At 37.3% G+C, this 72,089-nt stretch overlaps 1 non-coding gene and 1 pseudogene across 1 annotated transcript; one reads left to right on the top strand and one right to left on the bottom strand.

The window, feature by feature from the left end:
* Positions 1–30,536: 30,536 nt before the first annotated feature.
* LOC128133725 (isocitrate dehydrogenase [NAD] regulatory subunit 1, mitochondrial-like) lies at positions 30,537–48,451 on the bottom strand (annotated as a pseudogene).
* Positions 48,452–52,584: 4,133 nt separating this feature from the next.
* On the top strand, positions 52,585–52,691 carry LOC111894083 (small nucleolar RNA R71). The gene has a single exon (XR_002851079.2). It is a non-coding gene; the product is annotated as a small nucleolar RNA R71 (small nucleolar RNA).
* Positions 52,692–72,089: the final 19,398 nt, after the last annotated feature.

Genomic DNA, 72,089 nt, shown 5'->3' with positions numbered 1-72,089 from the left:
TCCTAAGTCATTAATCTAAGCGCTAGTAGGATGTTTAAGACTTCCTTGACATGTTTGAACCTTCCCTTGATGGGTTTAAGCCATGAAAAACACCAAAGAATGCCATGATCATGTGTTTACGGTTTGGGGAGCTCCCAAAACCGTAAACACCCTTTAGTGTGTTTAAATGGGTCAGTTTCCTTCCTTAGGCCTAAAAACTAGCATAGACAACTACCTTGATGAGTTAAGGACTTGAAAACATGGCAATACCCTTTTCCATAAGGGTCCAAAGGGAAATGACCATGAGGCTGTAAACTCCTCTAAGGAGTGTTTTTGTTGCCCTAGTCCCTTCCAAAGGCCAAACCACCAAGTAGAAATGCTTCAAAGGACTTGCAAACCCTCAAAACAACTTATGGTCAAAAGGAGAGGAGTTTACGACTGTAAAATATTGAGTTTATGACCATAAACTCATTAGGTCAAGGTCATGAAAACCATAAACTCCAAGGGAGTTTACCCTTGAACCCCAAACACAATAGCAAGGTCCTTTAGCACTTAGATGCAATTCTTATGACTTGTAGCACTTAAATAAGGTGTTTTACATGCCTTAGGATGTCTTAACTTTGTCAATTAGTGATTTAAAGTCTAATTGGGTACATATATGTGTGATTATATGTTAACTAGGATCATTGGGTGTGAACAAGTCTTCACTTGTCACCTAGCTATCCTACATCATTTAGTTCATCCAAACCACCATCTACAAGTGAGTTCATACCCCTTAATCAATGTTTAAAATGATTTTAAATGCTTTAATGGGGGGGGGGGGGGGGGAATACAAGTGGAAAATAGTATGTTATTAAATCACTCATATGTATTTTATAACTGTGTTTTCACCCAACAGATTTCACATACTTCAAAATGTGATGCATGAAATCGTTTCCAATCTTAAAATACCTTGGTAACAAAAGTATTAGTTTTGAAATGTTTATTAAAATGACATCTAGTCATTGTTAATTATTGTTCAAAACTCTTAGATGTCTTACAAAACCATTTTTACCTTCTTGAACAAAACTATATCTATATTCTTATGTTCTTATATATGTATTGATGTTATAGTTTTCATCCTTCATTCAGTTCCCACACTCTTGTGTAGCAAGGATGCATAAACCTGCTTGGACAACCAATTACCTTCCAGTTAACTATTATAGGGATAGTTAGAAGATACACAACATTATTCCTATTACAAGGAATTACATCACAGTCAGTTCACTCATGAGTCTATACTATACCTTACATGTTACATGAATACACTTACATGAGTACGCTTACATGGATACACTTACATGAATACATTACATGAGTACCTTTACGTAGATACATTTACCTGTATACACTTACATGCATACTTGTATCTCGATTCACGAGGATGATTTATTAGTACCTTCTGTGTGAATTGTCCTGCCTATCCCAGTTCAACGGGATATCTAGACGGGACTAACCATTCCGAAGCCCAGCTGTTAGCACCAGTGGTCGATGAACATCTACGGATGCCTATGGTTATTACTTAGACCAGGAGAGCCATTACGAGACTAACCATTCCTCGGGCTTACTGTTCGCTACAGAGGTTGATGAACATCTACGGATGCCTACAGTTAATACTTATATTAGGAATACTTTTACGGGACTAACCCTTCCTCCCACCTGCTGTAGCTACAGAGGACAATTGAACAATCTACGGATGTTCAAAGGTTACACATTTCGCTTTCCGCGATGTCGTGTTAATCCTAATACAAAAGGATAACAATTACATGATTACATTATTCCTATTACTTTATTTTGTGATACATTCACATAAACGATGAGTTATACTAAGTACTGTTAGTAATAGTCAAAAAGGAAGGAAACACTATCATTTTTATAATAGAGCATTCGGGTCTTGGTAGAAGACTACATTTCATACTAAGAAGACTACATTACATACTAGTAGGAAATAAGGGATTTTCTAGGGTTTTCATACTTATATCAACTGTAGCATTCAAAGATTTACATAAGCATACATAACAACTTTCCAAAACAAGACAATGACTCTTAAATACTTATGAATTCACCAGCTTTAGGCTGATACTCGCTTTCAAAATAACTTGTATTCTCAGGTCACCAGTAGACAGGTACGATGGCCAGGTTTTGAGAAGACGGAGCACAGGCAAGACTCGTCTTTTATTTTGATTGTATTTTTGGTGTCTTATTACATTGAAAGAACACACATGTATTAAAACTTTACTTTTAATGCAATGGATGATGTTGTTGCGTGTTTACTACTTTACACTGTTGTGATACTGTACATGACGTCCTCCACCCCGGAACGTTTCCGCCGTTCTTGGTTTTGGGGTGTGACAGATTGGTATCAGAGCATTATTTATAGTGAATATAGTATATCAACCCATAAAAGATATACTAACTATAAATACATTGGGATTAAAACACTCTGTCTAAGAGTTATACTTCTAAATAATAAAATATTTAGGTAAGTATACGTGCCTACATTCATACTAAAATTAGTGTCACAATGACAAGAACAAAAGTATTACGATTTTTGAATATCACAAGTAAGCCTGGGGATATATGGTCAGTATTGGGAATGGCATAGCCTAATCAACTATGCTGGTCCAAGGAGTGATTAGCATATGCCAAAGAATGGTTGTGATGTGGCAACAAGTCTAGAAACTTACCAACACAACCATAAAGAAATACCATAGGGGTATTTGGTCTTACTGTAATTATCTTAGTCAGTTTGTCTATTTAGCTATTTGTTATATCCCTTTTCTCGCGTAGATTTTAATGGCTGGATTTCATCACGGCGATCCATACTTCCCAAACCAAGGCAACGCTGGATGGCTAGAGGAGGAACCAGAAGATGATCACCCAATCCCTTTGGATGATCACCATGCTGAGGGTTTTTCCGATAGTTCTGACTCGGAGCCTGAAGTCAACAACCTACCCCCAGCTGCTCAAGACCCAAACCTGAACCCTTATCTTGCATTTCAAGAACCCACACCTCTGTGGGCCACAAACTTGAATACATGGAGTCAAGAACAGGTTCAACCCATTCCCTACAATGGAGACAGAAGTTTCTACAACCTCACTGAAGGAGGTTCTGCTGACAGGGTCCTAACCATCATGGTTCGTAGGATTTCTAGGAACACAATACTGGGGCAAGCAACTATCGATCGAGTCGTGGAGATTGATGCCAACTCTGGCGTTAACACTATCCACATACGTCAACTAGAGTCTGCTCATGAAAGGACCCTGGTCCAAAATGCAGCTCTGCAGAGGGAACTTGCTGAAACTCAAGCTGAAGTTAGGGAACTTCGAGCTCAGCAAGTGAGAGCTGACAAGCGTATAAGGGACATAGAACATCTACTGTCGGGATCAAGAACTCATGCTGGCAGTTCTTGTCGCCGATAGAATCTTGACGACTCATCTTTTGGATATAACCTAGTTTTTGTAAAAACTTTGGTCTAATTTCCTATCTTTGTAAATCTTAGACCTGTTAGGTCTTGATCTAGTCATAGTTCTGTCAAAATTTTCCTATCTTGGTTGATGTAAGGCCTACTTCTAGGCCATTTTTCCTAAACTAGTTACATCTGTAATCCCCGTATTATTGACAGATATCGAATCATATGGAAATTATATTCCAAATGCTATCATCTTCATTTAGTCATACTATTCGTTTTGTTGTTGGACTATGGAGAGTTAGTCCATGAGACACATTCATTGTTCATTTATTCTTATCCATGTCGTCATCTTTAAAACGTATAGTTAAAGATGCCGCCACGCAGAAATCCCAGGCGTAACCCAAACAACACAACATCGATACCACCACCTCAACCTCCTCAACCATCTTCTCCTTTCGATGCCACTATGTTCCAGGTAGCCTTCACAGCAGCAGTAGCAACTGCTGTGTCAGCCATCAATGCTCATGTCCCTAATAGATCGGGAATAGGTGCACCTCCCTCTAACCACGGTGAAAGCCATGGACATCCCTGGGAATGCACCTACAAGGACTACACGAACGCCAAACCCCTCAGCTTCAATGGAACTGGTGGGGTTATGGTGTTAAGGCAATGGATTGAAAAGATGGAATCTGTCTTTGAAATCTGTGCTTGACAGGAGGGCAACAAGGTCAAGTTTGCAGCTTGTACCTTCTCTGACAGAGGACTAACATGGTGGAACGGATATGTTAAGTATCTGACTTTAGTGGTGGCATATTCCATCAGCTGGGAACACTGGAAGGACATGCTGATGAGAGAGTACTGTCCTCGAGGTGAAGTACAAAAACTCGAACAGGAACGATGGGGTCTACAAATGGTTGGATCCGACATCTCAACCTACACAAATATGTTATGTGATCTGGCAATCCTATGCCCTGATATGATTGCTCTCGAAAGCAAGAAGATAGAGAGATATATCTAGGGACTATCGCCCCAGATCCAGTCAAGTGTGTTAGCTTCCAAGCCTGTAACTTTTAATAGTGCCAAGGAGCTGGCACAATCTCTCATAGATCACAGGAAACCTCAGAACCCAACAATCCCTGCACCTGTACCCCAAAAGGTCAACGAGAACAAGAAGGGGTGGAATAAGAGGAAGAGGGGGGCTTCACAAGAATCCTCCAAGAGACAACAACTTGTGGCAATCAATGTCGCCACGGTAACTCCCGTTGTCCCTGCGAACTCCTTACCAGCAAAAAATTATGCTGGAACTCTCCCGAAGTGCAACAAATGCAGCTTCCACCACCACGAACCATGCAAGGAGATGTAGTGCTCTAACTGCAATAGGAAGAGGCATATAGCCTGTTACTGCAAGACTCCAACAGCTCAGGCCGCCCAGGTTCCTAACGCCAGTATGGGCCAAGATTGCTTTGGTTGTGGCGAAGTGGGCCACTACAAGAGGAACTACCCTAAAGCGGGGATGGCTGGAGGAGTAGGAAGGGTTATGGACCTAGGCCATGAGGAAGCGGTAGCTGATCCTACGTTAGTTACTGGTACGTTTCTCCTCGATAACTCATATGCTTGCATACTTTTCGACAGTGGAGTAGAGAAAAGTTTCGTAAGTCACAAATTTGCACACCTGCTTAAGCAAAAACCATGTGCATTAGAAAATTCATTCACGGTAGAAATGGATAACGGGAAAATAGAGAGTACTAACTGCATATACGTAGGTTGTACTTTAACTTTAGATGGCCATACTTTCAAGATAGATCTCATGCCTGTCCCAATTAAATGTTTCGACGTTATCATCGGCATGGATTGGTTGAGTTTTCTTCGCGCCGACATCATGTGCTTTGAAAAAGCAGTTCGTCTTAACCTTCCTAACAATGAAACCTTAGTTATCTATGGAGACAAACCTAGTACGAGCCTTCGCATCATTTCGTGCATTCAAGCCCAGAAGTGCTTGTGAAAGGAATATCATGCATTTCTGGCGCACGTCGTCGATACGAGTCAGGAAATGAAAGACATTCAGAACATCCCAGAAGTACGCGACTTTCCTGACATCTTCCCAGAAGAACTTCCCGGATTACCACCACAACGCCAAGTCGAGTTCAGAATCGACTTAGTGCCAGGAGCTACTCCCGTAGCCAAATCCCCTTATCGTCTGGCACCGGCCGAGATGCAGGAACTTTCCAGTCAGCTTAGCAAACTTCTCAAGAAGGGATTCATTAGGCCAAGCTTCTCACCATGGGGAGCACCGGTCTTGTTCGTCAAGAAGAAAGATGGATCGTTTCGTATGTGCATCGACTATAGAGAACTCAACAAGCTTACCATTAAAAATCGTTATCATTTTCCCCGCATTAACGATTTATTTGATCAACTTCAAGGAGCCAACTACTTCTCAAAGATAGATCTACGATCCGGATATCACCAACTACGAGTGCTAGAGGAGGATGTTCCTAAGACAGCCTTCCGAACTCGTTATGGACACTACGAGTTTGTGGTGATGCCGTTCGGATTAACTAACGCGCCCGTAGTATTCATGGATCTGATGAATAGGGTGTGTCGTCCTTACTTGGATCAGTTCATCATTGTTTTCATTGATGAGATACTTATCTACTCTCGAAGTAAAGAGGAACATGGTCAACCTCTCCGTAGAGTCTTAGAAAGATTCTGATCGGAGAAGCTCTATCCGAAGTTCTCCAAGTGCGAATTTTGGATCTGACGAGTCGAATTTTTGGGTCATGTTGTTAGCGAAGAAGGAATACACGTGGACCCTTCCAAAATCAAGGCCATTGAGAACTGGTCAGCACCGAAGACACCTATAGAAATTCATCAATTTCTAGGTCTCGCTGGCTACTATCGCAGGTTCATTCAGAACTTCTCCCGCATAGCGAAACCTCTTACAACCCTGACCCAGAAAGGCGTGGCCTTTGACTGGGAAGAGAAACAGGAAAGAGCGTTCCAAACACTCAAACGAGCCTTGTGCACCGCGCCATATCCCTCCCCGAAGGGATAGAAGACTTCGTTGTCTATTGCGATGCATCAAATCAAGGACTCAGATGTGTTCTGATGCAGCGAGGTAAAGTCATAGCCTACGCCTCGAGACAACTCAAGACACATGAGGTTAACTACACCACCCATGATCTTGAGCTAGGAGCAGTTGTGTTTGCTCTGAAGATCTGGAGACACTACCTGTATGGTACAAAAAGCACGATCTTTACAGACCAAAAGAGTCTACAACACATTTTCAACCAGAAGGAGCTCAACATGAGACAACGACGGTGGGTTGAGCTACTCAGTGATTACGAGTGCGAAATTCGTTATCATTCGGGTAAAGCCAATGTAGTAGCCGACGCCCTAAGTCAGAAGGAATATGCTGGTCGTAGAGTCAAATCTTTGACTCTAACTATCCACTCACACTTGTCCATGCAAATTAAGGAGGCACAGCTTGACGCTTTGAAACCTAAAAATGTGGCAGGTGAATCCCTGAGAGGAATGGATAAGAACTTGGAAGTCAAGGGTGGCAGAGTCTTATACCTCATGGATTGGATCTGGACACCGAAACACGGTGGCTTCAGAGACTTGGTCGTGACCGAGGCTCACAACAGTCGTTATTCCGTCCACCCGGGTTCAAATAAGATGTATCTGGATCTTAAAAAGTTATACTGGTGGCCTAACATGAAAGCATATATTACTACCTTCGTAAGTGCCTTACTTGCGCGAAGGTAAAGGTCGAATACCAGAAACCCTCCGGTGTTCTACAACAACTGGAGATACAAGAATGGAAGTGGGAGCGGATCACTATGGACTTCATAACCAAGTTGCCCAAGACGACAGGTGGACTTGATTCCATATGGGTCATCGTCGATAGACTGACCAAGTCTGCACACTTCTTGCCAATCGATGAAACAGACAAAATAGAGAAAATTACAAGAAATTACATTAGGGAGATTGTAAGACTGCACGGTGTTCCCTTATCTGTTATCTCGGATAGAGATAGTAGATTCACTTAGAGGTTGTGGCAGTCGTTACAAAGTTCCCTAGGAACTAGGTTAGACATGAGTACAACCTACCATCCACAGACCAACGAGCAAAGTGAGAGAACTATCCAAACCTTGGAAGATATGTTGCGAGCTTGTGTGATAGACTTCGGGAAAGCATGGGATACCCATTTACCCCTTGTCGAATTTTCCTACAACAACAGTTATCACACGAGCATAAAGGAAGCTCCATTCGAGGCCCTCTATGGCCGAAAGTGCAGATCCCCTCTGTGTTGGGCTGAGGTGGGTGATACCCAGTTAGCTAAGGGACGAGTCCCCGAAAGCACTCTCACGGGTCCGGAGATCATTCGGGAAACGACAGCGAAGATCGTTTAAATTCATGAACGATTGAAAGCCTCTAGAGACCAACAGAAAAGCTACGTTGACAAGCAAAGGAAACCGTTCGAATTCCAGGAGGGCGACCAAGTTCTACTGAAGGTCTCACCCTGGAAGGTCTTGATATGCTTCGGGAAGCGTGGAAAGCTAAATCCAAGATACATTGGGCCTTTCGAGATTCTCGCAAGAATCGGCCCCGTAGCTTACAAACTCAATCTACCGCGTGAACTCAGTAACGTACATTCTACCTTCCACGTATCGAACTTGAAAAAGTGTCTGTCCGACGAGACCTTTGTTATTCCACTCGACGAGATCGAGATCAATGAGAGCCTCAACTTCGTGGAGGAGCCAATAGAGATCATGGACCGAGAAGTCAAGTAAACAAAACAAAGCCGTATCCCGATAGTGAAGGTTTGCTGGAAAGCAAAGCGGGGACCTGAATTCACTTGGGAGCGAGAGGATTAGATGAAGCTGAAATACCCTCATCTTTTTCCTTAGTTACCTGTAAATACTTTATTTGCTTAGACTTTAATTTCGGGACGAAATTCCCTTTAACGGGGGGACGATGTGACAATCCGGAATTTTCGTTTGGTCAAACCTTACAAGTCAATCACTTCTTATTATAAGTTAATGTCATTATTTCTTACTTTAACAAATTTAGAGCTCGTTTGATTATTTTAATAATATTCTTTAAATGAACGGGTGTAAGAAAGTGTCGTCTTGGGTTTTGAAATTTAAAAACCGCAAACACCTCGCGTCTTAGAAGTTCCCGGCCAAACTATTTTGTTTGGGTCGAAAAATCAATCCAAAAATCTGTAAACTCATGCTTATCCATGAGTTTACTCCCTAAGTCTAGTCATTATGTGTTTACTCCCCATTTATCCAAAAGAGGAAACTCCAAAAGAGTAAACTCAAGAAAACCTCTCAAGTAGCAAACTAGAAACAATTCAAGATCTTCAAAGTTGTAAGTGTTCTATCCATTCCAAGTTGATTAAACACTTAATCTAGTGTTTGTGCATCTATTCATCTATTCACTTTTGTGTTTTGATTAGATTTCCAAAAACACCAAGAACACACACTAAGTGTTATTGGACTTTTAGCATATTTCAAGCTTCGTTATAGTAAGTACTTCAATCCTTGAGTCTTATTGAGTTAGTATTACAAGTTAGCATCAAGAAAATATGCCAAGCACACATGGAACAAGGTGTTCACGGTCCAAGAATGTTCTTGGGCCGTAAACACCAAATAAGGCACCAAAGTGTGCCTAAGTCATTAATCTAAGCCCTAGCTGGATGTTTAAGCCTTCCTTGACATGTTTGAACCTTCCCTTGATGGGTTTAAGCCATGAAAAACACCAAAGAATTCCATGATCATGTTTTTACGGTTTGGGGAGCTCCCAAAACCGTAAACACCCTTTAGTGTGTTTAAATGGGTATTTTTCCTTCCTTAGACCTAAAAACTAGCATAGACAACTACCTTGATGAGTTAAGGACTTGAAAACATGGCAATACCCTTTTCCATAAGGGTTTATGGTAGTAAACCCAAAGGGAAACGACCATGAGGCCGTAAACTCCTCTAAGGAGTGTTTTTGTTGGCCTAGTTCCTTCCAAAGGCCAAACCACCAAGTAGAAATGCTTCAAAGGACTTGCAAACCCTCAAAACAACTTATGGTCAAAAGGAGAGGAGTTTACGACCATAAAATCTTGAGTTTATGACCATAAACTCATTAGGTCAAGGTCATGAAAACCGTAAACTCCAAGGGAGTTTACCCTTGAACCCCAAACACAATAACAAGGTCCTTTAGCACTTAGATGCAATCCTTATGACTTGTAGCACTTAAATAAGGTGTTTTACATGCCTTAGGATGTCTTAACTTTGTCAATTAGTGATTTAAAGTCTAATTGGGTACATATATATGTGATTATATGTTAACTAGGATCATTGGGTGTGAACGAGTCTTCACTTGTCACCTAGCTATCCTACATCATTCAGTTCATCCAAACCACCATCTACAGGTGAGTTCATACCCCTTAGTCAATGTTTAAAATGATTTTAAATGCTTTAATGGGGGGAATTCAAGTGGAAAACAGTATGTTATTAAATCACTCATATGTATTTTATAACTGTGTTTTCACCCAGCAGATTTCACATACTTCAAAATGTGATGCATGAAATGGTTTCCAATCTTAAAATACCTTGGTAACAAAAGTATTAGTTTTGAAATGTTTATTAAAATGACATCAAGTCATTCTTAATTATTATTGAAAACTCTTAGATGTCTTACAAAACCATTTTTACCTTCTTGAACAAAACTATATCTATACACTTATGTTCTTATGTATGTATTGATGTTATAGTTTTCATCCTTCATTCAGTTCCCACACTCTTGTGTAGCAAGGGTGTATAAACCTGCTTGGGCAACCAATTACCTTCCAGTTAACTATTATAGGGATAGTTAGAAGATACACAACATTATTCCTATTACAAGGAATTACATCAGAGTCAGTTCATTCATGAGTCTATACTATACATTACATGTTACATGAATACACTTACATGAGTACGCTTACATGGATACACTTACATGAATACCTTACATGAATACGTTACATGAGTACCTTTACGTAGATACATTTACCTGTATAAACTTACATGAATACTTGTATATCGATTGACGAGGATGATTTATTAGTACCTTCTGTGTAAATTGTCCTGCCTATCCCAGTTCAACGGGATATCTAGACGGGACTAACCATTCCGAAGCCCAGCTGTTAGCACCAGTGGTTGATGAACATCTATGAATGCCTACGGTTATTACTTATACTAGGAGAACCATTACGAGACTAACCATTCCTCGGGCTTACTGTTCGCTACAGAGGTTGATGAACATCTACGAATGCCTACAGTTAATACTTATATTAGGAATACTTTTACGGGACTAACCCTTCCTCCCACCTGCTGTAGCTATAGAGGACAATTGAACAATCTATGGATGTTCAAAGGTTATAGATTTCGCTTTCCGCGATGTCGTGTTAATCCTAATACAAAAGGATAACAATTACATGATTACATTATTCCTATTACTTTATTTTGTGATACATTCACATAAACGATGAGTTAGACTAAGTACTGTTAGTAATAGTCAAAAAGGAAGGAAACACTATCATTTTTATAATAGAGCATTCGGGTCTTGGTAGAAGATTACATTTCATACTAGGAAGACTACATTACATACTAGTAGGAAATAAGGGATTTTCTAGGGTTTTCATACTTATATCAACTGTAGCATTCAAAGATTTACATAAGCATACATAACAGCTTTCCAAAACAAGACAATGACACTTAAATACTTATGAATTCACCAGCTTTAGGCTAATACTCGCTTTCAAAATAACTTGTATTCTCAGGTCACCAGTAGACAGGTACGATGGCCAGGTTTTGAGAAGACAGAGCACAGACAAGAATCGTCTTTTATTTTGATTGTATTTTTGGTGTCTTATTACATTGAAAGAACACACATGTATTAAAACTTTACTTTTAATGCAACGGATGATGTTGTTGCTTGTTTACTACTTTACACTGTTGTGATAGTGTACATGACGTCCTCCACCCTGGAACGTTTCCGCCGTTCTTGGTTTTGGGGTGTGACATTTGATGATCAGAATTTTGAGCTGCTGCTTAAGAGTTATGATAGATTGCTTAGGAATAGATAACAACATATTTTTCATTTGTATTTGCATTGTAAGGAAAAGTTTTTCCACAACTCTATAAATACGAAAAAAATTGAGTTTATTTTATTTTAAGTTTCTGTTAGATGCCATTTTATGCATCTTATAGGGTAGTTTTTATCATCATTTTAGCATCATATTTTGTACATTTGCATGTCATTTATATAAATAATGTTTAGCTCATGTCTTTTGTTAAAATTTCCGTACTGCTCATGTTTTTATGTCAATTTCAGATAGTTCGAGTGGAGCAGTGCTTTGGGAGCAGTTGGATGCGTGTTTGGAGCTTAAAGTGAAGCTTTGAACTTTTAGAGTATGTTGATGAATTCTTGCAAGATGCTTTGGTCAAGAAACATTCGATTGAATTTATCACAGGAAGGAAGAATCTACAATCTAAAGTTAAAAGATGTTGCTGGCAGCTTTGACCCCCTATCAATATTTTGACCATATCTCGAGAACCGTAACTCCGATTGACGCAATTCAAAATGATCTGAAAAGTAGAAGAAATTTCCGACGTCATAGCCACAACCTTCGATCATAGATTGTATCCTTGCGATCGCAGTTGACCCTTTTTACGATCGCAGGTTGCCTTCGAGGTTCTTTTGTGCCCAAAATTCATCCGGGAGTGAAAACGCAATACCTGCGATCGCAGGTTGTGTACATGCGATCGCAGGTTGTCCAAAAAGTGTCAAAATAGCATCCTACTTCATTAAAAAGGCACCAAACGCGTTTATTTCAAAACCTGCGATCGCAGGTTGTGTACATGTGATCGCAGGTGCGCCATTTTTGCTGTTGGACGTATAAATAGACCTTGATAGCATTCCTATAACCGAAGTTGACGATTCCAGAGGTTCCAGACGACGAAAATACGATTTTGGAGGCATTTCTTCTCTGATTTCAATGATTTCTGAAGATCTGAAGACTGTGGATCATCTCCTTCAAGTAGATTAGTAAGATTAGTAGTTCAATGTTTCTTTTCATCTGTTTTCATCAGATTTTGGCCATGTCTGGCTAAACCCTAGTTTTCAGTTCTACAAAGACAAATACTTTTCATGCGATTGATCATTAGATCTAGTTTTTGATTTGTGTTTCTATCTAGATTCTTCAGTTTTGAGCTTAATGAATGTTTGATTTGAATTCTTGTTAGTCTGATCACCTAGCTAGGGTTTTATCATTCTAGTTAATCAGTTAATAGAATCCGTAATTGTTCTAATAAATTGGTAAAAGTAACAAGTATCAGATTGGTTCCGTTTTGGGATTTAACTCTGGTATAAACTGAAAAATCATATCTTTACGCTTCCGAGCTTGTGAGAAGTATTGGGTATTGCTGAGAATTTTACAAAGAACTTAAAGCAATTTTCTGATTTAATTAAGAGCTTGTTTAATTGAACAGTAAAAAGTTAGGGTTAATTGAAGAGCTTTTTTTGATTAACTAATTTAGTTAAAAGAGAAATTACTAGAGCTTGTTACTTTTTCTCAGTACCAGCTTAGATAGACCGCATCTCTAATAATCAGATCTAGATCAGTTACATGATTAGGAAAGTCACAGCAGAGCTGAAACCATTTTTATTATTGATTTTCGTTTACTTTATTATCACTGCATTTCTAGTTATTAATTTTAATCAAAAACCCTCTTTTATATTCTGTTTCTTGACTAGATGTGCCTAATGCAAAAAGGCATTGACCATTAGGCTGTGTCCCTGAGGATTCGACCCTGCTTCCCTGTGCTATATTTTTAGCGCAATCAGCAGTGATAATTTATTTGCTTAATATGTGTGCGACAACGTGTTAACAATTTCCTTACAATGGCATTTGTGAAATTTTTTTTATGTGTTTCCATTGACAGCAATATTGGAAAATGGATTTGATTCTTTCATTTGTGGTAGTGTCAAGATTTACCAAATAAGGAAAGATTCCCATCACCCAAGTTTCAGTTGCATAGAAACTTGGAATCATGCAACTTGTATTGTGATGAATGAGAACTTCATCTTTGGGAAATTAAGATTAATTCCTTGTTCATATGTATATGTGAGTCAAGTGAAGGACTAGAGGATCGGGTACACTTGGTTGTGCGCTGATCAGGTCCACCAAACAGAACGATAAGACTATTCGTTATGATTTACTAAAGTCTAGTAAATATAGTTATGCTTACAATATTAAGTGTAATTCTGAATCATTGAAAAAGTTTCAATGTATGGCAAAATGAATAAGAAGAATCAAATTAGGCAGAAAGATAAAAGTTTCTCCAATTTGAGAAGAAGGGAGAGTACTCGCATATCGTTTTTATGATTATCTTAGTCATTATCAAACCATATCACAATTGATCCTCTAAGGACATCTTAGTGCATTTGTTTGGTTAAGAAGATGAATCATGAATTGCTGAAATGGTTAAATCAAGAAGATAAATCATACTTCATTCCAAAATCAGGTCTTAGAGTCATACTCCAAGATTGTAACTTGAGTGACATGGTCTTAAGAAAGGTTTATAACACTCATCAAATGTAGAGTAAAATGTTTCTTACTCTTGTACATTTTAAATTGGTAAGTTGTGATGTTTTGGATAAGACAAAGACATACTAAGACCAATTATGTGAAGTGTTTGTCTTGATAAGAAACCGCACTAACTCTAGAATATTTGTCTGTCAAGTAATGTTCCTTGACAAAGTGAATCTTATATGTCAAGAGGTCTGTGGGAGTCTTAAGGATCTTGAATAGCTTCAAGAACGAATTAAGGGTAAACCTATTGTTAATCACTAGCACATGACTTGAGGTTTGTAACCTATTGTGTTGACATACTCTTGTTTCTATGCCCCTTCCAATTAAAGTTGACTATGCATGTGAGTTCTATGAGTGCTCAATTGTTTGCATAACAACATGGAAGCAATGGTAGGCACTTGTAGTGCCAGTGTAAGTCCCAAATCTGCTTGTGTATCAATCGGATCCGCTTGATGGTGTGAAATCCCAATTGAACGGATGAAGCCAGATCAAAATAGAAGAGAAGGAGAAGAAGAATAAGTGAATCTATGATGTATTCAATGAATAGAATGATGCTCCATACACATAATACACACACACACACTAGTTCTTTTCTCTCTGAAACACACCTTAAGTTTCACACACTTAAGCTCCTCTAACTATACACTCCTCACCCACCTAACATCTATATATATCACACATGGGCCGTGAATGGGTTCACGGCCGTGAGCCCTTTCGCGGCCGTAAACACAACCGCAAACACCTATTACATGACTGAAAAATGCATTTTCCTATAAAAGTAAAGTATAAACCAATATTTTGACCCAACAATCTCCCCCTTGGTTTATAGCTTTCTTTTCGAATTGACCCAACAAGCCCCCCCCCCCCCCCCCCCTTAAAAAGTAGCTGGCTTTACTTGTCAATCTTCATTTGGAGCTTGGCTTCAGCGTTTATCTTCGATTTCTTCACATCTTCAAGATGAACTTGATGAATCTTCAATAAATGACTTCATCTTGAGCAGTTGGGCTTTTCTTGAAAATTTGACTCTAAACACACATTGGGTGAGGAGGCTTTTTGTAGAGATTCTTGAAAATTGGTGCTTTCATCTTGAGAATCTTCAAAGAGAATTTCAGAGAGAACTAATCTTTTGGATCACTTCAGCAGGTTCATAGATAGCAACAGACTGATTGAGGAGGCTTCAATGCAATCCGTCACATAATCTTCAATTGCAGCTTCACCTTGCTTCTAGGATTTAAAGATTGAATGTTGAAAGAATAGTCTTCATTTCTTGCTCCTTCGAATGATAATTCTTCGATGATCACGGATGAAGCTTTGGCTTAGAAAAAATCGATACAGTCTCCATGAGTCTCATCTACATATGAATTCAATTTTAAAGATAAAACAAAACTAAAAGAAAACTTAGCACACAATATTTTTGTATTTTAATATTTTCTGAAAATTAAATAAGAAACAATTTTTTTTGGATTTTTGATTTTTTCTGAACAAGAAATAAAACAGAAATAACACTATTTTTTTATTTCTAATTTTTTGTAACGTCCCAAAATTCAAGTTCAAAAATTTCATTTTTACTTAAGTTGCTCATAAAACATTCACTAGAAAATATTGAATCAACACGTCATCTCATAAAATCAAGTATCATGCATAAGCAAATAACATATCAGAGTACAATCCTAGAAAACACCGTGCGGAAAATCAAATGTGTGTGTGATGCTTTGCTACGCCGCCGACTCCTTCCCCTTAGATGAAGAGGTACCTGAAACCAAAAACTGAAATCGTAAGCACAAAGCTTAGTGAGTTCCCCCATCATAGAACATATCATACAATACCATCGGTATCTTTCAACCGGTAATCATCATCAGTATCTTCCAACCGGTAATCGTCATCTGTATCTTTCAACCGGTAATCATCATCTGTATCTTTCAACCGGTAATCGTCATCGGTATCTTTCAACCGGTAACTGGGGACTATTCCACCCCCTACCAATAGCATACAATAGCAAGATATAAGCACACAATCTGACATATCCGGGTATTGACCTACCCCATGGTCCTAAGGACCGCTATAGGGGAAACTATCCCTATCATGTAACATATCATACAGATGTAACTCATAACAAAACGCATACCAGACCAAGATAAATTATGCCAAAGACAATTATCTTCCAAATAATCCTCAATGGTGGGACGAAATTGTGGCCTTAGACCCACCCCTACTGGAAGGTAACTCACCTCGTAGCAGCTGTTGAACCGTGCGGAAATCCTCTGACTGCTGCCGCTGCTGCTCTGGAAATCCTCCGGCTATCATTCCCACAAAACACTTAGTCTGAAACTGACATCTACTCTTAGGGTAAAACGACCATTTTACCCCTTGACCATGTCAAAGTCAAAGTCAACTTCTAGTTGACCTGACACGCCAAGTTGGCTCGCCAACTCGCCGAGTCCCTATCCTTCCATTAGGCCTCATACTCATCTTTACTCGTCGAGTTAGGCGATGACTCGACGAGTTTTCCTTCTAAATGAACACCGACTGAATCCTCATCCGACTCGCCGAGTTGTATGAACAACTCGTCGAGTTCATCATCAACTGATACTCATGTCCTGCCTTGACTCGCCGAGTTGTATGAACAACTCGTCGAGTTACTCTTCATCCTATGAACAGTTTCTGTCCTCGACTCACCGAGTTGATGAACAACTCGCCGAGTTCTATGAAGATTGTCTTGGACTCGTCGAGTTCGTTCATGCACTCGCCGAGTACCATGAATTTCCAGAACAATTTGCTTAGTCCAGAACGTTGGGTCACTCCCCGGGACTCCCTAAAACCCTTCCACACTCCTCTAGTCCTTATGACCCTCACTGATATGGGACCAAAACCCTGGGACTCGCCGAGTCCAGGAATGGACTCGCCGAGTCGGTCACATCCCTTCCTAAAAACTTCGATTATTGATGTACAACACTTAACCAAAGGATAGATCCAGACCCCTAAACTTGATCTAGCATGTAACGTTACAAACTTTACGTGCATGCATGGGACTTTTGAGCTTAAAAGTCTCTAAGATGGTTCTTTTGTTGCATGGGGCCTTCCTTGAGTGCAAAAGCATCCCAAATCTGACTTGTGACTCCAATAATGACATGACCCAGAAGCTCAAACACCCAACCGTGTTTGCAAACATGGTTGGCCATCAAAAATGGCTTATAAAAGCCCTAAATCACCCTAAAGAGGGATCTAACAAATGAATGATTTAGGTTCAGACTTTATACCTTCTGTAGACTGCAAATGGTAAACCAAACTCGAATCCTTCAGTCTCCTCTTGATCCTCCTATGCTCTTCCTTCTTCCTTGAGGTCAAAACTCTTAAGAATCACTCAAAAGCCTTGGATTTCCTCAAAAAATGGCTACGGTTTGCTATGAGAAGTGTTTGGGGCATAAAGGGGGAAAGGAGGCTGCATAAGGTCGTTTAAATAGGGTGCAAACCCCTAGAGAGAAACACAAATCAAAAACCAGATCTAATGATAAATCACATGAAAAGTACTTGTCTTTGCAGAACTGAAAACTAGGGTTTAGCCATACATGGCCAAAATCTGATGAAAACAGATGAAAAGAGACATCAAACAACTAATCTTACTAATCTACTTGAAGGAGATGATCCACAATCTTCAGATCTTCAGAAATCGTTTAAATCGGGGAAGAAACGCCTCCAAAATTGTATTTTCGTTGTCTAGAATCTCTGGAATCGCCAACTTAGGTTACAGGAATGCTATCAGGGTCTATTTATACATCCAACAGCAAAAACGGCGCACCTGCGATCGCATGTACACAACCTGCGATCGCAGGTTTTGAAATAAACGCGTCTGATGCCTTTTTAATGAAGTAGGATGTTATTTTGACACTTTTTGGCCAACCTGCGATCGCATGTACACAACCTGCGATCGCAGGTATTGAGTTTTCACTCCCGGATGGATTTTGGGCACAAAAGAACCTCGAAGGAAACTTGCGACCAAACCTGCGATCACAAAAAGGGTCACATGCTATCGCAAGGAGACAACCTGTGATTGCAGGTTGTGCCTACGACGTCCGAAATTTCGTCTACTTTTCATATCATTTTGAGTCATGTCATTCATAGTGACGGTTCTCCAAATATGGTCAAAATACTAGCAGGGGGTCAAAGCTGCCAGCAACATCCTTTAACTTTAGATTGCATATTCTATCTCCGTGTGATCAATTCAATCAAATGTTTCTTGACCAAAGCATCTTGCAAGCATTCGTCATCATACTCCATAAGTCCCAAGCTCCACTTTAAGCTACAAATATGCATCCAACTTCTCCCAAAGCACTGTTCCAATCGAACTATCTGAAATTGACATAAAAACATGAGTAGTATGGGAATTCTAACAAAATACATGAAATGAACATTATTTAAATAAATGACATTAAAATGTACAAAATATGATGCTAAAATGATGATAAAACTACCCTATCAGATGCATAAAATGGCATCTAACATGTATCAATCAGATCCGCTTGGTGATGCGGAATCCCAATCAAACGGATGAAGCCAGATCAAAATACAAGAGAAGGAGAAGAAGAATAATTGAATCTATGATGTATTTAATGAATAGAATGATGCTCCATACACATAGTACACACACACACTAGTTCTTCTCTCTCTGAAACACACCTTGAGTTTCACACACTTAAGCTCCTCTAGCCGTACACTCCTCACCCACCTAGCATCTATATATATGTATATATATATATATATATATATATATATATATATATATATATATATATATATATAGACACACACACACACACACACACATATATATATATATATATATATCCCACATGGGCCGTGAATGGGTTCACGGTCGTGAACCCGTTCACGGCCGTAAACACAACCGCAAACACCTATTACATGACTGAAAATACATTTTCCTAGAAAAGTAAAGTATAAACCAATATTTAGACCCAACAGCCAGGTGGCAAGAAATTAAGATTGAACAAGTTCAGTCCATATGAGTATTGGATTTGTCACTAACCTTGTCTTGTGATTCTGGTTATGACAAATTCACATGGATAGGAACACATACATCATAAAATCTAAGTGCCATAAGATTTCTCTGAAATTCATGAAAATGATTGTGAGGAAACGCTTTCACTAAGTAGATTTTAAAAAGTTAGCAATTGTGATATTTGCATTCTCAAATTCGATTATGATTACGGCATCCCTCTTCATAGTTCGAATTGTGAAAATGGAAAAAGGTCTAAACATTTGAGACTTATTGCTGTAAATTCTAAAATTGTTTAGATACACATGTCAGCTATCTAATGAAAGGTGTATAAGTTTGAGGAGCCTAGATAAAGTCTTATCGAAGCATTTTGTGTTAGAAATCTGAAATTTGGTAAGAAAGTCAACTAGTATTGATTTCTAGCAGTGTAGCTGATTTCTGGGTACATGTCAAAGCTAGTGGGAGCATAAGTGTTATGCTAGTAAGATAATAATTATTATGATAAGGGGAGCATAATTATTATGGTAAGTGTTGCGAGTTAGCAATGTTAATTATAGAAAACAAATGTTTCAACTCGCAAAGTTGCAGGGTTTGAAAAGTTGTTTGGCTATAATTAAGGGGGAGGAATTCATACTTCATTTTGAATCTAAAAGCTTAGATTAATACTTTAATTGAATTTAGTCATGGACATATGTGAATGTTATGTTGAAATTATTCAACATAAGGAAATTCTATATGTGGAAATATTATAGCGAAAGACTAGTAAAGTATCTTGTCTTTATGTAAGACATTATGAATCGTATTCCATATGCTTCGGATATAAGATCGATTACATACGTTATGATATTAATCTGTTATAATTTTCCAAATGCCTAGGGAATTAAGAGGGAAAAGGGACTAATACAAGATATGACTAAAATGGTTAAGCAATTGTCGAGGAAAATCTAAGGTTTACCAAAGAATGGTTGCTTATGGATAGTTTGAAGTATAGTATATGTTTTGGAAGGTCCATATTGACAAGTTCTGAGAAGAGGTAACTCTTGTTCAGAAGTGCTAGTCATATGGAATTATGGAAATGTTCCATAAGCGGAAGTTAATCATAAAATTTGTGTAAGATTAGAAAAATTAATGCAAGAAGGATGTTCAAAGGAATTTACTTTGAATATGAAATTTCGTTTCCATGGAATTGCTCTCTATTGGAATACTTTGTAATGTCTGTTGCCAAGTCTCTATGATTTTTTTTGCATAGTCATTACAAGAGGATCATTGCATATAAGTTTAGAATCTAATAGATTTTAGCAAATGGAAAGAAGTGGGTATTCTTACATTTACGATAAGGATTTGGAGTTGTGAAATGAGCATCATTGAAACGTTTTCCATTAATCTATTTCACAAAGAGAGACCATAGGCAAACGTAGTGTGCATGCTTGGAGCATGTCATAACTATTGTTTTAGTTCAAGTATTAAGTTGATTAATCGAAACATTATACAATGAATAATGTGTAATCAATATGGTGATTAAATAAAATGTGTTTTATTTACATTCATAAGTTCTGAGACCATATTGGAGTCGATTATTCTTGTGTTTTACTTTGTTGGTTTTTACTTCCAGAGTAATAAGATTATTCAAACTATCCACAGCCGATCATACTATGGAAGTAGGTATTTGTCACACCCCCAAACCGGAACGGAGGAAACGTTTGGGGGCGGAGGACATCATGTCTAGTATCACAACACATGTATCATAGTAATCATAGTAACAAACAACCATTGTATTAATATTAAAGTGTTTCCAAAGTAGTGATTCATAAAAGATTGGATCCAAAAGAAAATAACAAAACAAGACATGAAGTTACTATACTTCATCTTCTAACTCCCAAAGCGTGTACCTGTCTACTAGTTTCATAAGAATAGAAGTAATTTTGAAAGAGTAGATCAACATTTAAGCTGGTGAGTTCATAAGTATTTTAGTGATGTAAAGTATGTTGTAAGTTCTTTTTAGAAAAGTTTGCATGTTCCTTTTAAAGATCCTATATGTTCTAATGTAATGATTGAAAGTAAAAATGACTCTACAATTCATTCTATGAGTACTAAATGGATACAATTTATAGTAAACAGACAATCGATTGTGTGAATATGTGCTAAGCCCACAACCAAACAATGAACATGGAACGAGGCGGAAAGCACACATCCCATTGTTTGTTAGATCTTCATTGTATACAACCCTGGCATATTCATTTGGTACTTACGGAGTTAACTGTAATAGTTCCTTTATTTGATAAAAATATTCTTTAAGAAAAAACCCCTTATTTCCTTTAGTAAAAATGGTAACCACAATAGTTCCTTCTATAATCACTTAGTTCATACAAGCTATATATAATCTAATATCGAAAGGATAGTTAATTGTATGAATCTGCCCTAAGCCCACAACCAAACAAGGAACAGGAAGTAAGGGGGAAATCACACATCCAACTGCCTATAAGATATTAATTATATATAACCTTGATGTGCAAACTAAGGTATTATAGAATTAACCACTAAAGGTCCTTTAAGTTATACTGGTTTAATAAAATGGATTGAATCCTTTTACTGATAAGTTTCTAGTTTAGTCTACTACATGTTACTGACTTGAATAAAATACTCATTTATCTACTGAGTTATGATTGTACTTTTAAAAATGGTGTTTTATAAACAATAAAGTATCATAACTTAAAAAGAGTTTTTGAAATGGTTTTGATCACTTATAAAAGTATAAGAAAACCTTTAAGTGATGGTTATCACAAATAACATTTACAAAATTATCATTGTGTTCAACTTGTATTCCCCCCTTAAAAGTATTTAAAACATTTCAAAGATTGATTATAGGGTATGAACTCACCTTAGGTGGGTGAGTCAATTGCATATTCGTGTAACACTGAGAAGTTCCACGAATGAATTCCCGAGACACAAACGAGTCCTAAATGACATATAATGGCATATATAGGCATGTAATTCGTGTTTTACATAACTAACATGCAAGGAACCACCCTTAGGGACTTGGAAACACTAGAACTAAGGGTTACAATCACATGTGATTGACTAACGGAAGTTTACGGCCACACAAGGGAGTGTACGGCTAAAGGGTGTACGGTCAAGGAGTGTACGGCCGTACACTCAAGGAAAAACATGCAAAAGAGGTGTTTGATCCTTGGGGAAACTAGTGTGTCTAATGTACAACAAGAAGATGAACAAAGCTTTCATTTTGGAGGGTCTTGAGGTGTGTACGGCCAATGAGCCTATGAAGGGTTCACGGCCGTACTCCCTTAAAGATCATGAAGGGATATTGAAACATGATGAATCAAGGCTTGGATCTAATGGTCTTTCAATTATAAAAAGGTACATGAAGAAACACTTACGATTTTGGGATCCTTAGGAGTTCACGTCCACCAATAACAAGTGTGTGTTCTTGGTGAAAGATGATGATCTTGAAGATCTAGACAAAAGTGGTGAATTCATGGATGAAGTCATCGGGTTGTACTAGATTAAGAAGGATATCAAGGAATACAAGGAAGAATCACTTACGATTTGGACGAGAAAAGGAGTAATTCTTGTTGATACTTGAGAGATAATTTGGGTGTTTTTGAGTTGAAAGTGTAAGAAATGAAGAGTAATGAAGGAATACCCTACATAAGGGCATGAGTTCATGGCCACCTTGAGTGTACGGCTGTACACTCATGTGTGCGGCCGTACACTCATGTGTGCGGCTGTACACTCCTCTTGAAGGAGTTCTTGGCTCGAATGTAACATGATGTTCCTAATTTTACATAACCCTACACCCAATCCTTAAGCGTACTAGGCTTAGAACCCATAAAATGATCCTTAACGATGCTAAAAGATAGCAAAAACGAGTCTGACTCTCGATTGATTGGCTGGACTTTACAAGATAAAAAATTTTAGGTAGTCACATCATCCCCCCGTTAGATGGAATTTCATCCCGAAATTAGCTTTCTTAGCAGTACTCCTGGGGTTGTGCTCCTCTGATTGGCAGAATACCTACTCATAGACCTGACAACTTTGCCTTAATGTCCATGATAGGATTCATACCTGGTCCATCTATCATTACTTCATGTATACAAGTTGTATATAATTATGATTAGTAAGACGGTCGTATGTGCGACTCTGCCCCAGGTCCACAACCAAACAAGGAACATGAGATAGGGTGGAAACACATATACTAAGGCAGTGTTTGTTTTTTGTCTGTAGATCTGCGAGGCCTCTTCTGTCTGCGCCGCGCAGACCACGCGCAGACATTAGCCTTCGCAGACTGTTTGTTTTTTTGAAGACTGCAGACCTAAAAATGTCTGCGCGCCCTCTTCTTGGCGCAGATGTGGACCAAAGTCTTCTAACATCTTCAGACATCTTCTAGCCTAAAAAAACATATATATCTTTATTTTTTTCAAGTTTTTTTTTAATTTATATTTTTTCCAACTTTATTAATGATAACAATTTGAAAAATAAACTACAAAACTTAAAAAAAAAAAAAAAAAAAAAACTTTTGACGATACAAACATGATGTTTTTGATAAATTTATAAATAAAGATTTATTACAATAATAGTTGTGACAACCCGAAATTTTCTTTGTACGAACATCATCTATTCAATAGAAGCTAGTTCAGTTTCAGTGATTTTCATACTTTTCCGAACAAGTTTGTGTACATTAGGGTTTATGTTTAAGTAGATATCAGGAGAGTGGATGCTCCTGGTTTTGTGAAATTTGAGCATTCCAAGTTTCATAATGTTACAGTCCAATATCAGGAATAAAAATATTTTCTGCCAAAATATTCCAGGACTATAAATAGTTTTCTGAATTAAATTAATTCATTATTCACAATTCCAAATAGAGAAAAGCCATATTCTCTCTGACGGATCTTCGGGTTTTCATCCCATATTGTGAGTCTACTTTACTAAATGTGTTTCAATACTTGTTAGATGCTTATTAACATCAATAACATGTTTAGATTACAAGATCCGGGAGTTTACCGCCCAAGAACGTTCTTGGGGAGTAAACTCCAAAACGGAGCCTAAAGGCTTCCTAGTCCCGATTCCTTGTTAGACAACGTGTTTAGGGGTTAGTGTATAAACATTTGGGACTAAAAAGCAACCAAGAAACACAAGTTATTGGAGTTTACGGCCAAGGAACTTCCTTGGGCCGTAAACCCCTTTTCAAGGGCTAAATGTGCCCTAAACTTCCCCTAATGCTTAAAGACTTTAACCCTCAAATGCTTGTGCCTATTTTAGACATCAAAACCCTTCAAAATCATAAGTTTATAGGAGTTTACGGCCAAGAACCCCTCTTGGGCCGTAAACCCCTTTTTCTAGGGTAAAAAGCATTCCAAGCACACCTTAGGCCTTAAATCAATTACCTTGAACACCTAGGACTTTAATGGGGAGGAAAAACCATCAAGAATATCCCTTAAAGAGAGTTTACGGCCAAGGAACACCTCTTGGGCCGTAAACTCCAAGTGAAAGCACAAAAGTGTGCCTCTTGTCCCCATTAGCCTTAGATAAAATCATGGAAGCCATCCTTGATGTGTAAGTGCCTCAAAACAATTAAAATCCATCACCCCATAGGAGTTTACGGCCGTAAACTCTAGGGTGAATGGACTTTAGGTCGTAAACTCCCCTATGGAGTATTCTAGGGCCTTAAACTACTTCATGTGTTATTCCAACAAAGCTAGGAGTGTTCTAGGATCAAGATAACACTTTAAAACACCCAAAACCACCATGTGAGGGGTTCACGGCCATAAACCCATGATTTTACGGCCGTAAACTCCAAGGGGTGGGGTTTGTTGGGTGGTGAACTCTTATGCAAGGCCATTTGATGTTTCAAACCCTTTTGCCTTGTCCCGTAGCAACTTAGATGCAACCATTTGGACCTTAAACACTTATAAAAGTGTTTACATGCTTCCTAAGTGTCTTAACTTATTTATTAAGTTATTAATTGTCTAATTAGTTATATATATATGCTTATTATATGATAACTAGGCTCGTGCGTGTAAACAAGTCTCCGTTTGCCACCTAGCACAGTATCCGACACTGCAATTCAAACAGCTCACCACAAGTGAGTTCATACCCCTTAAATCAACCTTTGAAATGATTTTAAATGTTTTAAATACTTTATGGGGGGGAATACAAGTCAAATACCTATAGTTATTGCTTCAATCACATGTGATTGCTTTTAATCACATGTGATTAATAACTAGGAAAACAACGATTTTTACCACTGTTCAAACTGTTATCAAACTACTTTACATTGAAATGTTTTTCAAACTCTTTTACTATCCAAACTTATTTATAGACTGTGATTCAAACAAATGCTTCTTACGCTTAAACTGTTTTATCAACTTATGCCTTCAAATTGTTTTATAGATCGACATCAAGTCGATCTTCTCTTGAAATTATATTTATGCTTCAAATGTCTTATGAAAACTTATTTATGCTTTTATATATTCAATTGCATACCCATATATGTATAGATATATAAATAATGTTCAAAGGGCTTGGGAAGGCCATCCGCCTTATTTCCTTTTCCTCGTTTTGGATGTGGTCTGGTGGGATTTCGGGTGACCATCCGAAGGTCGTTTCCATATTACTTATATATCATATATACATGTATAGACATAAAAGTACTTCCATATTCATACTTATCAATACATCAATAGTTAGTTACCATCGGGGTAACACAGGAACATATACAGCTATACTAGAAACAAGTACATATACAGCTATACTAGAAACAAGTACATATACAACTATACTAGAAACAAGTACATATACAGCTATACTAGAAACAAGTACACCTACAGCTATACTAGAAACAAGTACATATACAGCTATACTAGAAACAAGTACATATACAGTTATACTAGAAACAAGTACATATACAGTTATACTAGAAACACAAACATATACAACTGTACTAGAACGAGAAACATTACATATACATGACTACGTTAATAATTGTGATCCACTGTGTCGGAGCATGCCTTCAATGTCATGGCCCGAGTTGTAGCCAGAATTCTCTTGGAGGGAGAGCGTGAGTTTGCGTATAGATCTATACTGGATTGACTATCCTACACCTTGCTGCTAGCTACAGCCGGACCTGCAGGTCTGCGGGTGCCAAACATCATTTCTTTTATTACGACCATTCATTATGTCGTTGTTACCAGTCGATAGCATGGTGCAATTTATCACATTATACCTTAATATAAATCCGGTTTAAGGTAGTAGTAATTAGTACAGCAGTAGCTCTCATTATACAAAGCTACAGTACTACAATGATTTACCCATTACATATTTTAGTGATAATCTCACTTAAGCATTAATGTACAAACTATATTTTATCAAATGATAGTTATACTTGGGTAATTACACACTCTTACATCAAACGAGTATACCAGACAGTTAAGCCTTGGTAGAAGGTTACTTTTATAGAAAATATAGGATTTTCTGAGAGATTCAAACTTTTACAAACACTTTCAAACATTTACTTACATTTTTACAAACTTATACATTGAGACAGGTCCAAACATTTTTGACAACAAACATTGACACTAAAATACTTATGAACTCACCAGCTTAATGCTGATAAACTCTTTCAAAATAACTTGTATTCTCAGGTCATCAGTAGACAGGTACCGAGGCCAGCTTTTGAGAAGATGGAGTGCATTCAAGACTCATCTCATATTATTTTGTGTTACATTATTTTTGGTGTCTATATCTGTACAGAACACACTTGTATTAAAATTATATATTTAATGCAATGGATGATGTTGTTTGCTTATTTACATTTACTGTGTTGTGATACTATACATGACGTCCTCCGCCCCAGAACGTTTCCGCCGTTCTTGGTTTTGGGGTGTGACAATAGTCGTTAAATTTGTTTATATAAATATGAAAAAAAATCATAATATATTCTTATATTTTTTTTGCCAAATTTTGTAAAACATTATTTAATACAATATCGTCAATTTCCCAAGAAAATATTTATGGTACGTTTTTAATGGATTTAATTGAAAAAATCGAAGTTTATTTCCATCAATTTATGTATCAAATTCTTTGATCACTAATTATAATGGTTAATTATAATTTTGCAACCAAAGTTGTTCGTTTTTATCAAATATATATGCTAATTCATACCATTTTTAATTTTATTTTTTATACAATAATACATAAAACTTGATCTAGATTCGTTAATTATTTATAACAAAATCATAAAAATATTAAAAAATCACTTTGAAGTTTAAAAAAATAAGTTTATTTAGATTTCAGTTTATTTTAGTAGCCCGCAGATGTTAAAAAAACAAACAGTCTACTTTTTTCAAACTGCAGACGTTTGGTCCACCTCTTCTACTGCAGAGGTCTACAGATGTGGTCCGAAGACTGCAGACATTTTGCCTCAGAAAAAACAAACAGCACCTAAATCTGCATAATCATAATTATATACCACCCTCGCGTATACACTTATTAGCATTAGGTGGGTTGTATTCGTACTTAGCCTCTGTTCTTGAACTTGATTTGCTGGACGAGTGGTTTTTCGGGAAGGTCTGCTGAATATACGGTGGTAAGTTTTCGAAGAGCAAGGTACTCCTCGCATGAGTACTTCGGGGTTTAGAATACGAGGTAGACGATTCTGAGGTCTGGGTCGGCCTGTCATTACAAATGACAAGGGTTTCATGAATTTTGATGGTCAAGGCGATGGAGACATATGAACTTAGTATGGTGAGGACCATGCCAATTCATGACGAATGATGTCAACGGACTCTTTACTAAAACAAAATTTAGGCCGATTTGAAATAAATGTTTTCTATACGACGGTGTATCCCGAGTGTGTTCGACAATGTACTATGTGTAAATGTTCTAGTGCTTTCTCTTTTCCCCCTGATAATACCACTGCCACAATTTGGACCGCGATGAGCGAGTACAAACAGTGCAAGTGTTTTGATAACTAGTGTCGATACTCTATGTTATGATCCTCCTCGGTACCTCTATGATTTTCTGGCATATACAAGTTATGTATAATTAAGATGAATAAGACGGTCAACCGAGTGGCTCTGCCCTAAATCCACAAACAAACAAGGAACAAGAATTATGGCGGAATCACTCACTCTAAGTCTGCAAAATCTTAGTTATGCACAACCTTGATGTACATACTAAGCCATCATAGCTTCCTTGTACAGATCCTTAGTTCTCCTATGAATCTTGAGACTTGTTTCAGATGAGTGAGTTATTATAATTACTTTTAAATATTTCCCCAAGTTTTAATCTTATATAAATATAAATTAATTTTTAAAGAAATTCTTATTTTGAAGACGTACCAAAAATCTCAAAAGCGGGGTTCCTCGCTGCTCCCTTATGTCTTGTCGTTAGTTTCCTCCTTCTCCTTCGTCACCTCTCTATGTTGGGCAGTCTCTCTTGGTATGTCCCATTTCACCACATGCTTGGCATACCTGAACTATACCAGAATTGGTGGTTGAAGTGATGTGTTGAGTCGGAGTTTCACAGAAACGAGCTTCTTCGTCTTTCCTCTCTGTTGGACAATCCCTCTTTAAGTGTCCAAATTTGCTGCACTTGAAACAAGCCATGTTTACTTGGGAGATTGGCCGTACCGGCGCTCTGCAGAAATGGGTAGTGTGCCTCTTCCTGTTACAATTGGTACACTACACCACTCGGCAAGCTCCGTTGTGGTGATAAGTTGATTTGTCTCACCTTGGAAGATTTCCAGCATATCGCTTGACGGGAGTTATAGTGGCAGGTGAAGTGCGAGATGTAGTGACTGCTGTTGTGACCACAGGGGTAGCCACAGGTTGTCGTCTCTTGGTAGAACCTTGAGCCAACTTTTTCTCCTTTTTGTCCCAGAACTCCCATTTCTTATTCTTACGTTTGTGTTCTGGGGTGTCCTTGTCACCAGACACTAGCGGGCTCCCTTGATTGTTATTGTGATTAGCATAACCGGCACTGCTTCCACTTCCGTTGGCGTTATTAGCATTAAGTTTTGCCATGATGGCTGTCACAGCCGCTGTGACCGCAGCCTGAAAAGTAGCAGAGTCTATCTGCAGAATTGGTGCCTCACCTGTTGGTTGGTTTCCTCCTTGTGAAGACATGATTCTGTTGCATGGCGAAGAATGATCTCGTGAGTAATGATGGTCATCGCTAGATGCATTCCAACATATTAAATATACTTAATAGTTTCACAGTTTGCTGGACTATTCATAACGTTTCTGTCAACATTCCTGAGATGCGCCCATGGTAGTGGGTAGAAGTAGGTATTGTACGAGTGATATTTAAACTACGTTATCCCTGGTCTGAGTGTATCTGGTTATGACTTTCATAGGGTTCTGGAAACAATTCATAAAGGGAGTCTATATAAAATGAACTTTATGAATCAGAAGTGGCTATCCTTTAATGAATCTCTGTGAATTGAATAATTGATACTAGCTGCATGAAAAGAAATAATTCTAACACATAGTGCGAGTAGTGTAACCACTAGCTCACGAAGTCAATTAAGGTAATTATTTATTAGTGTGACACATAAGATGTTTTAGTTTCTCCGGCTGGTCACTTCTTGGAAATCTCTTTTTGTCTCTCCTTAGCTCCTCTGTTGACTGCTATGATGGAGTGGTTACATCTATCAGGGTTTGTCGTACGAGAACGGAAGTGTCTAAAGAATCTATGAGGTTAAGTGTAACATTATTGGGTGATCCTTACTGGGTCCTCCTATAATTTCACAATGTATACATGTTGTATATAATTTAAGATTTAATAGACCTTCGAATAAGTGATCCTACTCCAAAACCACAACCAAACAAGGAACAGGTAGTGAACCATAGATCACAAATTCTAAGTCTATAAAATCTCAATTATATAAAACCTTGGTTGTATACACTCTGGAATCATAGACCTACCAGAAGGGTCTTTTAAGTTCTCACATAAGTTATTTATAGACAAAACTTCAAAAATGGTCCCTATGGTTTCTGAAAATATCAAGTTTAGTCCCTAAGTTCAAAAAACCTCACAGAAGGTCCCTATGGTTTCAAAACTTTTAACAAATGGTCCTTCCGCCTAACTCCGTTAGCTTTCTACTGTTAAGTGAGGGGCATTTTCGTCATTTCAATACACAGGGACCATTTATGAGGTTTTCTCTATTTAAAAAAAAGACAAATATATATATAATTATTTAATTAAAGGGCCTCTCTCTCTCTCTCTCTCTCCCTCTCTCTCTCAAAAGAGCTAATCTTAAACTGGATCTTCACTTCATCGATGAACTCATCTTCCGCCATATCAAACGAAGAAGACTTATCCCCTTTCATCATCAAAACCTTCGCCTCGGGTAACCCCGAAACCCGACTCCACCACCTCCATCATTTCTGCAGATCCAAAAAGGTTGAGATCGTAGAAGTCTGCAAGGTTCATTATCAGGACTTCATAATGGCTTTCGATGACTTGTGTTCTCTTCTTTCAGGCGTCGAATCGCTTAAACATTCCCAACATTCCCAGCTGATGCACCTTGCTCAAAGATTGCATACTTAGTTCCAACATTTCCTGCAACAATTCCAATCATAATGGTTGTTATTAATTAGGTCTCAATTGAAGAAAATCAAGAAATAGCAACAAGAGTACTTACCTCCTGGCATGACACCTGTCCCACCAGCAATTCCAGCTGCAGTGTTTGCAACTAGGTTGCCATAAAGGTTAGGAGTCACCTGAAAGATTCAGTGAGGAAGAATGTGTAAAAAATGGAAATGATGGTGTATGATTGATTAAGAAGATAAGATTAACATACCATGACATCGAATTGCTCAGGCTTTGAAACAAGTTGCATGCAGCAATTATCAATAATGTTTTCGTGCTATTTGATGTTGGGATATCTTTTAGCAATCTCCCTACAAGATTCCAAGAAAAGACCATCTGCAAGCTTCATGATGTTTGCTTTATGAACAACTGTTACAATCTTTCTATTGTTGAGATGAGCATATTCAAAAGCATATTGTTCTATGCGTTCAGAGCAGAACTTTGTGATCACCTAAAATGACACCATAATCAGACACAATATAAAGAAACTTATATACAACAGTTCAAGAGTAGCCAATTTCACATAGGCATTTCATCGAACAACAAGCATGCGATGATAATGAAATTAAGAAACCCAAATGTACTTTAAGACTTTCAACGACACCAGGAACAACCTCATGCTCCAAACCCGAATACTCCCCCTCCGTGTTCTCCCTGATAACCACGATATCGATGTTTTCATGCCTAGTAGGCAACCCAGGCTAATTAAAACAACTCACAAGCAAGACATACAAATCCAGTTCTTTCCTCAACAGAAGATTCAACGAATTAACCCCTCCGCCCACCGGCATAATAAATTCTCCCTTCAAACAAACTCTATTCTTCTTAATTGAAGCCATAACATCACCAGGTACCGTGTTCATGTCGCCATGAACTTTAAATTTCTCGAAGGTAATCGGCGCACGCATTGCCTCGAAGACCTGTTCAACGGCGCTGGTCACCAAAAGACCGATCCCATCGCCAGGGATTAGAGTAGCGAGTCTTGGAATACCCTCTCCGGTAATAGGGTTAACTGGTATTATGTTAATTAAGAGAGAGAGATAGAGAGAGAGAGAGAGGGTGGGTCCCTTTAATTAAATAATTATAATTTTTTTTCTTTTTTTTTTAAATAGAGAAAACCTCATAAATGGTCCCTATGTAATGAAATGACGAAAATGCCCCTCATTTAACGGTAGAAAGCTGACGGAGTTAGGCAGAAGGACCATTTGTTAAATTTTTTGAAACCACAAGGACCATCTGTAAGGTTTTTTGAACTTAGGGACTAAACTTGATATTTTCGAAAACCACAGGGACCATTTTTGAAGTTTTGTCTTATTTATAATACCTAATATACTCTTATAGTATTTTAATGTAATGAACTTTGTATGTTTTAAACTTGTTGTTGTCTTGGACTATTATAAAATACTCCCATAGTATTTTAACTTTATGTTTTGATCTAGAATTCCCTTGAATAGAGTTAGGTAAGTTTTAAGACTATTGCAACACCACATCACTCCCAAACACGTGTCGATCACATCTCAAATGAATATAGTTGATCAAGCTATATTGATCCGATATATGATTACATAACTGTCCAGGTTTGACTGCAGTGTTCAACCTTTAAATACTTATGTTCTGTTCTTCTTGTGATTGTTTTTCTAGTATGTATATATGTATAAGCATGTAGGTATACTTTTATAAAGTATTGTTATATTCTTAAAATATATTATTATTCAAAGCACTACGGTCCCATTGTATTTATAGTTGTATATCTTTTATAAGTTGATATACTTAGCTCACTATAAACAATTCTCTAATACCAATCTATATCACCCCCAAACCAGAACGGCGGAAACGTTCGGGGCGGAGGACGTCATGTTTAGTATCACAACACATGTATCATAGTAATCATAGTAACAAACAATCATTTTATTAATATTAAAGTGCTTACAAAGTGGTGATTCACAAAAGATTTAATCCAAAAGAAAATATCAAAACAAGACATGAAGCTACTATACTTCATCTTCTGACTCCCGGAGCGCATACCTGTCTACTAGTTTCCTGAGAATACAAGTTATTTTGAAAGAGTAGATTAGCATTTAAGCTGGTGAGTTCATAAGTATTTTAGTGATGTAAAGTATTTTGTAAGTTCTTTTTAGAAAAGTTCGCCTGTTCCTTCAGAGGATCCTATATCTTCTAATGTAATGATTGAAAGTAAAAAAGACTCTACAATTCCATCTATGAGTACTAAATGGATACAAGTTATATACACTTTAGAGTAAACAGACAATTGATTGTGTGAATCTGACCTAAGCCCACAACCAAACAAGGAACAGGGAATGAGGCGGAAAGCACACATCCAATTGTTTGTTAGATCTTCATTGTATACAACCCTGACATATTCATTTGGTACTTACAGAGTTAACTGTAATAGTTCCTTTATTTGATGAAAATATTCTTTAAGAAAACCCCTTATTTCCTTTAGTAAAAAAGGTAACCACAATAGTCCCTTCTATAATCACTTATTTTATACAAGCTATATAAAATCTAATATCGAACAGATAGTTAATTGTATGAATCTGCCCTAAGCCAACAACCAAACAAGGAACAGGAAGTAAAGCAGAAAGCACACATCCAATTGTCTATCAGATATTAATTTATATATAACCCTGATGTGCAAACTAAGGTATTATAGAATTAACAACTAAAGGTCCTTTAAGTTATACTGGTTTAAAAAAATGGATTAAACCCTTTTACTGATAAGTTTCTAGTTTAGTCTACTACATGTTCTATCTGAAAAGTATGTTTTTGTAATAGAAAAACGATGTATTGAATTTGTATACTATGACCTGACCCATACCTGGTAATCCTTATGATTACTTGGTGTATACGAAATATATATATATATATATATATATATATATATATATATATATATATATATATATATATATATATATATATATATATATCACTAAGATCAGATAGATAATAGATTGGGTGCATCTGCTCTATGCCCACAACCAAACAAGGAACAAGAAATGAAGCGGAAAACATACATTCTATTGTCTATCGGACCCGATTAATATATATCCCTGATGTATGCACTAAGGAATCCTAAAGTTAGCCTTATAGGCCCATTTCTAAGTGAATGTTCGTGTTACTAGGAAGTTATGTGCTTTATTTATTATTGTCCGGTACTTTGTAGAGGTACCCCTTTAGAAACAAATCCAGTACTTTATAGATGTACCCCATATATATATATATATATATATATATATATATATATATATATATATATATATATATATATATATATATATATATATGTATATATGTATCCTTATACCACTTTTATTATCATCTTTTGTTTAGAACAATGAGTTAATGATACTTTCCCTTCCTAGGTTACTGGGAATTATTAGTAAAATGTGTTAATCATGATTTGTTCTCCTGATTATAGTATATTGTATGTTCCTCCCTGTTTCTCTTTATAGTATGTTCCTCCCTGTTTCTCTTTAAAGTATGTTCCTTCCTGTCCTAGTTATAGTATGTATTGAACCCCTAAACTATACCTATTATAGTTTACTAGTACGTTTACTTGAACTGTCACTGACTTGAATAAAAGACACATTTACCTACTGATTTATGATTGTACTTTAAAAACGGTGTTTTATAAACAATAAAGTATCATAACATAAAAAGAGTTTTTGAAATGGTTTTGATCACTTATAAAACTATAATAAATCCTTTAAAGTGATGGTTATCACAAATAACATTTACACAATTATCATTGTGTTCAACTGGTATTCCCCCCTTAAAAGCATTTAAAACATTTAAAAGATTGATTATAGGGGTATGAACTCACCTTATGTGGGTGATTCAATTGCATATTCGTGTAAGGATGAGAAGTTCCACGAAAGAATTCCCGAGACACAAACGAGTCCTAAATGACATATAATGGCATATATAGGCATGTAATTCGTGTTTTACATAACTAACATGCAAGGACACACCCTTAGGACTTGGAAACAGTTGAACTAAGTTTTACAATTACATGTGATTGACTAAAGGAAGTTTACGGCCACACAAGGGAGTGTACGGCCAAGGGGTGTATAGTCAAGAAGTGTACGGCCGTACACTCATGGAAAAACATGCAAAAGAGGTGTTTGATCCATGGGGAAACTAGTGTGTCTAATGCATAACAAGAAGATGAACAAAGCTCTCATTTTGGAGGGTCTTGAGGTGTGTACGGCCAATGAGCCCATGAAGGGTTCACGGTCGTACTTCCTTCAAGATCATGAAGGGATATTGAAACATGATGAATCAAGGCTTGGGTCTAATGGTCTTTCAAGTATAACAAGGTACATGAAGAAACACTTAAAATTTTAGGATCCTTGGGAGTTCACGGCCACCAAGAACAAGTGTGTGTTCTTGGTGTTCTTGGTGAAATATGATCTTGAAGATCTAGACAAAAGTGGTGAATTCAGGGATGAAGTCATCGGGTTGTACTAGATTAAGAAGGATATCAAGGTATACAAGGAAGAATCACTTATGATTTGGACGAGAAAAGGACTAATTCTTGATGATACTTGAGAGTGAATTTGGGTGTTCTTGAGTTGAAAGTGTAAGAAATGAAGAGTAATGAAGGAATACCCTACATAAGGGCATGAGTTCACGACCACCATGAGTGTACGGCTGTACACTCATGTGTGCGGCCGTACACTCCTCTTAAAGGAGTTCTTGGTCGATTGTAACATGATGATCGTAAGTTAGCATAACTGTAAGTCCCCAAAATGCTTGAGTGTCAGTCAGATCCGTTTGATGATGTGGAATCCCAATCAAACGGATGATGCCAGGTCACAATAAGAAGAGAAGGAGAAGAAGAAGATAATTAATCTTGTATTATTTGATGATTAGAATGTAAATCCGAATACAAGATTCATACACACTAACACACTCACTTCTTCTCTCTAACTTTCTCTCTCTACAATATGCTCTCCTTTCTCTCTCTTCTAGCCGTACACTTGCATGCACTCCTCACCCTATATATATGAGACACCAGCCGTACACCCATGTACGGTCGTACACAGGTGTGCGGCCGTACACACGAGTACGGCCGTATACAACCACAAAATTACATATTATATTATAGAAAAATATATTTTCCTAGAAAAGAAAAGTATAAACCATAATTTTGACCCAACAATCTCCCCCTTGGTTTATAGATTTCTTTTCTAATTGACCCAACAAGCTCCCCCTAAAAAGTAGCTGGCTCTTCTTGTCAATCTTCATTGGGAGCTTGGCTTCAGCCTTAATCTTCAATTTCTTCACAGCTTCAATATGAAGATATGAATCTTCAATGAATGACTTCATCCTGAGTGGTTGGGCATTTCTTTAATATTTGACTCTGAACGCATATTGGGTGAGGAGGCTTGATGTATTGATTCTTGAAAGAGAGCGCTTTCAGCTTGAGAATCTTCAGAGAGAACTAATCTTCTGGATCACTTCAGCAGGTTCAAGATAGCAGCAGAATGATTGAGGAGGCTTCAATGCAATCCGTCAAATAATCTTCAATTTCAGCTTCACCTTGTTTCTGGGGGAAGGATTGAATGTTTAAAGAATAATCTTCATTTCTTGCTCCTTCGAATGAAAATTCTTCGATGCTCATGGATGAATCTTCGTCTCAGAAATCTCGATATAGACTCCATGAGTCTCATCTACATCTGAATTCATTTTTCTAGACAAAACAAAACTAAAAGAAAACTTTAGCACACAATATTTTTGGGTTTTTCATATTTTCTGAAAAAAATAAAACAAAAATAACACTATTTTTTATTTTTAATTTTCTGATTTTTTGTTTGATTTTTGATTTTTTTTTTGTTTGATTTTTTTTAATTCTCCCCCTAAATTTGTGCATAGAGGAAAACTATGAACAAATTTAACAAAAAGAAAAATATTTGGGATCAAAGTTGTGAGACAGCCTGAACTTGTTTATCAGTACCTTCACCTTCATGAATAGATCTGGTCAATTGTCAGTATTGTGATCCACTTAAACACGAAGGATATCGACAAACTTTTCTAAATAAACCATTTAGCTGACGACAACCATGGGTATTGTTGTCCACTTAAATTAAGCAGCGAGATCTACAGACAACCTCTAAATGGTTCAATTTTAGTTGCACTAAAATGTGTTCCCCACTTCCCGATATACCCTGGTTATCAAGAACTTCCTAAGGACTCCTTACTTTAGGTGAGTAAACAATTATTAAGGAGGAAGTCAGATTTAGAAATAGGTGCATATGTTGTGTCCCAGGTTGGATCTCTTTCAATCACGCAGAGGGGACAACATATCACTAACAGAGATAGAGGGACTATAAAGATAGAATGTTGCATATGTTGTGTCCTAGGTCAAATCTTTTGATCACGCAGAGGGAACATATGGCTAAAAGATAGGAATAGTTTCATAGACAAGGATGTGCGTAGAAATAAAGTTGCATATGTTGCATTCCAGGTCGTATCTCTTCCAATCACACAGAGGAAGCAACATATGACTGACAGATAGAAAGAAATAAAATAATTTCCTACAGACCTACTTTGTCAGAACCCCCAGTCGCCCTATCAGAACCAGAATTAAGGACATAAGTCCTTACATCAAGGAAAAGTTGAACCACTATTCTAGATGCGTATTAATTTAGTTTATCCCGTAGGTTCCCGTGTTTATCTGACTGCTCAATCTACCCGAGCGTCGTATGGTCAGCCCAAACAATCTTATCCAAATCCACAACGTCAAATCCTCCGTGCCTACCAGCACATTGAACACAGAGTCTAGATAATTCAGATTCAGTCCCTTACACTGGTTTTAGACTGCCCGTTATCACTTTATCTTTATATCACTTCCCAAAAAATACCCATTGACAAAAAACTATAAGAAAATTAAAGAAAAATGTCTTTGAAATGAATCAATGTAAGATAAACTCAAGAGTATAGAGAGCAAAATGCAAATCATAATTCACCGATTGAATTGTCATCCAGAAGGTCTGAGAACAGCACGCATAATCTCAAAACAGATCCGAAAATTTTCATGTCGTTAAGCACAAACCCCATGAGTGATCCCTTCCTTTCTTCCTTTCCCACAAAGGACATATGCTCTCAAACAAACATCTGAGTGTTGCACAGTAGAGAGATGCCTCCTATCATGTGCCTAGAACAGCCACTATCAACAAACTGAAGTTTGATGATATGCCTCCATAGCTGTTCCGACACAGAGCAGGATCAATTGGTCTTTGGAACCCAGTCCATTTTGAAACTGGTTCGACCTTTGTCTTGAACGCAAGGTACTTTCTCCCATGAGATATCTTGTTTATCCGAAACAGAAGATGAAGAAATATTAGATTCATTAGTTGATTTGGGATATTGAGCTCTGATACTACTTGTAAGTCCCCAAAATGCTTGAGTATCAATCAGATCCGTTTGATGGTGCGGAATCCCAATCAAACAGATGATGCCAGATGACAATAAGAAGAGAAGGAGAAGAAGAAGATGATGAATCTTGTATTATTTGAGGATTAGAAATATAGATCCAAATACAAGAGTCACACACACTAACACACTCGCTTCTTCTCTCTAACTTTCTCTCTCTACAATATGCTCTCCTTTCTCTCTCTTCTAGCCGTACACTTGCATGCACTCCTCACCCTATATATATATGAGACACCAGCCGTACACCCGTGTGCGGCCGTACACACGAGTACGGATGTATACAACCACAAAATTACATATTATATTATAGAAAAATATATTTTCATAGGAAAACAAAGTATAAACCATAATTTTGACCCAATAATAACCCTACACCCAATCCTTAAGTGTACTAGGCTTAGATCCCATAAAATGATCCTTAACAACGCTAAAAGATAGCAGAAACGAGTCTGACACTCGTTTGATTGATTGGACTTTACAAGATAAAAATTTTTGGGTTGTCACATTATTGAGGCAAGACTGTCATGAATCCGACTGTAGATTGTCTAGGTGTTTTAGACATAGCACAAGTTTGCTGCAGTGTTTATGAGTACTTCTGGAATAAGATTCGAGTATTGGATTAAACCCACGCTCATCTGAATCACTTCATGGATTTTATCACAAATAATTGTAAGACAATAATATCTTATATTCTTAAAATAAATATGTGTGAGTTGTAGCTTACAAATTGGTTACACATTGATGATGCGTGAACGTACCAGTAACTTGATGTTATAAAACACATTGTTGTGTGTGATTTGATGAGTAAATATAACAAGCATATGAGTCAAATTTTATCCATTCCTTTGACCCTTAGAGGGATAAAAGCAATATCTGTGGGCCCCTCGATGATTTAGTGATGACACCCTAAGCGCTTGGCCAAGCCTGAACTGATTTGATTTGTTCAATTAGTCAGTTGTCATAAATCGAAAATCGGGAAACAACATCTGGACAAAGAGAATGATTATAATCCATGTCTCAATCCATATGATATGTTGTACAATGGAGGAATATATGATCCCTTATCTAATGGATGCATCATTGACTAGGTCAGAGTTCGACAACGACTTTTAAGAGCTACGATTTCTAGTCTGGTTGTGGAGTCGTACTTGCAATAATAGTTATTAGACTTATCAAAGTGGGAGACTGTTGGATTAGGTGTCTAAGCCCAAAAATATAATTGGTATGTATTTGACCCGATAGTAGCATAGTCCATTTAGGTTCCCTTCACCAGAGTAATTTGATAGGATGGACTTTTGAGAAGAGTTATGTGTGATTTATTAATATATTATAAGTTCTAATATATTAATATGAAATCATATTATTTAATTTGTATTGATCAAGATTTAATTTGAAATTAATTTAGTGATCAAAAGGTACTAATTAAATATACGGGGACTGATTAAGTAAATCAATGATTCTTATAGTATGGGTCAATGATCCATGGTTATTCAGGATGGGTTAAACCAATATGATAGTCCATGGATAGTCCATGGATTTTTAACCCATAGAGCCTAAGTAATATGAAGGGTCTTGTGACTTAGGGTTTACATGGATGTAACCCTAGACTTTGCCACACTATAAAAGGAACCCATAGTCACCAAAATCGACTCTCATGCATTTCTAAGAAGAGTGATAAACGATTTTGTGTGCTAAGTAGCTTGTATCTCAAGTCCTCCTTTGTTCATGGTGTTTGTCAACCATTTGAGGCATCACATTTGAGGTGCTAAGTTCTTAAAGGCCAAAACTTCAAGCTACAACAAAGAGGTAATTCCATAACTCAATTCTATGTTGTTTATGTCAATTATATGCTAGTTGTAGGCTTAATGCTTTGTAAACAATATTTCATGTATGTACACCATAGGATGTTGTAGTATACTAACCCAACAAAATCCATACCTGTTAGCGACTTTATTAAAAACATTCATCGACTTAAACCGAAAGGAATTCCACGAAGAGTTATTACCCATTGAGTTGAATGGTTTCGACATCGTTTTGGGAATGGATTGGCTTAGCGCCAATGATGCCGAAATACTATGCCGAAAAAAGATAGTAAGAGTAAACCCACCGAGGAAAGTGTCATTTATGGTGTACGAGGACAAACGTAGAATGAATTCTAGAAATACTTCTCTAATGAAGCCAGAAATGCTTGTCCAAAGGATGCACGTCATACCTGGAATTTGTGATCGATGCTAAGAAGGAGAAGACGCAGATGCAAAATATACCAGTGGTGTGTGACTATCCGAAAGTCTTTACCGAAGATCTTCCTGGATTACCACCTGATAGACAAGTAGAATTTCGGATATACTTGTTACTAGGAACAACACCAATAGCAAAAGCACCATACTCACTAGCACCAACGGAGATAAAGGAGCTTATGACACTACTTTATGAGTTGTTAGACAATAGTTTCATTAGACCTAGTTCATCACCCTGGGGATCTCCGGTCTCATTCGTGAAAAAGAAGGACGGAAGCATGAGGATGTGCATAGATTAAAGAGAGCTGAACAAGGCAACGGTAATGAAAAAGCACCCATTTCCAAGGATTGATGACTTGTTTGATAAGCTGCAAGGTTCAAGCTATTTCTCAAAGATTGATTTTAGGTCAGGATAGCATCAGCTGAAGGTGAGAGAGCATGATATTGAGAAAACTGTGTTTAGAACAAGATATGGACACTATGAGTTTTTGGTTATGTCATTTGGACTGACCAATGCTCATGCAGCATTTATGGATTTAATGAACAGGGTTTGTAAACTATTACTCGATAAATCCGTAATAGTGTTCATAGATGGCATTCTGATTTACTCAAAAAGCCATTAGGAGCATGGCGAGCATCTACGAGAAGTGTTAGAAGTGTTGAAGAAGGAGAAACTATATGCAAAGTTCTCCAAATGTGATTTCTGGATTCGAGAAGTCCAATTCTTGGGTCATGTGGTTAACTAAGAAGAGATAATTGGTATGTACTTGACCCGACTCGGCATGGTCCATTTGGGTTGCATGGCATCGGAACATTTGGATTGATCGTTTGTATTTCTATATAGTTTATTACCCAAGTATCAAAAGATTGTATGCTAGTTAGGGTAATACCTTGGAATATTCATATTTGCATGTATAATAGAGAAAACATAGATCCAAGGTATTTAGGGTTGCATGTACACTTAGGAGTGTTAGAATGCTCAAAATCTCATCACTTCTTATCTCCCATCTTAAGACCTTATGACTCACGTCATGAGCACAGTCTGAAGCCAAAATACAAATATTTAAGTCCTTAATCTGATAAGCCTCATACAATAACTTTTCAGAAGGTCTTATAACTCCAAAATACACTTAAAAGTCAATGCTTTATAGACATGTATGTCCAATACTTGTCTAGATCTCATTTGGATCAAAAGTGTAGAAAATGTCATCAACCTCTCATGTAAGGATTCAAAACCCAACCATATACTAGATCTAACTTCATTACACTCTTACGACCTTTAAAACCCATAAAGTTGTCAACTTTTTGCTTTCCATTCATTCAAACTGGCTCAATAAGGAGAAAAGTGGGACAAAACTTAGATCTAGCCATATACAACAGTAAAGGTGGAAACTTTAATACTTGCAAGGTTCCGGAAACAATATGAGGTGATGATGATGTTGATTCCTTCCAAACATCACCAATAGACCACCTTCTTCTTATTCTTCTTATTCTTCTTCTTCTTCTTCTTCTTCTTCTTCTTCAACCCAAGTAATGCTCCAAAAAGGTCAAGAATCAAGCAAGGAATGAAGGTTAGGGTTTAAATAAGGTGAAAGGGCATTAGAGGTAGAAAATGAACCCCATAAATGGCTAAGAGAGGCTTAAATACAAAGGACACCCTAAAAGTGTTGGGTTTTAGTATACTACAACATCCTATGGTGCACATACAACCCTAAATGCTTTGGATCTATGTTTTCTCTAATTATACATGCAATATTGGTTCCAAAGCATTAAGCCTACAACTAGCATGCAATACACATAAACAACATAAAATACAACTTACTGCCCCAAGTGTGACAACTCAAATGGTTCAAAACACAACTTAGATAAAGGATGACATTTGAGAGAGTTTCTTGCATACAAATAGGTTCATATGAACTCATAGAACATTAGAGTGGTCGATTTTAGCTATGAGGTCATGTATATATATGTTAGGAATCCAAGAGTCATGGGAAAACCCTAATCTATACTCATAGGCTTATTATCCATGATCCATGATTCAAGTGGGCTAACTCTTTATGGATTCATCCATAAACTTAGTCCATCATGTATCATAAGACCAAAATATATATATATATATATATATATATATATATATATATATATATATATATATATATATATATATAACTAATTTACATAATTAGTCCCCATTAATTTAATTAGTCTCTTTTGATCACTAAATTAATTCCAAATTAATTCTTGATCAATACTAATTAAATCATATGATTTCATATTAATATATTAGAACTTATAATATATTAATAAATCATAAATAACCTCTTCTCCAAAGTTTGTCCTGTCAAATTGTTGTGGTGATATGCAACCCAAATGAACCATGCTGCTCTTCGGTCAAGTACATACCAATTATAGTTATGGGCTTTGACACCTAATCCAATAGTCTCCCACTTGGACAAGTCTAATAACTATTATTGCAAGTACGACTTCCTAACCCGACTGAAAATCGTAGCTCTTAAAAGCCGTTGTCGAACTCTGACCTAGTCAATGACGCGTCCATTAGATAAGGGATCATATATTCCTCCATTCTAGATATCATATGGAGATGGGACATGGATTATAATCATTCTCTTTGTCCATCTATTGTTCTTGATTTCCAATTTATGACGACTGACTAATTGAACAAATCAAATCAGTCCAGGCTTGGCCAAGCACTTAGGGGTGTCATCATTAAATCATCGAGGGGCCTACATATATTGCTTTTATCCCTCTAAGGGTAAAAGGAATGGATAAAGTTCGACTTATACGATTGCTTGTACTTACTCATCAAATCACACACAACAATATGTTTTATAACACCAAGTTACTGGTGCATTTACATATCTTAATGTGCAACCGACTTGTAAATTACAACTCACATGTCTTAGTTTCAAGAATATAAGACACTATCGTCTCACAATCACTCGCGATAAAATCCACGAAGTGATTCAGATGAGCGTGGGTTGAATCCAATACTCGAATCTTATTCCAGGAGTACTCATGAACACTGCAGCAAACTAGTGCTATGTCTAAAACACCTAGACAAACTACAGACCCATTCATGACAGTCTTGCCTCAATACCTACTTCCAAAGTATGATCGACTGTGGATGGTTTGAATAAACTACTTATTCAGGTAGTCAAAACATGCAAAGTGAAACACGAGAATAATACTAATCCTATATGGCCCTAAAACGTTTGAGTGTCATATTGATTACTAATTATTCATTGTATAATGTTTCCTATAATCAACTTAATACTTGGATTAAAACAATAGGTGTTCCATGCTCCAAGCATGCACACCATGTTTATATATGATCCTTACTTTGTGAAATAGATCAATTGACAACACTTCAATGATGCTCATTTCACAATTCCAAATCCTTGCTGTAAATGTAAGAATATCAAATTCTTGCCATTTACTGTAATTTGTTAGATTCTAAACTTATATGCAATGATCCTCTTGTAATGACTATGCCTAAAAGTCACAGAGACTTGGCAACAAACATTACAAAGTATTCCAATGGAGATAAATTCCATGGAAACGAAGTCTTAAATTCAAATTATATTCCTTTGAACATCCTTTTTGCAATAAGTTTCCTAATGTTACATAGATTTAAAGAATAACTTCCACTTTTGGAACCATTTCCATGTCCCATTTTGACTATCACTTCTGAACAAGAGTTACCTCTTCTCAGAGTGTGTCAATATGGTCCATCCATTTTTATACTTCCAACTACAAGCGACGAATCCTTGGCGAACCTTAGATTGTCCTTAACAGTTGTTAACCACTTTAGTCATATCCGGTTCTAATCCTTGTTCCCTCTTAATGCCCTAGGCATTTGGAAAATTTAAAATGGATGAATATTATAGCACATGTAATCGATCATATGCCCAAAGCATATTGGACACGATTCATAAAGATATGATACTTGACCAGTCTTTTGCTACAATATTTCTATTTGCCATGTTCTCATAATTTTGATTATGAAGAGGGATGTCGTAATCATAATCAAATTTGGAGAACGCAATTAACATTTCCATATATAGAATTTCCTTATGTTGAACCATTCCAACATAACATTCATATATATTTGACTAAATTTGATTAAAAACTCAATCTAATCTTTTAGATTTTGAAATGAAGTACAATTTCCTCTCTCTTAATTATAGCAAAACAACTTTTCAAATCCTGCAACTTTGCGATTTGAAACCTTTTGTTTTTCTATAATTAACATTGTTAACTTGCAACACTTTCCATAATAATTATGCTCCCACTAGCGTAATAATTATTATCTTACTAGCTAACACTTATGCTCCCACTATCTCTGACATGTATTCAGAAATCAACTGGATTTTTAGAAATCAATACTTATTGACTTCCTTTCTGAAGTTCTGATTTCTGATACGAGATGCTTCGATAATACTTTATCTAGGCTTCTCAAACTCATACACCTTTCCTTAGATAGCTCACATGTGTTTCTAAACAATTTTAGAACTTACAGCAATAAGTCTCAAATGTTTAGACCTTTGCCATTTCTCACAATTCGAACTATGAAGAGGGACGCCGTAATCATAATTGAATTTGAGAATGTAAATATCACAATTTCTATCTCTTTAAAATCTACTAAGTGAAAGTGCTTCCTCACAATCATTTTCATGAATTGGAGAAGAACCTTATGACATTTAGATTTTTATGGTGTATATGTTCCTATCCATTTGAATTTGTCATAACCATAATCATAAGACAAGGTTAGTGCCAAATCCAAACTCATATGGACTAAACTTGTTCAATCTTAATTTCTTTCCACCTGGTAGCACAAGGGCCTACCATGTCTTCCAAGTTGTTAAGTGATGTGCACAAAAGTACCCACTAATTTTAATATTTATAACCTAACAAACTTAAACTAACTATGCACTTATAGGTAGTGTACCTAGTCGGATTATAGTATATTGGGTAAGTCGGGTGTCGATCACAGGGAACGGTGTTACTAATTAATCTACTTACTATTAAATTAACCTAATTATTAACAAGTTTAAAAGGGGGTTTTATCTGATTTTACAAGACCAAGCGAACTTAACTCAGTTTCAATAAGTAAAAACACAATCTTGCTTAGTTTGAATCCACTTCTTCCTTATGGCTAGCTAATGATTATGGATTATCTAGTTGGTTTTAATTATATTAGTAGTTTAGTTCTAACTTTACCAATAATGAACTAATTCATGTCAAACTATGTATGTTCACACACAATTAAACACAGAATCAATTATGAATATAAATGTGCTATGTAAGATTTATTATGTAAACGCAATTATAGTCACAATACACGTTCTCTAACACAGCTAAGTTTATTTACTCTAATTACTAACTAAGATTGGTCAATCCTAGCTCTAACAATTCAATGCTCACTAAATCATTAGGTAAACAAGTTCATGCAGTTAATGGTCACTAAGCTACACAGAACATGCAATCAAGCAATTAGGGAAACAAACACAAGCATGCTAGGTAAACAAATCAAACACAAGCAATTTTACCAACTAAATAAATCCATAAAAATTAAGCTATTCATAAGTTAAAAGCTTCATCTAGCTAAACAAGAGTAGCTAGATTCAGCTGCTCATCATAGCAACTAACATACTAACACAAATCAAAGTGTAATAAAACATGTTCTTAATTAGCAAAAATAAACTAAATTATAGACCTTCACTCTTTTTGGTGTTGAAAGCCTCTTCCCAGAACTTTTCTCTGCTCAAAATCGTCTTCTGGAACTCCTCTCTCTTGCCAAAAGTCCCCTCTATTCGTAATGGTCAAGGATTTATATAGTTGCTGATTTTCACAAATTCACGTTGTGAATAATAAGATATTCACGTCGTTAGTTTCAGATAACCTTGCCCGTCAAGGATTCCTTCACCCGCGTACATATCTTCTAGAACCAACTCTCACGTCGTGAATCTTCAAGTTCCCACGACGTGAGAACGCTTTTTCCAGATTTTTCTTCTCTTTTAATCTTTTAATTCCCAAAGTTTCTTTCTTTAACGCTTTTAGTCCCTTTTCTTCAAAATGTCTTTTTTTGGCTGCAAATAACATTTAAGCTCATAAGTACCATTATTCTAAACAAATTACCAACTTATTAATAAAAATGTACTTAAATATTGCCTAAAATAGGTATAAATATGGCAATATCAAAATACCCCACACTTAGACTTTGCTTGCCCTCAAGCAAATTTAATCTTAACCCTTAATTACTAACATCACATAGAACAATCCAACTCCAGCTCAGCCATTATGCCAAGACCTCAACACATGCATTTGTGTCTAAAATTTTACTAAAGTACCCCCCCCCCCCCCATACTTTAAATACTCACAATCTTCATAAACACTCGCCCACTTTTTCCAAACAATGCTCATTTTATGCAACCCTCCGAATCCATCCGCAGAAAACCTCCTATCCTCAAGGTATTTTTAGTTGAGCAACCTAAGCATACATAATCTAGAATTACAATCTATGATACCACTATGGAGCTCTTTTAGAATTCTTCACTTCCTTGATAATTTGATCTTTGATTTCTTTGAATTCACCACCTTGTTGTTTGATTTCTGGTATCTTCAACTTTTTGAATTTCTTGGAATTTTGATCTTTTGATCTTCACTTTAATTGCTCCAAAATTCTTCAAACTTTTCTTGCAATTCTCTTTTTTTTTCATTACATGTACCTCACTTTTTCACTTAAAACCTACATGCTTAAGCAGAGGCCCTCAACCTCAACCTTTATTGGTTATGATAATAATTTTCCTGGATACATTTCAGGTTTAGGCTGCTAAACATATTGCATCCCTCAAACCAAGCGGGGTTATGTTTTTGTTCCATGATTTCACTAAAATAAGGGAGGCCACAAATGCACTATAACGTGTATTGGCTCAACTAAACATTTGAACTTTTATCGGATCATCCTACATAACACTAGCAACTACAGTTCAAATTATTATTACTAGATTCAATTATTAAAAATTTCAATTTTCAAATTTCAAATTTTTACTATCAAATTCTATCATTATCTAGCAATTGATTTTTTCTACCCCTACCCCACACTTATTTCATACAATGCCCTCATTGTATGCATAAAATAAATCAAAATTAAAGAAAAGAAAAGGGAGAAAAAGGAACAGACTCCCTTGGGATAGTGGCGGAAACATCTCCAAATGTGTGGAAAACGTGCATCTTGAATATGGACTCCGAAAATAGAAACTTGGATCTGGAACTCGCAAAATAAGGAATGTACCGGCAAAACATGAAATCGAGCCTTCAATCGTCTTCAAATGTGGTATAAATCTCCAAAAGTAGAACGACCAATGTGGGCAAGCATACGCCACATTGTATGGTGGAAAAATGAGCCAAAATAATCTTGAGAATAATGACAAGAAGAATAGAATCAACCCATGGAAGACTAAAATGTCTAGGGCCTTGAACTTGTAAGAATCTCATATTCACGACGTGAGTGTAATGCAATTCACGACGTGAAATTGTAATTACGTGTATTCTAAGATCCTCCTGATAACTGACTCACGACGTGAATAAGAAAAATTCACGTCGTGAAAACTGGGCAAGCAGAAAAATATTGCCAAATCTTCTTCTAATGTGCACAATTTAATCCAATGTCTAAATGTAGTAAGACTCTTCTAAATTCATCAGTTTTTGACTCTTTCGCTGACTCTCCACTCTCTTGACTCACCCCACACTTATTTTGAGAATATGGGTCTCGACTCTCGGCTTTAAACACTCCCGGCTAAAGACGTACGCACTCATACCTCGCTATCCTCTCTAGGCGCTCCTAGCAATTTCTGAGAAACAACCAACAACGAAGAATAAAAGTAACATAATATTCAAAGTAGTTCTTACAATCCCATAAAAATAAAAACAAACTAAAAACAAACCAAACAAAGTAAAAATAAATAACGATCAATCATCCTCCTCATCATCATGTGCTCCACTGGTTCCAGCTCCATCACCTGCGCGTCTGCCAAACTCCGACCATCGTGGGCAAATCGGGTAATGATACCCTAAATGAGTCGGCTGCTCCACCCCAAGATGTCAGGCAACATTCTCCACAGTGCCACCTATCCAATTGACACTTAACGATAACTGGTCAAAGTAACCAGCCATATCACTCCCAAAAGGCGTACCAACCATGGAAGCAGGTGGGTGTATTGGCTGCTCGAGGTCTCCCCTTCCTCTCACGTTCCTGCGCCTCGGTCTTGGTTCTGGCACAGGTTGGTCGGCAGGCTGATCATCATCATCAGCACCCTCACCATCTGACGGTACTATGCCCCAATGCGACCCAAAATTTTTGACCACCCGCATAGTTTCCAAATACCCCATGCCAAACTCATCCTCGTCCACACACGTCATGGATCTAGTAATATCAGGAACAACCAAATGATATGAGCAGGCCAATCGGGTAACAAAATTCCCTCCACAAATAAGGCTCCCAGGGCGCGAACTCGTGGCAGACCCAGCCAGAAAACGGGCTAGAAAATACGGGATGTTGCAACAGACATCGGGCTGTAAGATGCACCATAAGAAGAATAAATTTTGTTTAGTCACTTTATCTCCATGCCTCTTATGGTTGACGGAAAATGTGATGAACCGGTGGAGTAAGCGATGGATCGGGGACCGAATACTACTCTTGGGAGACACTCCGGAATTAAACAATCCGGATGCAATACTATGCCAGAAAGAATAACCTGTGACACCCTCCAGATATCCTCTAGCAGTCGTACTCAAAAACATGCCAAACTCGGGAGTCGTAGCCTCCTGTTGATCATATAGTCCGACTCTCCAAGCAAATTCAACCAGGCTGCACTCCCGGTACTCACCCCCCAAACGAAATACCAACGCCTGTGGCCAATGTGGATCTTGAACAGTTTCCTGAAATGTCACCGTTGAGAAAAACTCAACACAAAATTCCTTGTTGACCCGCTCTTGTACCCGGAACAGATTATGCCAACCAGAACAGGTAAACGAATACCCATCTCCAATAAATAACTTTGTCCAAAATGGGCCCACCCGGTCTACGAGCCCTACTTCCCTCAACCGTGTCCAATTGATTGTTGGAGCAACTGCGATTTCTCTGTTGTAGAGCCACCCCAATCTGTTGTTCCAACGGGTCAAGACATCTTGGGACATTGTTGCGGGAAAATTGTAAAACGGGTGCAAACTCGCAACTCCAGCTGGAATCTCCAACACAACCAAAACAATAATCCACAATTTAGAAATAAATGAAAAGCATTTTGTTCAGCCCCAGGATTCAGGTCGTGAATCCTTTAAGATTCTCGTCGTGAATTCGCATTCCCAGCAAGCAGAATCGCAACAAGGGGGGGGGGGGGGGTAAATCCAGTCAAAATATCAATGGTTTTTACTCCTATACCTCTTCCATACACATAGCATAAACATTCAAAGGTTATTACAAAGTTTGAAGAATTAATTTCGTCATTTCACTCAATTAACAAAACCTAACCCGAAGTTTATCTACTAGAGCAAAAACTAAACTTAATAATCAATAAATATTACCTTTGTTGGAAGTATTACGTAAGCACAAGGAGGATTAGGAGAATTGTCGGCTAAAATCGCAGCAATGGGGACCAAGGGGGACCAAACTTGCGCTTCCACGTCGTGAGGAATAAAGAAAATGAGGTTTTACTGGTTTCTAGGTCTTTATTCTGTGGTCCCATGTTTTCAAAAATTCACGTCGTGAATTCTGAAAGGTTCACGTCGTGAATTGCGTCTGGGCTAAAATTGGATCATGTACTCATCAACTGATCTTGGGCCTGTTAGTCTAATGGGATAAACTATATCATGGAGTATTTATCCAGTCCATTCATGATTCACGTCATGAATTGCTAAACTTCACGTCGTGAATACAGTCTGGAAGAGAAAAATCAATTTTTGACTTTAAACTAAGTTCTCAATTATTACTACTTTCATTTTAAGGTCCCTACATTCAGTGCTTAATTATGTTCTAATAGAGTTGGATGACATGATCTAAGTTTTTTTTTTAAAACTAAATATGCAAAAAGAAAAAGAAAAAAAATTGCAAACCAAACTTGGGTTGCCTCTCGAGAAGCGCTTCTTTTTCTGGGAGTCTTGAGCTAGACTCCGTGCCTCCTACGTTGAGTCCTCGGAAGAATCCACCACTAGGATCTTTTGTTCCTTGAATCGCCTCTTGTAAGCTTGAACTCGCCTTTTGTATGCCTTTTTTGAATTCTCTTTTTTAGTTTTGACCTCTTCTTCAAGCTTGCGTTTGGTACCTTTAGTTTCTTCCTTGCACTCCATAGCATCCTCCTCCTCTTTCACCACCGGCTTTGTCACTTTTGAAGTGATCTCCTCTTCATCACTTGTCATCTCATCATCCTTGCTTAGCCAAGAAGGTGGACTCTTGTAAGCTATGACTTCAACCAAAAATGGAACAAATGCTCTTGGTTTTGCTCTTTTAACTTGATGAACTGCCTTGATCTCTTCTTCCATAAGCTTTTCCAGTTCTTCTAGTTCATTATCTTCATTGATTGTGAACACCTCTTCTAGAACCTGTTCCTTTGGAAAGCCATCTTCTATCCCAAAAACTTTTTTTTCATCACCAACCCTCAAGGTGAGCTTAGACTCGCGAATATCAACCAAAGCTTCAGCAGTGTTAAGCAATGGGCGTCCAAGGATAATTAGAACATCGGGATCTTCCTTCATATCCAAAACTACAAAATCTATTGGAAAAACAAATTTTCCAATTTTCACCAAAATATCCTCCACGATGCCCCGGGGTTGTGTCACTGAACGGTTCGCCATGTGAATAGTCATTTTTGTAGCCTTCATCTTCTAAATTTCTAACTTCTGATAAAATGAATAAGGCATCAAATTAATTCTAGCCCCAGAATCAGCTAAATCATTAACCTTCATTTTGTTGCCAAATTCACATGGAAGAGTGAGGCGTCCAGGATCTCCCAACTTTTTTAGTGCCTCTCCCAATACAGCTTTTGAGCTTTGTTCACTTAGAACCACCTTAGAATGCTTCTTTAGTTGCTTGCGAGTGTCAATCACATCTTGCAGTATTTTCTGATGCTCAGGAATTTTGGATAAGGACTCGACAAAGGGAGTATTAATCGGGATCCCCTTCACATGCTTGACAAACTCTCTATGCTCTCTTTCCAGTGGACTAAGGGTAGCTTGGGAAGGAAATGCAAAGGCGGCTGATAAACCGAACCAATTACAGAATTTTTCTATTCATGACGGGCCCACGTCGTGAACTTATATGGTTCACTTCGTGAATTCTGGAATTCAGCAACTTCATGATTTTCGAGCTTGGTCTTCTTCAGCTTTGGATCGGGCTGCTGTGGTTCTTCTTCCAATGCCTCCAGGAACTCAGAGATGGCTTCTTCTTCAGTGTCTATGGCCATTACATAAGATTGGGTCTTCGTTTCGATATTTTTCGGGGATAACTTCTCATGGACTAGAGTGGCTAGATGACCAACTTGTACATCAAGGTTATGGATGGAGGCTTGCTGATTCTTTATTAAAGTTTGATGTTCCATAATAGCAGAATCAGTGGCGTCGTGTCTCTTTTCCGAAGCTTCCATAAACTTCATCAACATAGTCTCTAGATTGGGTTTCTTCTCGGCTGGTGGTTGCTCCTTTTGATAAAAGCATCGACCTGTCTGCCTATACATCTCTTCTTTTTGCTTCTTATACTCTTCATATGGCAGCCACTCCTTCTTCGGTTTCCTCCAGTCCTCATCAAACTTATCCCCACTCGAGTAGCACACTTGAGCTTTTCTGTTCCCAAACTCGTCTAAATTGCAGACCTTTGTCAAGTGTGGACCACTACATCTCTCACAACCCACTCTTATGGCATGTATTGATTGGTCCATTTGTGTTATCCTTCGATCCAAATTATTCAGCATAGCCATTACAGCTGCTATTTCTTCAGTTTGGGCCCCTCCACCGCCTTTGATTCCATCTTGCCTAGGGTTGTGGTATTCACGAGAGTGCTTCGCGAATTCTTCAATCAGCTCCTTGACCTCCCTTGGATTTTTCTTCGTTAAAGGTCCTTGAGAGTCAAGGAGTTGTCTCGTCATAACGTTGACCCCATCATAGAAGATTGACATCTCTTGTTGCACATTTAGATCATGCTGAGGGCAATTTCTGAGCAAGCCCTTGTACTGCTCCCATGCTTCGTATAATGACTCCCCCGGCTGTTGCTCAAAGTTGGCTATTGCCTTCTTGAGTTTGGCTATCTTTGATGGCGGGCAAAACTGGTCCAGGAATTGCTCACGCATTTGAGCCCAAGTGGTAATCGTACCCGGTGGAAGTGATTTTAGCCACTCCTTAGCAGCTCCTTTGAAAGTGATGGGAAGCATCCTAAGCAAGACGGTGTTTCTGTTGACATTTGGGACATTGAAGTAACCCGCAATGTCGTTGACTTCATCTAGATTCTTAAAAGCATCCTCATGATCTTTCCCAAAAAATGGGATATCCTTCAATGCAGTCAAGATGTGCCCTTTCAACTCGAATGTGGCAGTGGCAGGTATTGCGGGTTGGACTAAACTGGGACCCACATCTTCTCGGATCCGCTTCTTGTAAGCTCCCATGGACATCTCTTCAATTGCTGCCATCTCGTTCCTTGGCTCGTTCTTGGGTTCGCTTGTATGTTCTTCAAATTCTGGCTCAGTGTCGTATTCGGATTCGGTTTGGACGGGTGTTTGATCCAAGTGCTCAAAATTGCTCTTGTGCTTTGAGGTTGAACTTGACTCTTCTGTCTTCTTTCCCGACTTCCTTGAAAAAGCTGACTTTAATTCTTGTAAGGGCGTCTTTTTCTTGTGAATTGCAGACTCGGGATCTTCAAGTGGTGGCACCAAGGGCGTGTTTGAGCCTCTGGTCATGAACTCCTGCAACTCGCAAAACTAAAAAACGTAAAACTGAACTAAAATAAGAAAATACTAAAAACTGAAAATCGCAGCTTTCACGTCGTGAGTTTATAAAACTCACGTCGTGAATTCTGTGATAGAAACAAAAAAAACAAAATTTTTGTTATATGCTAACCAACAAAAATAACAAATAAATAACTAATTAACTTTTTGCAGATTTTATTCCACAAAAAGGGTCAATTAATCTAATGCAACTAAATAAATTAAAAAACTAAGCCGTTCCCCGGCAACAGCGCCAAAAACTTGATGTGCACAAAAGTACCCACTAATTTTAATATTTATAACCTAACAAACTTAAACTAACTATGCACTTATAGGCAGTGTACCTAGTCGGATTACATTATAGCTTGGGTAAGTCGGGTGTCGATCACAGGGAATGGTGTTACTAATTAATCTACTTACTATTAAATTAACCTAATTATTAACAAGTTTAAAAGGGGGTTTTATCTGATTTTACAAGACCAGACGAACTTAACTCAGTTTCAATAAGTAAAAACACACTCTTGCTTAGTTTGAATCCACTTCTTCCTTATGGCTAGCTAATTATTATGGATTATCTAGTTGGTTTTAATTATATTAGTAATTTAGTTCTAACTTTACCAATAATTAACTAATTCATGTCAAACTATGTATGTTCACACACAATTAAACACAGAATCAATTATGAATATAAATGTGCTATGTAAGATTTATTATGTAAATGCAATTATAGTCACAATACACGTTCTGTAACACAGCTAAGTTTATTTACTCTAATTACTAACTAAGATTGGTCAATCCTAGCTCTAACAATTCAATGTTCACTAAATCATTAGGTAAACAAGTTCATGCAGTTAATGGTCACTAAGCTACACAGAACATGCAATCAAGCAATTAGAGAAACAAACACAAGCATGTTAGGTAAACAAATCAAACACAAGCAATTTTGCCAACTAAATAAATCCATAAAAATTAAGCTATTCATAAGTTAAAAGCTTCATCTAGCTAAACAAGGGTAGCTAGATTCAGCTGCTCATCATAGCAACTAACATACTAACACAAATCAAAGTGTAATAAAACATGTTCTTAATTAGCAAAAATAAACTAAATTATGGACCTTCACTCTTTTTGGTGTTGAAAGCCTCTTCCCAGAACTTTTCTCTGCTCAAAATCGTCTTCTGGAACTCCTCTCTCTTGCCAAAAGTCTTCTCTATTCTTAATGGTCAAGGATTTATATAGTTGCTGATTTTCACAAATTCACGTTGTGAATAATAAGATATTCACGTCGTGAGTTTCAGATAACCTTGCCCGTCAAGGATTCCTTCACCCGCGTACATATCTTCTAGAACCAACTCTCACGTCGTGAATCTTCAAGTTCCCACGACGTGAGAACGCTTTTTCCAGATTTTTCTTCTCTTTTAATCTTTTAATTCCCAAAGTTTCTTTCTTTAACGCTTTTAGTCCCTTTTCTTCAAAATGTCTTCTTTTTGGCTGCAAATAACATTTAAGCACATAAGTACCATTATTCTAAACAAATTACCAACTTATTAATAAAAATGTACTTAAATATTGCCTAAAAGTAGGTATAAATATGGCAATATCATTAAGCAGCTCACCCATACTGATCAATTAAACTTTCATTGATCCAGGTGCTTCGCCTTATGCAGACAATTGAGAACTCATAGAACTCACATGTATAGTCAACTTTTAACTTGAATGAGCACAAAAATAAGAAAATGTCAACACGATAGGTTACAACCTCAAGCCGTGTGCTAGTGATTAACCATAGGTTTACTCTTGATTAGTTCTTGAACCTTTTCAAGATCTTTAAGACTCCCAATGACCTCTTGACATATAAGATTCTCTTGTCATGAACCATTCCTTGACAAACAAATATTCAAGAGTTAGTGCAGATTCTTATCAAGATAAACACTTCACATAATTGGTCTTAGTTGGTATTTGTTTTATCCAAAACATCACAACTTACCAATTTCAAATGTACAAGAGTAGAAAACATTTTACTATACATTTGACGAGTGTTATCAACCTTTCTCAAGACCATGTCACTCAGGTTACAATCTTGGAATATGACTCTAAGACTTGATTTTGGAACGAAGTATGATTTATGTTCTTGATTTAACTATTTCAACAATTCACAATTACTCTTCTTAGCCATACAAATGCACTAAGATGTCCTTAGAGAATCAATTGTGATATGGTTTCATACTGACTAAGATAATCATAGAACACGATACTCAAGTACTTTCCCTTCTTTTCAGATTGGAGAAACTTTTATCTTTCTGCCTAATTTGATTCTTCTTATTCATTCTGCCATACATTGAAACTTTTCGAATGGTTCAGAATTATACTTAATCTTGTAAGTATAACCATATTTACTAAACTTTAGTAGATCATAACGAATAGACTTATCTTTCTTTCTGGTGGACCTGATCAGCGCACAACCAAGTGTACCAGATCCCTTAGTCATTCACTTGACTCACATATACATGTGAACAAGGAATTAGTCTTAATTTCCCAAAGATGACATTCTTATTCATCACAGAATACATGGTTCATGATTCCAAGTTTCTATCCAACTGAAACTTGGGTGATGAGAATCTTTCCTTATTTGGTAAATTATGACACTACCACAAACGAAAGAATCAAATCCATTTTCCAATATTGCTATCAATGGAAACATATAAACAATAATTTTCACAAATGCCATTGTAAGTAAACTTAAATTTCAAAAACTTTCTTTTTTTATAAAAATTGCGGATAACTTATCCTTACAATGCAAATACATATGAAAACTATGTTGATATCTATTCCTAAGTAATCTATTATAACTCTTAAGCAGCAGCCCAAAATTCTGATCATCGAACCATGCGATCGAAATCGATCTTCGCGATTAGAATAAGCTTACTCTTCCTTTAAGTTTCCTTTCATTCCTTTGATTCTACAAAACATCAAAATGTAATTACATTACATCATGTATTAAGAATCTACAAGTAGGAACTTAATAGAGTTAGATAATAGACTTCCCCGAAGCAAAGTCAAACTTTTTTGACTTTACCATCTTTGGGATCTTTTAGGTAAATATGGCAGCTTTGCAACCAATGCCCCTTTTCTTGGCAATAGAAACAAATGGACTCTTTGGGAATGGTACACGGGACTATCTCAGACTTAGCCTTTCTTTTTACCATTTGGTCAAATGACTTGACCATGGCCGATCCCTTTCCATTGGGAAGAGAAAGCTTTTCTGGACTTTCAATGTTACCATTGTCAATGTCCATGGAAGTTGGGGAGTAGATCTTCCAATCAAGTATGCTTTACCAATGCTCCAAATCATTGCTGATTCAACATCAACAAGCAAATATGTTAGATCAATAAGGTTTATGTAGTGATTTCCCATATAGTAGTCCTTAAAGAACCCGCTATATGACTAAGGAAGTGATTGAAGAACCCATTCAACAGCCAACTTCCTCGAGACTTCGACACCCATCTCTCCTAACTTGTCAATATGTAACTTCATCTCCAAGATGTGATCACATACAAAATTTCCTTCCTGCCAATAGGGCTTTGAGTGACCTTGAACTTGTGGGTTAGGGAGAATTATTGTAGGAGGTGGAGGAAGTGAAGTTCCACTACAACACGACGAAGGGATTAATCTTTCACCTTGATCGCCTTATGGAAAATCATCTTTATAAAGAAAGCTTTTTCCAAAAGATTCGGGAAGACCATAGTTGTCTGAACTACACATCTATAATGGGATAAATTCAAGTTAGTTGATTTAAGTCCTTAATATAAGACCCAACACAATATTTTACAATTCGGTAGAGGGATGTCGTAATCCAATTGAAAAATATTTAAAGGTAGGTAAATGATGATTTACCAATTTACACTATGAAAAACAAAAACGAATTTTAGGTTTTCAATGGATTGAAATTCCTAGATCTTTTGAGATTCATTGAAGTTTTCAGTGGCATGTTTAAATCTCGATTATGCCCTTCAATTTTGTGACTGGGATGCTGAGGATCACAAACAAGGTATGAATAACCATGCAAATTAGCTTGGTACACCCAATGTTACAACCATGTAATCAATGTTTCGGTTAACCACACACTCTCCATTGATCTATGATTAACATCAAGCTACCCTTTGTCACACTGTCAGTCCCAAATTAGTGTGTCGGTTAACCACACACGCTCCACTAATGACTTAATAAGGTGCAAAGTGCAATTTCATGGGATAACACCATATTCATATTTTCCTAAAGTAACTAAGATTGGGAATTTAATAAAATTTTAGTTACTTTATAATTATCATTATACTTATAATAAGAATTAATGTCTTATCCTACCCGTTCGGCTAACGACCCTCCACCAGTCAAGGAAGCGGTGGGTGAGAGTGGAAACCCATTAAACTGCCATTTTATAGGCAGTAACCTTATACCCTCCCCCCCCCCCCCCCCCCCTTATAGACCGGCTTTGTGAATGAGGCCTACTAACGGTAAGATTGGCTTATCTTATACATATATATATATATATATATATATATATATATATATATATATATAATTATTAAACTTATAATAATACAATAGTATAAGGGGTTGAATTTTAATTTTTAAAACTCTAAGGTTTAATTTGGAATTAATGTATTCATAAGTGAAACTTTACAAATTCAAAAACTTGAGGGCAAGTTTTGAAACTTGTCAAAACTTTTGGTTTCCATAACTTATAAGTTTAATATGGTTTTTATGAAAAACATTTCAAGTTCCATAACTTGAGGACAAGTTATGGAAGACTTTAAAAACATTTAAAAGAAAAAGTTTTAATTTTCCATAACTCGAGGACATGTTATGGAGTTCATAAAGAGCCTTTAGATCATATTTATTTAACTAACATAAATTATCAAATAATATATCTATGATCTAATTAAACTCATAAGTCAAAATAATTCATATGAACCATTTTCAAGAAAATAGCATATCATATAAACTATACAAATCTTGAAACTATGACAATTATCTATTAATTGGACAAGCATGATCATTACCATATCAAAAACATATTTCATGGTTCAAAATAAAATTTGGGGTAATGATCCTAATCCAATTTGGCCAAAAAAAACTCGAAATTCTGCACACAAATGCATCACCACGTCGTGGTGGGCATGCAGAAACGAAATTTGCAGATTTTCTATCTTTAGAAACCAGTAAGCATCAAGTATAATAGAAAACAACCCTAGGCTCTGATACCACTATTAGGTTTTAGTATACTACAACATGCTATAGTGCACATACAACCCTAAATTCTTTGGATCTATGTTTTCCAAAATTATACATGCAATATTTTTTCCAAAGCATTAAGCCTACAACCAGCATGCAATTGACATAAACAACAGAAAATACTAGTTAAGAGCATACCTCTTTATGTAGCTTATAGAACTTGTTGTATTTGGCCTTTAAGAACTTAGTGACCCAAGTGTGACACCTTAAATGGTTCACAACACACCTTAGACAAAGGATGACATTTGAGAGAGTTTCTTGCATACAAATCGGCTAATATGAACTCATAGAACATTAGAGTGGTCGATTTTAGCAATGTGTCAAGTATATATATGTTAGGAATCCAAGAGTCATGGGTAAACCCTAATTTATACTCTTGGGCTTATTATCCATGATCCATGATTCAAGTGGGCTAACTCTATATGGATTCATCCATCAACTTAGTCCATCATGTATCATAAACCTAAAACACACACACACACACACACATAAACACGCATACACACACACACACACACACATATATATATATATATATATATATATATATATATATATATATATATATATATATAATTTACATAATTAGTTTGTGACATCCCCATTTTCACAGCCATAAAAGACCGATTTTGTTTATGCTTTATAAAAATCAGAGTATCTCTTTTAAGAAAAATGTTGCGGAATTTATTCCTAGAAAAACATGATAATTACATTATCAAGTCATTTTCAAGAAAATGTATTTTTATTCATTTTAAAACATTTGGGATGTCATCATCAATACATAAACATAAGCATAAACAGAACTTACATTCATTATCACTAGTGATTTATATCTCCTTAATATCTCAGTGTAATGTGACTTCATATCAACACATGAGATATAAATAAACTGAGTGGGTCAGGTTGGGAAACCTGGTGAGTACATAGGGATTTCAATCCCACAATGTTATAACATATATATATATATATATATATATATATATATATATATATATATATAAACTGAGTGGGTCAGGTTGGGAAACCTGGTGAGTACATAGGGATTTCAATCCCACAATGTTATAACATATATATATATATATATATATATATATATATATATATATATATATATATATATATATATATATATATATATAAACTCACACAATATACAATTTCCCCATATATATAATCAACTCTTACCCCACCCCGTCAATCCTCACAACGAGACTATCCATCCTCACGGACCTTAAATTTTACCTCGTAATCCATTCTCTCGAGTCCTTGATTGTACCGATTCCATACTCTCGGATGAGGGACAATTGGTCTGTGTCTAAATCCATACTCCGGGATTAATAATAGATGACTATGTCATGTCCATACTCCTAGACTAAGGACAACTGACTATATCTTAATCCATACTCCTAGATTAAGGACAACTGACTATGTCTTAGTCCATACTCCCAGATTAACAACAGTTGACTGAGGCCAATCCATACTCTTGGACTAGGGACGAATGATTATGTTTAATCCGTGCTTCTAGATCAATGACATGTTTAAGGGTTCTATTCCCCGTATATATCTCACTTGTACTCATAAGGAGATACTACCCAATGACCCTTATAACAAATTTTAGGTTTACTCATTAACCTAAATCATTATAAATAACCAGGTATGTTCTTTAACACGTAATTCATAAAACATCAACTAGTTCGCACATAAACATATATTTAATACATTGAATCAATACTTGTATTAAAATCATGTTCATGAAAGGGACTATGCACTCACCTGATAAGTTGGTGACTTGGTACTCGGACAGCACTTCATTACTCTTTAAAAAATTTCCTTCAGCAAAACCTAGTATCATTACCACTAGGGCTTAGTTTAATATTCACCGAGACTAATTAATAGTCTAGCTATTTGCTTTTCTAGGAAATTGTATTTTCTGTAATATTTTATGAGTTTACGGTCGTAAACCCTGCTTACGGCCCATGTATTCTCATTTATATATATAGGGGTGAGGGGTGTGAGAAAAAGGTGTGATGAACACTAGAAGAGCTTAAGTGTGTGCATTTGAAGGTGTTCTAGAGAGAGAAACTAGAGAGAAGTTTTGTGTGTGTGAATCTTTTGTATCCGGATCTTCATTCTAATCATATCATACATAGATTCATCATCTTCTTCTTCTTGTATGAAAATGGAAAATGGAGCTTAAAAATAAAAGAAATTGATTTTTGGACAAAAAGTGTTAAATTTGCGAAAATAAGGAATCGAAGGGATTGTATATGAGATAAAATTTGAAGGTTTGAAACAAGATTCAGCTTAGCCCAACTGGTAAGCTGCGAAGGAGGAAAGATTGGAGACCCGGGTTCTATCCCCGACAACTACAAAGCGTCTCCCCTTTTTTTATTAAAGAACGATGCGAAGACTTCTCTTGCGAGGTTGCGATGTGAGGACGAAATGCGAGGCTCCTGATCGAAAAGGCATGCGAAACTGCTGATGCGATGCGAGGCTTGCTGCTGCTGAGAAGTGTATAAAGTTTAAACAATCGAACTATTTAACAAGTTCCCTTGTAGTTTAACTGGTTAAGGCGCGTGGTTTGAAGTCTTGGAGGTCCCGAGTTCGAACCTCGGAACCTCTGATCCCCTTTCTTTTTATAATAAAGAGTTGTTGATGCAAGGACGAGATGGCGAGCTTACTCCGGCGACCGCAAACACGTTTCCGGCCGTAAACTCCTGCGACCGTAAATACGTTTCCGGCCGTAAACTCCGGACCATAAACCGTTCAAAGACCGTAAACTCTTCAGAAATCGTTGTTCATGACGAAAAACAACGTTTTTTCACCTTTTTTGCTCCAAAACTCGATCAAAAACTCGTTTTTAGGAAAAACGCGAAGAACAAACCCCCCTTATTTTTGTGAGATCTATCAAAAAATGCAAAAATATCTTCAAAATAAGATCAAATAAGCTCCAGATCTGACAAAATTGACTGATACAATCCAAGCTCTGATACCAATTGTAAGTCCCTAATTTGCTAGTGTATCAATCAGATCCGTTTGATGGTGCGGAATCCCAATCAAACGGATGATGTCAGATCAAATAGAAGAGAAGGAGAAGAAGAAGATGATGATGATGAATCTATGTATGATATGATTAGAATGAAGATCCGGATACAAAAGATTCACACACACAAAACTTCTCTCTAGTTTCTCTCTCTAGAACACCTTCAAATGCACACACTTAAGCTCCTCTAGTGTTCATCACTCCTTTTTGGATTTTTTTCATTTTATTTTTGTTAAATTTGTTCATACTTTCTTCTAATTTAAATATTAGGGGAGAATTAAAAATAAAAAAATAAAACAAAATCCAAAAATATTTTTGTTTTTGTGCTAAGTTTTCTTTTAGTTTTGTTTTGTCTTGAAAAGTGATTTCAGGTATAGATAAGACTCATGAAGTTTGTGTCGAAGATTTCTGAGCCAAGGCTTCATCTGTGAGCATCGAAGAATTCGCATTCGAAGGAGCAAGAAATGAAGATTATTCTTTCGACATTCAATTTTTCAACCCCAGAAGCAAGGTGAAGCTGCAATTGAAGATTATGTGGCAGTTGCATTGAAGCCTCCTCAATCAGTCTGCTGCTATCTTTGTATCTGCTGAAGTGATCTAGAAGTTCAGTTCTCTCTGATGCTCTCTCTGAAGATTCTCAAACTGAAAGCGCTATCTTTCAAGAATCAATACGTCAAGCCTCCTCACCCAATGTGCGTTTAATGACAAATTCTGAAGAAATGTCCAACTACTCAAGATGAAGTCATTCATTGAAGATTCATCAAGTTCATCTTGAAGTCGTGAAGATATCGAAGATTAATGCTGAAGCCAAGCTCCAAATGAAGATTAACAAGAAAAGCGAGCTACTTTTTAGGGGGAGCTTGTTGGGTCAATTAAGAAAAGAAAGCTATAAACCAAGGGGGAGATTGTTGGGTCAATATTATGGTTTATACTTTGCTTTTCTAGGAAATTGTATTTTCTGTAATATTTTATGCGTTTACGGCCGTAAACCCTGCTTACGGCCCATGTATTCTCATTTATATATATAGGGGTGAGGGTGTGAGAAAAAGGACTGATGAACACTAGAGGAGCTTAAGTGTATGCATATGAAGGTGTTCTAGAGAGAGAAACTAGAGAGAAGTTTTGTGTGTGTGAATCTTTTGTATCTGGATCTTCATTCTAATCATATCATACATAGATTCATCATCTTCTTCTTCTTCTTCTTCTCTTCTATTTGATCTGACATCATCCGTTTGATTGGGATTCCGCACCAACAAACGGATCAGATTGATACACAAGCAAATTAGGGACTTACACTATTATTATTATTATATAAGCGTTAAAGAACACTATATAACTCCTAATAATAGCCTAAACAATTATTTTAAGGTCCTAATAATGTTACTATAATTATTTAGAAGCTATATTAAAAATTGCGTAGGCGTAGCTCACTTACAGCGGGTTTTAAAGATAATCGGGCCTTGCTCAGAGCAGCGTTTCCGAACCGAAAGACCCTTTTTCTCGGGACTCCGGGAATCTCAGGGCTTCCTTCGGGTGCTAGGGGGTTCCCTAGGGTTTAGGAGGCTTAAGATAGGCTAGAGAGAGAAAGAAACTAGAGAGAGTGAGTTTTGGTGTGAAAATGGAGGCTGCCCTCGCACCTCTATTTATAGATGCAAGGCCTCGCAGGTACGCTATGCGTTCCTTTTGTCTACGCAGGGCGTAGCTTCGGTCGTACAACACGCGTCGATGATCTGCTGGGGCGACGTAGGCGAAGCTGGTCCGAGGAGGGGTTCGCGTATGCGACGCTTTCCGAGCTTGGACGTTGGGCATAGCAAAGGGCGACGTGTTCTTCATCTGAAGCGAGGCGTGATCAGCAAGCCATGGCTAGCATCTTGCCACGTCATCAGTCGAGCAACAGGCTTCGCAAATTCGAGTCTAAACTTTAAAAATTCGTAACTTTTGTGTACAAGCTCGATTTTCGACGTTCTTTATATCCGCGCGAAGGACGGAACGTACTCTACAACTTTCATTTAGACTCCGTCGGCTAATTTTGATTTTATTTTGAAAATTATATTAATAACAGGCCGGGACAGGATTGGTCCGTTAAAATCTCATAACTTCTTCATCCGACGTCTGTTTTCGTCTGTCTTTTTATCGTTATGCCACTATTAATGAGATCTTCGATTCTCGTTTAGGTTGTGTCGGCTAAAAACCGCTCGATCTAATATTCGAATTTCGGGTTGTACACTGTTAAGCCGAAACTTTGAAAAATCATAATTTCCTCATACGAAGTCAGATTTGGACGTTCTTTTTACGGATGCTCTCGGTTTAACGTATTCTATGACTTTCATTTAGATCGCTAAGTCTAAATCTCGCTCTATCATAAATTCACTATTTACGCTTCCCGGTATCGTGTCGTTTCCGTCGCGAAACTTCGACAGGTCATAACTTCTCCGTTATTACTCGGCTTTCGACGTTCTTTATATGTACGGAACCCTTGTAACATGTACTACAACTAGGTTAAGATTATTTACTCTAAATAATCTTTTGTCGAAAAGTCGTTTTCAACCCTTATTATCTCTAAATTGACTAGCCTGGATCTACGGGCGTTACAATTATCTCCCCTTAGGATGATTACGTCCCGGAATGATCAATGAAACAGGGCTCACATGATAACTCCATACGCTATCTCTTCATCCTAAGTAATAATGGTAACTTTCATGTTTCTTTGAACGAGTATCTAACTCTAAGACTTCTTGACTGCAGGCGGTGCTTGATCTTGCACTTGCTCCCTATCTCACGTTAGACTCCAAATTATGACCTTCAAGTCACAATCTCGATCCTCACTAGATATGAGCTGAAGATAAGTTCTTTTATTACTACAATGGAACGATGTGTCATATTCTAATGACCTATCATCGTATGTTGCAACGTTTAGACTCAGGTCTCTTAGAGTCTTCCAAAACAGACTATACTTTCGTTCATGTTCTAATCTCATCTTAAAAGGTAGCCTTTCTAGCTACAAGCAACTATCGCGATACCTCTACTGATTGCTTTGATTGTCTTTCACTTCAAGCTTTTAGCTTAAGTCAGATGCTACATCGGACTTGGTTCTCTGAACTATTTAACATACTTATCGTAGTCGGGCTCAATTTGATATGAGCGCTAGGTTCGGAATAACAATCATCTTCTAAGTTATTACCGAAACGATGGTAACGACATACTTGAATAAAACGGTATCAATTACTAGCTTCTTGGTAACCTTGTGACTTTCCCTGATCCAAGCGTGAGTCATGTGCTTCCGGTAGTATAGGCCTCTACTACCATTCACACCTACTCATACTCGTCCCAAGTATTGTCCCGCAGTTTTCCAAGTCACCATACAAGAACATCACATAAGAACTTAACATATCAAATATCAAAACGAAGGTTTTATATTATTCCTTGAAATGATTACATAGGTGTTTAAGTTCACCCTAGACTATGCCTTTAATAGGCTACATCATACAATATTATGGCTAGTGCATAACTCGATCTTCGGATATGAAGTCCTCATCCTTGATTCCTCGCGTTGTCATCTGCTTCGTCAATGATCACCTGAAATGCTCTTGCCTTTTTCTTTGGCGGCACATTTGGCTTTGTAGCCCCCTATTTCCTTGGGCAGTCTTGGTTGAAGTGTCCCTCTTTACCACACTTAAAGCAGACCTCTCTCTTGGTTGTGCATTCGCTGGCGTAATTACCAGTCTTCCCACATTTAAAGCAGGTCATCTCGTTAGAGCATTTCCCAATGTGCTTCTTTCTGCACTTGTCACACCATTGCGTTCCTTCTTCGAAGTTCTTTGAACCAGTCTTCGAGAATTTTCTCTTCTCGTCGGACCTTGAGGATCCTTCAAACTTTCTCTTCTCACCAACCTCCATCTTGTTGGAGGCTCTTCCCTTGATCATATCTTCAATAGACTTGGCAGCCCAGATAGCTGCCTCCAGAGTAGGTTCCAGACGTACTGGCACCGCATACTCCCATTGAAGTCCCTTTGCGGACTTGTCAATTTTTGCCAGCTCGTCCGGGACAAGGCGCAAAGCAGACTCCATCTTGTCTGTGAAGTTGTTGGTGTATTCATTGATGGTCATGCTTCCTTTCTTCAAGGTTAGGAATTGGTTCTCCAGCTCGAGCAGGTTTTGGGCTGAACAATACTTACGTTTGAATTGCACCAAAAACTCTGCCCATGTCAGTTGCAAGGGCTCATTGGGGCTTAAAGTATTCCCCAGGGTGTTCCACCAACGAACAACACCTCCTCGGAACTATTGCACTGCAAACCTGGTCTGTAATTTGCCTCTGCAACCACACGTCATGAAGGCCAACTCCATCTCCGAGATCCAATCCATAACTCCGATCGGATCTTCCTTTCCAGTGAAAGTCGATAGTTTGCAAGTCAGAAAATCTTTATACTTGCATCCATTCCTCTCGACTTCGTCATCTTGATTAATCCTCCTAATCATTGGTGCATCGGCTTGACCAACGGTCCCACTGTAGTTCCCTTCCTCTGACTGCCCATTATTCAGTTCGGGTTGCTCAATAGGCATTGTAAGTTCCTCTCTATGTTGTTGAAGTAAATGTCTTGTTTCCACCATTTGACGATCCAACATCATTTGGATCATCGCTTGCACTCCGACCATCGTTATTGGCTCAGGATCGGCTACTACAACAGGTATTTGCTCAATCACTGGAGGTTGATTCCTGTTTCCATTCGCGTTCCCGGCTCCACTGCGGGTTCTTGCCATTTTGATCCTTACACCGAATGGGGTGAATCTAGATCTTTATTTAGGATTGATGTTTAAATCATCCTTATCACTCCGAAATGTTTATATGCTAGTTCTAATATCGTAGTTAAACGCTTAGAATCCTAAACACATAAGGTTTCCCGATCCGGTCGGCAATAGACCTTAGATCCGAAGAAATATCAGCAAATCAGACACAAAGCATTTAGCACATAAAAGCATTTTAGGCACAATTCCTAATATAAGCCAGTGCTCACACCTCATAATCATCGCTTAGCATTCTAAGATTAAGTCTATAAATTCTACAAATTCCTAGTTCGCTTAAACTAATGCTCTGATACCAACTGTGACATGACCATTTTCATGGCCAGAAAAGACCGATTTTGTTTATGCTTTATAAAAATCAGAGTATCTCTTTTAAGAAAAATGTTGTGGAATTTGTTCCCAGAAAAACATAATAATTACATTATCAAGGCATTTTCGAGGAAATTTATTTTTATTCATTTTAAAACATTTGGGATGTCATCGTCAATACAGAAACATAAGCATAAACAGAACGTACATTCATTATCACTAGTGAGTTATATCTCCTTAATCTCTCAGTGTAATATGACTTCATATCAACACCTAAGATATAAATAAACTGAGTGGGTCAGGTTGGGAAACCTAGTAAGTACATAGGGATTTCAATCCCACAATGTTATAACATATATATAAAACCTCACACCATATACGATTTCCCCATATATATAATCAACTCTTACCCCACCCCGTCAATCCTCACAACGAGACTATCCATCCTCACGGACCTTAAATTTTACCTGTTACTCCGGATCCAATGCATGCTCTCGAGTCCTTGATTGTACCTATTCCATACTCTCGGATGAGGGACAATTGGTATGCACCTAAATCCATACTCCCGGATTAATGACAGATGACTATGTCATGTCCATACTCCCGTACTAAGGACAACTAACTATGTCTTAATCCATACTCCCGGATTAAGGACAACTGACTATGTCTTAATCCACACTCCCGGATTAACGCCGGTTGACTGAGGCTAATCCATACTCTCGGACTAGGGACGAATGACTATGTATACTCCGTGCTTCTGGATCAATGACATGTTTAAGGGTTCTATTCCCCGTATATATCTCACTCGTACTCATAAGGAGATACTACCCAATGACCCTTATAACAAATTTTAGGTTTACTCATTAACCTAAATCATTATAAATAACTAGGTATGTTCTTTAACATGTAATTCAGACAACATCAACTACTTCGCACATAAACATATATTTAATACATTCAATCAATACTTGTATTAAAATCATGTTCATGAAAGGGACTATGCACTCACCGGATAATGTGGTGACTTAGTACTTGGACAGCGGTTCGTTACTCTTTAAACAATTTCTTTCGGCAAAGCCTAGTATCATTACCACTAGGGTTTAGTTTAATATTCACCGAGACTAATTAATAGTCTAGTTATTATTATTATTATATAAGCGTTAAACAACACTATATAACTCATAATAATAGCCCAAACAATTATTTTAAGGTCCTAATAATGTTACTATAATTATTTAGAAGCTATATTAAAAACTGCGTAGGCGTAGCTCACTTACAGCGGGTTTTAAAGAAAACCGGTCCTTGCTCGGAGCAGCGTTTTCGAACCGAAAGACCCTTTTTCTCGGGACTCCGGGAGTCTCAGGGCTTCCTTCGGGTGCTAGGGGGTTCCCTAGGGTTTAGGAGGCTTAAGATAGGCTAGAGAGAGAAAGAAACTAGAGCGAGAGTGAGTTTTGGTGTGAAAATGGAGGCTGCCCTTGCACCTCTATTTATAGATGCGAGGTCTCACAGGTACGCGCTGCGTTCCTTTTTTCTATGCGCGGCGTAGCTTCGGTCGTACAAGACGCGTCGATGATCTGCTGGGGCGACGTGGGCGAAGCTGGTCCGAGGAGGGGTTTGTGTACGCGGCACGTTCCGATATCGGACGTTGGGTGTAGCGAAGGGAGACGTGTTCTTCATCCGAAGCGAGGCGTGATCAGCAAGCCATGGCTAGCATCTTGCCACGTCATCAGTCGAGCAACAGGCTTCGCAAATTCGAGTCTAAACTTTAAAAATTCGTAACTTTTGTGTACAAGCTCGATTTTCGACGTTCTTTATATCCGCGCGAAGGACGGAACGTACTCTACAACTTTCATTTAGACTCCGTCGGCTAATTTTGACTTTATTTTAAAAATTATATTAATAACAGGCCGGGACAGGATTGATCCGTTAAAATCTCATAACTTCTTCATCCGATGTCCGTTTTCGTCTGTCTTTTTATCGTTACGCTACTATTAACGAGATCTTCGATTCTCGTTTAGGTTGTGTCGGTTAAAAACCGCTCGATCTAATATTCGAATTCCAGGTTGTACACTACTAAGCCGAAACTTTGAAAAATCATAACTTCCTCATACGAAGTCAGATTTGGGCGTTCTTTTTATGGACGATCTCGGTTAAACATATTCTATGACTTTTGCTTATATCGTTATGGCTAAATCTCGCTCTATCGTAAATTCACTATTTACGCTTCCCGGTATCGTGTCGGTTTCGTCGCGAAACTTCGACGGGTCATAACTTCTTCGTTATAACTCGGCTTTCGGCGTTCTTTATATGTACGGAACCCTTGTAACATGTACTACAACTAGGTTAATATTATTTACTCTAAATAATCTTTTGTCGAAAAGTTATTTTCGACCCCTATTATCTCTAAATTGACTAGCCTGGATCTACGGACGTTACATAGTCCCCATTAATTTAATTAGTCTCTTTTGATCACTAAATTAATTCCAAATTAATTCTTGATCAATACTAATTAAATCATATGATTTCATATTAATATATTAGAACTTATAATATATTAATAAATCATAAATAACCTTTTCTCAAATGTCCATCCTGTCAAATTGTCGTCGTGATTCGCAACCTAAATAGACCATGCTACTCCCAGGTCAAGTACATACCAATTATAGTTATGGGCTTAGACACTTAATCCAACAAAAAGATCATGGGCTTCGGCTACAACAGTTCTCACATCGTGAGCCTCTATGTCTCACATCGTGAGATCAGTCCAAAACACAATTTTCATATTAACCCATCTCACATCTTAACCACTCAAATTTCATGTCATGAGGCTCTTTTTCTTCCAATAATCGACCTTTTGACTCCTTGAAACCCTAAATCGATTCATAGAGGAAATCGGGTGTTACAACTCTCCCCTACTTAAATTAGATTTTTTTCCTCAAAATTACTCCTTACTAGCTTCCAGACATGCCAGAAAACATGGAAAATTATTCAGAAAACTCAATACGGACTAAGAAGTCGAATCACACAGACAACTGTCTTCTAATATTTAACCGATGAAGAGTAACTATCTCTAATCTATCTGAAATTCAAAAACCCAATACCTTGTCTGACTTCCAGACGGACAAACCTATTCTAAAAGACAACCAATATGACTACACTTTTGCAACCCAAATCGAACGAACCCACTTCTGACCCTAAAGCATCTCACTAATATCGGAGAAACATAATTCCTAACCACTCGCCGATGCTAGCAACCTCATACCCAGATATGAAAACAAATATCAACCCAAAAATCAACTGTTGATGCCATACAAATTTCATCCTACTGTCCAACATTTGTATTCTCAATAAATTTGAGATCTCCCTGGTTTAAGTACCATATTTCCAATTGGTTTCGGAAGTTGATAGCCTCCCGAATGATTGTACCACGAGTTTCCGATCGAGAGTCTACCTAAAAAAAGTTATCCTAGCATGAATGCCAATATGGCTCCAACAACCCTCCTGTTCCAACCAAGGACACCATAGCCAACCACCACACGGATGTAAGATAGTCCACTTCACTCTAGGTGAATACTACCAGCCCAACTGTAGTCTTACATCACGACCGGTCCCAAATCGACATACATCTTTCCTCGATCCCTTGGCTGTTGTTGTTCTTTCACAGTCTCACAACCAATCCTGCCATGGTCTAGTCCTACCTTGAGAAAAAAACAAGCTAAATCAAAGATTCACAGCAACCTCAAAACTTCTCATTGACTATGTGAATGCTATGGGTCAACCCGCAGTCTTATAACACTTCTACCACTACCTGCCAACCTAATGAATGTTATTGCCACCCCGCGGTCTTACAACACTTCTACCATTGCCTATCGACCTAATGGATGCTTCAGTCACCTCGTAGTCTTACAACACTTCCATAACAACCATGGACCCAACCCATGACCTTTCCATCCTTCTACCACACCATAATCAATCATGAGTCGAAATCTCATCTGACCATACCTCAGTCACGTGTAACACCCCAATTTTGAAGATAATAAATATCAAAATATAACTATTCGAACATCTCCCACGATCAATTCTAAAACATAACTAATAACTAAAAACAACAGCGGAAGTAAATAAAATAAAATATAGTCTTCAACCGAAGAGCTTCGGGTGTTACTTCTTTGCGGAACTCCTTTTTCCTCTTGTTGATCAATCCTTCTCCATAGCCATTGGGTCAAAACTCAAGAAAGATTTGATGATTATAATGCGGAATATAAGAATGAACACAATTATGAAGATATGTCGAATGATCAAACGATTTATTCATGAACATGAGGAATAAATTACACTATAAGAACAGATTAAAGTAAATCTACTCTACCTAAGAAACCACATTACGTTTGGCAGCTACATTTTTCCTCACTCTTAATCCCATTTATAAATAATACATGAGAATATATAGGGAATACAACAAGTCTTGGGCCTAATAACCTACACTTCATCAAGGGGGCCCATTGTCATAATCCATGGATTACTTTGAACCCTACAGTCTCCCCCTCAAAGTATGGAATGGATGACAAGGCTTCAACTTCCAAAGCAAGCATCTAGCAAATAAGAAAGGATCTCGTGACGTGGAATATCAAATGCGATCGATGAATCTTGATTCTTCAGTAGTCTTCAAAACGGGTTCTAGTATATATAAATATGAAACCAAGCATTGAAGTAATGTTTTTAAACTTCATCTTCTAATGTAATCCCAAAGATCTTCAAGAAAGCCAAACCCGCCATAAAAACCCATTTCAGAATTAAGAAACAAAATCACTTCTTGTCTTTGAAGAACCCTCCCTCCAAGTCACAATGATCTTTAGTTAAGCTAATGATATAAACCACTAGAAAATATCATGTAACAAACAAAATTTAAGATTAGTAACGTCAGTTGATCAAGCAATCACTAAAAGTCAGATATAATCAAAAGCTTCATAATAGTTCGATGTGGACTTCTCTGTAAAAGCTAATTCTCTGTAAAAGGTTTAGAAGAGTTCAACAAGAACTTCTCTGTAAAAGCTACCTTCATATTGCTACCACAAGCTTCATCAGAAATCTTCAAATTTGAAACGTCACAATCCAATTTTGAATGGTCATGTCAAATTCTCCCCTTTTTTATAATAAAAAACGTGATTATAAAACTTTCAAATGGTCATGAGAATGATCTTGAATGGATAAACACATACTATGCTCCCCCGCGACAAAATGAAATAAACCATGAAGTTTAAAATCTGAAATAGTCGAA

Source organism: Lactuca sativa, chromosome 4 (assembly GCF_002870075.4).
Source record: "Lactuca sativa cultivar Salinas chromosome 4, Lsat_Salinas_v11, whole genome shotgun sequence".
NCBI lineage: Eukaryota > Viridiplantae > Streptophyta > Magnoliopsida > Asterales > Asteraceae > Lactuca > Lactuca sativa.
The sequence above is the reverse complement of the archived record's forward strand: the minus strand, read 5'-3'. Positions and strand labels throughout refer to the sequence as shown.